Source organism: Myripristis murdjan, chromosome 8 (assembly GCF_902150065.1).
Source record: "Myripristis murdjan chromosome 8, fMyrMur1.1, whole genome shotgun sequence".
NCBI lineage: Eukaryota > Metazoa > Chordata > Actinopteri > Holocentriformes > Holocentridae > Myripristis > Myripristis murdjan.
In genome coordinates, this window is record NC_043987.1 from 33,933,076 (window position 1) to 34,003,881 (window position 70,806).

General features: G+C 42.1%; 5 protein-coding genes across 5 annotated transcripts; 4 read left to right on the forward strand and 1 right to left on the reverse strand.

Moving 5' to 3' along the window:
* The first annotated feature begins 8,054 nt into the window (after nt 1-8,054).
* LOC115363495 (NLR family CARD domain-containing protein 3-like) lies at nt 8,055-20,846 on the forward strand. The gene is made up of 8 exons (XM_030057748.1): nt 8,055-8,175; nt 9,955-10,240; nt 11,673-11,743; nt 13,464-15,337; nt 15,429-15,602; nt 18,138-18,311; nt 19,069-19,115; nt 20,289-20,846. Exons 1-8 carry the CDS (start codon nt 8,071-8,073, stop codon nt 20,834-20,836), a joined length of 3,279 nt encoding a protein of 1,092 aa, XP_029913608.1. The 5' UTR covers nt 8,055-8,070; the 3' UTR covers nt 20,837-20,846.
* Nucleotides 20,847-23,887: 3,041 nt separating this feature from the next.
* Nucleotides 23,888-30,466, forward strand: LOC115363547 (interferon alpha-inducible protein 27-like protein 2B). Its single transcript, XM_030057814.1, has 4 exons — nt 23,888-24,221; nt 26,516-26,566; nt 29,029-29,190; nt 30,094-30,466. Exons 1-4 carry the CDS (start codon nt 23,963-23,965, stop codon nt 30,312-30,314), a joined length of 693 nt encoding a protein of 230 aa, XP_029913674.1. The 5' UTR covers nt 23,888-23,962; the 3' UTR covers nt 30,315-30,466.
* Nucleotides 30,467-32,102: 1,636 nt separating this feature from the next.
* LOC115363554 (interferon alpha-inducible protein 27-like protein 2B) lies at nt 32,103-38,993 on the forward strand. The gene is made up of 4 exons (XM_030057824.1): nt 32,103-32,465; nt 33,778-33,828; nt 36,697-36,858; nt 38,712-38,993. The coding sequence occupies exons 1-4, from the start codon at nt 32,207-32,209 to the stop codon at nt 38,846-38,848; spliced, it is 609 nt and encodes a 202-aa protein (XP_029913684.1). The 5' UTR covers nt 32,103-32,206; the 3' UTR covers nt 38,849-38,993.
* A 5,856-nt stretch (nt 38,994-44,849) lies between these two features.
* On the forward strand, nt 44,850-56,098 carry LOC115363717 (NACHT, LRR and PYD domains-containing protein 12-like). The gene is made up of 10 exons (XM_030057986.1): nt 44,850-44,999; nt 45,128-45,410; nt 46,842-46,937; nt 48,637-50,500; nt 50,617-50,790; nt 51,280-51,447; nt 51,763-51,936; nt 52,130-52,303; nt 54,237-54,283; nt 55,545-56,098. Exons 1-10 carry the CDS (start codon nt 44,850-44,852, stop codon nt 56,096-56,098), a joined length of 3,684 nt encoding a protein of 1,227 aa, XP_029913846.1.
* Nucleotides 56,099-69,113: 13,015 nt separating this feature from the next.
* Nucleotides 69,114-69,452, reverse strand: LOC115363718 (proline-rich protein 15-like protein A). The gene has a single exon (XM_030057987.1). It carries the CDS (start codon nt 69,450-69,452, stop codon nt 69,114-69,116), a length of 339 nt encoding a protein of 112 aa, XP_029913847.1.
* Nucleotides 69,453-70,806: the final 1,354 nt, after the last annotated feature.

The window sequence follows — 70,806 nt, forward strand, 5'->3', positions numbered from 1 at the left end:
AAACACAAACAGTTATTTATTGCCCCATAATTTCACCATACTTTTAGAGATCAGAGGATAACATTAATCAGACAGTTTAATTTAGTGTGTCCAAATGTGCAAAAATTTCAGATAGAAAAAGGTTTTCTGCTTTACCTTTGTTTTAGGGCCCTGGAATTGTCTGAGAAAAGTTCTCCTCCGATCGACTACGGCGGTCTTCAATCGGACACAGTCTCAGAGTCAGTCAATCCGGGTCACGGCACCAAATTTGTTAGCTCCCGATTCTTTTGTTGAAAGCCCAAGAGCAAACCGGAGTCCATCTTCAGCTCTCAGATATAATATTTATGATGGTCACATATAAAGCAAGGCAGCGCTGGTCTCATTCTGACAGAGCTCGCAGGATCTCAGTCAGAATGAGCCCCGATATCAGGAAATGATCCACATTTATGTTCTTGGGCTGGGCCTTCCCCGTACATAGGTTGGAGTATAATTGTCCAGTTACCCGGACATGGACAGGCCAACCACTGTCCATGCCTTGTTTCTGGAATCTGTGATGCTATGTGTGTGTGTGTTGACTGGGCGTGTATCTAATGCAACAGACCTAAATAAATAAAGTACATCTGGCTCCTGCTGTGTCTATCCTCTGTTATGCGGAGCCAGCTCCAAGCGTACAGGCTGTCCTGAACTATATGTTACATTGGATAATACAAGAGACATTGAGATACAAGGCCAATTATAACATTTAAAAGCCTGTAGGGTGCAAGTACCTGTCAAATAATCAATAATCAATAATGTCCCTCAGAAAAGACTGCACACCAAGGAGCGCACAGCATGAAACATCTCGCATCTATACAAATTCATATGAAAAAGATAAACCTGGGTGCCCAGTAAATATATTATGTAGATATATTATAGAAAAGGCCACAACACACTGCAGGTATCACAGTGAAATGACCACAGACAAGAATGGAATCCAAAAGTAAGGCGCTCTTACAGAGATGATGTCAGCGTCTCTCCTCCTTTCTCCTAATCTCCTTTATTTCTGGGAAGCCGAAACTGAAGAGACTGGAGAGACATACTGGAGACTGGAGAGATGCTACAGCGACTCCTGGTTGGTCAGCTCGGACTGTATAAAGCCGCCGGAGCGCACAGAGCCGCGTGCAGACAGGCGGCGTCGGGTAGACGGAGTCGAACCTAGACGACTATCCCAGCAGAACCGAGCCATGGCAGCAGCTCCTTCCGCTCCGGCTTTCTTCCTGGAGAAACCGGGGGATCCTCCGGTCCCCTGGAGCGACTGGATCTCCAAGTTCGAGCAGTACCTGAAAAAGGAGTCGTGCCCGGAGGAGCAGAGGGCGGCCCGGCTGCTCGCCCACCTCGGCGTGGAGGGGCGGCGGATCCTCCGCAGCCTGCCGGGGCCGACCGACAGCTACACGGAGATGGTCGACGCCCTGACCGCTTACTACAACGCCAAACCGCGAAGAAGTGAGTCATGCTGCGGGGTGACACAGAACACACCTTACTCAGGCTAATGGCAACTAGTTTTTTTGTTTGTTTTTTGTTTGTTGCCTGTCTTGATTTGTTGTTGTTTGTATCTTGTTGTAAAGCGATCTTGGATCTCGTGAAAGGCGCTATATAAATTAAAGCTATTATTATTATTACTATTATTATTATTATTATTACTCTGTCATTATGGAGAGCTATGAGGAGGACAACAAAGTTATTGTGGCTGCAAATAAGAATGTTGGCAGAAAGTTGCAAACCGTGTAACTTCATAAATTATCTTCAACTTTATTTATATTAATTAACCATTACCGTCAATAACTGCATTCCGGGTGTTTACCATTCCTGCATCCGCGCTCAGACCGTAGTCGAAACGCACAGGGGAGACTTATACTCTGCTCCAGGGCCGAAGTTAGTAGCAAACTCAGGGGCTAACCCCCTTTTCTTTATCCATCAAGTGGCCAAGTAACACACACAATCTTGAGGAGTTTCATTTATTTTCTGACAAGAGCTCTTAGGGCACACACCTTTTTTTCCCCCTCATTTGCAGCTACCTTTACAACCCGCATGCCCCCCGGTCGCCAGCTCTCTCTCTCTCTGTCTCTCTCTCTCTCTCTCTCTCTCTCTCTCTCCAGTCTCCAGACTGCGCGACTGGGCAGTGTTCTGCATACTCGTTTCACACAGATACAAATTCTCCAGACATGAGCTGTGGCAGGTCTAGTGGAAGAAGTTCGCAGCAGGAGGAGTAGTAAAATCTGAAGAATCAGTAGTGATGAATTTCAAAATTTGTTTCCTCTTTAAAAAAAAAAAAAAAAAAAAAATAGAAAAAAAGAAAAAAATACCAAATTTTGTTTTTCCTGTTTTTGTCCCAGTTGTTTTCACTATGGAGGAGCCATTAAGAGTTGCAATAAAGAACTGACATTGCATAGCACAACAACATCTATTCTCTTAAAGGTAATCACATGTGCGATTTGAAATGTGCTTACATTAACATACCAAAATGAAATGTCCAAATAAATGATATGAATATTTACATGAAAGGAATATGAAGCCAGAAGCCAAGAAAAGCACATTAGTGTGTTATGACCTCGCCAGACTTTAAAAAAAAAAAAAAAACAGGATTTTTTTAAGAAATTGTAGTCAGCAGGTAAAGTTATGATCCAGATCATAACTTTACCCGCGCCCCTAAACCATCTTCTGACATGGATTCATGTTGTGATCGAGCCACTTTGCATTCACTTCATTTCTCTCTTTTCCTTCCAACAGAGGGGATAATAGTTACAGCACTAACAGTGACAGGAGCGCTGATTGGAGGAGGTGAGATAACGGCTCAGCACCTTAAACAGCCACAAACACATCACATCAATTTAAAACACTTTAAAAAAATACACCTGATTTTACCAAATATTGCTGCTTACTGTCTATTTAAAACAAAACAAACAAAAAAAAACCTGTAATCCCTGATTTTAAAGTGAAAACAATGTACAGTAATGTGAGACAATATGTAACCCCCTGACACCCATGGCCCCAGGGTCAGGCTTTTATTTTGACAGGGTTGATGTAACTCTCTATGTATTAATTCTATAGAGTTACATGAACCCCCCCAACGGGTTTGGGTTTTTGGGTTCGTAGGTCCCGAAAAAAAAGGGTTAGTGGTGATGGTTACGGTTAAGAGAAGGTGAGGTGCTCCGTGTGACTGACCAGTCCATCCCCAACGACCTCCTGTGAGTGACTTCTTCGTTGGTCTTTATGCTATGTCACAGTACGTCTCTAATCTCTGTTCTCAGTTGGAGCCGTCGTGGCCGCTCCGTATGTCCTGGCCGGAATCGGATTCACCTCCGCTGGGATTTCTGCTGGCTCATTTGCTGCCAGCATGATGTCATCAGCAGCCATAGCCAATGGTGGAGGGGTGGCGGCGGGGAGCCTGGTGGCGATTCTCCAGTCTGCAGGTAGGAGGAGATGAAACACCTGCATCCAGTTTTTCCTCTCTTACATCATCAGACACCAACAGACTTGTAAGAGCTTAATACAAATCTGCTCAGCAGGCAGGTGTGGTGTTTACGCCTGTTAGCGCCAAAGGGGGAAAAATGGAACTGGGGAAGCCGGGGTAATATTTCAAGATTCAATTTCAATTTCTTAGATTAAAGTTGTAAATTTACAAGAAAAACATTGTGGGTTGACTTTGCGAGGTTGGCTCAGCCACACTCTGCAGCTGCTGGCCGTGTCTCAGGCCTGCAGCTGATCCCCTCAGCAGATCCTACTCTGACATGGGATTCAGGAACAAGGAGATCCTGCTGATCTGAGCCCAGAATCAGCAGATTGTTTTCTTCTGAATCGGCCCAAGTCACAGCAACGTCTCTTCAGAGTCCAGATGCTGAGGAGGAGGTTGGGGTTCTGGACTCAGACCAGCAGGATTTCCTTCAGACTGAATCCCACAGGAGGAGAAAAATAAATTTTCAGTTTTTCCTAGATTGACAACTTTAATCTCAAATTTTGAAACAACAGCCTGATACTGAGCAGAATCTGTTATCTCTGCTTCTGCTTCTTCTTCTCCTCTTCCTCCTTGTTTCCAGCTGTATCGCTGCTACACTTCAACCACTGATCCGTTTTCTGGATTTGTTTTGTCTCGTCTTCCCGCTCAGAGTGAACAAACGTCCTCACTTATCATAGAACAGCTGATTATTTTACGAATTATGCACGGCTGATATTTTTTTATTTATTTTTTAAATGTATCTTATGTACCCCCTGCAGTACTCCAACATACCCCTAGGGGGACGTGTTCTCCCACTTGAGAATCACTGCTTTCCCTGGTGGTTTTTAACGCCTGGCTCTTGGTGTCTCCCCCCTCAGGAGCGGCGGGTCTGACGGCAGGGGCCTCGGCTGCCGTGGCGGGGGCCGGAGCCGCGGCTGGAGCTGCGGTGGCTGGAACTGCTGGAGCGCTCACCGTCAAGGGGGAGGAAGAAGATAAAGACACAAAGGAAAGAAGAAAGAAGAGGAACAGGCCGTGTGTAGTCAGTGCCAGCAAACGATGCCCAAGGAACAGGGGCCAAAGAAAGGCTGATCAGAAAAGACCAGCCACTGTCTGAGGCTGCACATAAAATAAATAAATGAAAATAATTCAAATCAAACATTTTGCTGCAACCTCTGCTTCGACACAACGCTTCAGCAACACGTTAAGTGTGACAAGAGTGAAAACTGAACCTTCTTCAAAAGAATAAAATATCTTACATGTTTATATCTAGATAACAATATGATGACAGTAAATTGTTCAGCCCTAGGTAGCATTTCCATAGGGCATAGCCATTTTCCCTCTTCATTTTAGTCTTAAGGAAAAAAAGAAAAAAAATTATATTTTTCTTATCTTTTCTTAACCCTCTTACTAAGAAAATACTTAATTAAAAAGAAAAACACTGTTGCTATTTGGGAAATTAAAACTTCACAAATTCGCTCTTGATTGTTCTTCTGAACTTTAAAACAACAGCAACTCAAAAAATAATCAATCAATCCAATCCAATCCAATCCACTTTATTTATATAGAGCACGATTTTAACAAACAAGGGTTTTATCAAAGTGCTGCACAACAAGATAAAACACAACTAGATAACACAACAGAAGCAGAATAAAAAGGTGAAGAACACAATAGGATAAAACAATAAAATAAACTAAAATAATTTAAATAAACTAAAATAATGTAAATAAAATGAAATAATTTAAAACGCACTGCCGGCACAAGATAAATAAAAACAAGCACACATAAAATCATAATCGCAATCAATAAAATGTTAGAGATGTTTCAGTCAGCTGATCCCAAGTCTCATTTGTTGTAATTCCTTTTTTTGCCCACTGGGTGGTGGCAGATTAAAGATTTGGATTTTATACTATATTAAATCATTTTATATGATTTTGTAATGTGTTATATTGTTTATAAGGTCTCTGTAATAAAGTTGGGTTTACCAATATGACGTCGCAGTGGCTTCACTTTTTTTTTAAACTAGAGATCAGTAGTGTCTGCACTTCAGCACACACACTGGCCCTGTGTGTGTGGGGGGGGGGGCAACATATTGCTTTGTCATCTGGTCCGCATCTCATCCATGGACCTTATAAAAAAATCGATTTTTTTTTTCTGGCACTTTGCATCAATCAATAGCCTACCTGTCAATCAGCCTCTGGAGGAGAGTGAAGCCTCTACCTCCTCCGTCACATTTTAATGTAATGTAATATTTTGAGGAAAAAAATCTGACATTAAAGTCGTAACATTATGAGAAAGAACCCACAAATATACGAGAAAAAAAATCTTTTTTTTTGGTGGTCAAGGAACCAAGAACCAAATTCAACAAAGTGAAACGATGAAGTTCTTTGATTTTATTTTATTTTTCTCATAACTTTGTGAGTTTTTTCTTGTACATTTACCGCTTTAATCAAAGAGAATATCTGCGCTTTTTCTCTGAATATCACCCCCTCCTCCTCCCCCGCCTCAGGAATATGTTTTCCTGTGATCTGCCGTCGCACAGACTTACAGCCTGCAGGGGTTCCTCACCTCCTCTGCTGCCATTACAGTCCTGCAATAACACACATACACACACACACACACACACACACACACACACACACACACACACAAAAGTGACCTTTGGAGCAGAGCCGCACCTGTCGGACGGAGCTGGACTCCAACAGGACGGAGGACACCGACTCCGCGACACCTTCATCAGGTTTGAGCAAAATTGCTTTTTGCCTCTTTTTTGCTTCTTGAGCAAAAAGGACCTCCTGACCTCCTGACCTGCTGAGCTCAGGAGCTCAGCAGGTCAGGAGGTCAGGCTGCAGGTCCGCGGGCTGCTGCCGAGCGACACGGAAACCAACATGGCTGTCAGCTCCTGCCGCTTGGAGAAAAACAAACAAACAAACAAACAAAAAAACTTCATCAAGTTCCGGCGTGTTCGACAGAAAGTAGTGGAGAGAAAAATAACTGTGGAGCCTGAAGGTGGGCCGTAATATTCAGAAAAAAAACACGGAATTTCTGAGATTAAAGTGATAATTTACAAAAAAATAAATAAATTAATGAAAAAAAATTTTTTTTACGTGATCATATTTGGACATTTGTGCAGCTCCATTGAGTGGACACACAGTGAGACCAAAGCCTGCAGGGACACAAAGCTGAGCATGTGGCGGTCAGTGGGGCTAAAAGCTATAAACTGATCAGTCCATTTGATCCAGATATTGATCAGTAACTGGACTGTTCCTGTCAATATTTCTGCTGCAGACAGGATTATAAACTGAAATTATAATCCATGGCTGTAAAATGCTGTGAGTTTGAGCAGATTGAGGCTCTGTGCTGCTGACTGGCTGCAGAACCACAGGAGAACCAATCATCTGCTTCCTAAATGTTCCACGTTTCCTTCCTCTGAGCTCAGAGAAATGTGGAGCTTCTGAAGCAGCGGCTGCTCGTTTTCATTTTTTGCTATAGGTGGAAAAAAAAAAAAAAAAAAAAAAAAAACATCAATTAGACCAGTGGTTCTCATTTAGGAGTACCCCTAGTGGTACATTTAGGTACTGCATGGGGTACATGAGAGTTTTTAGTGTTCATTTACATAATATCAGTCATGCATAATTCCTAAAATAATCAGTCTATGCTATAGTAAGTGTAAATGTAAGTGTGATTTGGGTTCCCTGAAGGTGTCAGATGTGTGTGTGTGTGTGTGTTAAATCTGCTGCCGTGGTCGTCGAGCAAGGACGTTTGTTCACTCTGCCCGGGAAGATGAGACAAAAACAGAAACACTGCAAAAAGTCCAAATCTTACCAAGAATATTTGTCTCATTTCTAGTCAAAATATCTCATTACACTACAAACATTACAAATAAGACATGATCACCTCAGAAATAACTTGTTTTTAGATGATTTTTTTCAATTAGCTTGAAACAAGCAACAAATTTTGCCAGTGAAACAAGCAAATTTTCACTTGTGTCACAAGTGAAAATTTGCTTGTTTTTTGCAAAATTTGTTGCTTGTTTTCACTTCTTTCAAGTGAATTTTCAAGTGAATTTTCACTTGAAACAAGTGCAAATCATCTAAAAACAAGTTATTTCTGAGGTGATCATGTCTTATTTTAAGTGTAATGAGACATTTTGACTTGAAATAAGACAAATAATCTTGGTAAGATTTTGAGTTTTTGCAGTAAACAAGACAAGGTGCTCAGTATCAGGTTGTTGGTTCAGACACTGATGGAGCTGGACTGACCCTGTGTATATGTTTTGTTTTGTTTTTTCTACCATTTTCCCCCCAACTGGTCAGGGGAAACTTGATGGAAAATAAAATAAAAAATAAAGGAGGAACATTACTGAAAAAAGTCTGAGAAGCACACTGATTTAGAGAGCTGATTTTTTTCTGGAAAAGTCCCATTGGCTGCCGTTCATTTGACTCTGTTTGGCCCAGATGTAGCCTCGACGTCGCCCCCTGCAGGCGGGAACACAGACTCTTGAAAGCACACTTCCCCATGTGTGAATGTCTTGCATGAAACCTGACACGTCTGAGGTCTCCGGTGTTTTTTGGCCACAGGTCTGATGCCAGCCCGCTTGTTCTCCACCGTGAAGTGAACAGATGAACGAAGAGCTCGGCACTGACCGAGGAGGAAAAACAACAACGCCTGCCGGACTGTGCTCCTCTGCAGATGGAGGAGGAAGGTCCCTTTCACCAGTTCACCAGGTAAGGATATGTTTCTTATACATTTCTGTGCGACAAAATTGTGACTTTGGGGCCAAAACGAAAATGTTCCAGAAAATAGTTTCCTGTGTGTTGTTATTGCTGGCTGAGTGAAGCAGCAGCCTGACACAAGACTGATGAAACAGATTTCGTTAGTCAAATGTGAGGAAATCTCGTAAATGGTGTGACAGCAAGGATACATGTGAAGCGAAGTGTAAAACAAATCAACATGTTCCCCATGCAGCTCAGGGGCAGAAGTCGCCTACTTCCTACCCTGCCAGTGGGGTGAGATAATCCCACTTGTTGTTTGGCATAAAAAGGGATAAATGTGTTGAAACAAGGCAGATCAAGGCAGATCAGACACTACAGGATCAAGAAAATGACTCTTGACTCAGGAAAATTCTGGAAACAAGTTGATGAGAGTTGGAGAGTTTTTTTTTTTTGTTTTTTTTTAACTGTGTTTAAGATTTGAGCTCTGAAGATGACTGCATGTCTATAATATTTATGTAATATTTATTTATTTATTTGAAATTGAATGTCATCCGGAAGAAGAAATCCCGCTACGATGCGTTGAATAAATTCCAACAAAATTCCAACACCAAGAGCGTCCGATGAAAAATATCAGCAGTGATGAAACTTAAAAGGAAAAGACTGTTGTGAGTAAAAATGTCTTTTCCTTTTCAGATGAAGCAAAGCTTTAATATTATGTTGAAATTATGTTATGTTGAAAAATGCTGCAATGGTGACTTTTAGTTCCCTATGTCTGACGTCCATTATTGTGAAACAGTGTGTGTGTGTGTGTGTATGTGATGGGCCTGTGCTTCTCAAATGTTTTTTCAATAGTGCTTCCCCTTGAAATAATTTTGTTTCAGTCAAGTACGCCCTGAGCAGTGCCAAAAAAAAGGGCAGAAACCCTCCTGTGGTCAGAGGGTCAGTCCAGCTCCAACATCCTGATGCTGAGCAGATTCTCTTGTTCCTGTTTCTGCTTCTTCTTCTCTTCTCCCTCCTTGTTTCCAGCTTCAACCAATGATCCACTTTCTGGATTTGTTTGGTCTCGTCTTCCTGCTCAGAGCGAACAAACGTCCTCGAAACCACACACACACACACACACACACACACACACACACACCTTCAGGAAACCCAAATATCAAATGTGCTTTATAACACCAACATTTACAGTTTTACTGAATTTATTACAGCATAGGCTCATTATTTTAGCAATTATGCATGACTGATATTTTTTTAAATTTATTTTTAAAAACCCCCTACAGTACTCGGATGTACCCCTAGGGGGACATGTTTTCCTAAGTTCGGCCTAATAAGCCGTCACGGTTTGTCAAATATGGCCCCAGGTTCCTGGCCCGTGGTCTGGAATAATAGATTGAAAGGTGCTTGAGGTTTTGAACTATAATGTTGGTTGGATGTTCATAGGGACTCACCTCAGACCTCAGACCTCAGACCTCTCCGCTTTGGGAGATCCTAGCAGGAGCCCTTTGCTCCGGATAGCATGGCTCCCAGGGTCACAGGGGCCCGCAACGCCCTCCACCGCGATAAGGTTGTGCAGATGAGGCGGTTAGGATGCCTCCTGGGTGCCTCCTTGTTGAGTTGTTCTGGGCACCACCAACTGGGAGGAGACCCCGGGGCAGACCCAGGACACGTCAGGGGGATTATGTCTCCCGGCTGGCCTGGGACACCTTGGGATCCCCCAGGAGGAGCTGATGGATGTGGCCGTGGATGGAAAAGCGTATAATTGCCCTTCGAGTTTAACACATCCTCTTTTAGCAGGGAGCAACAATGACGGTTAAGGAGCTCCTCCTGGAAACCCTGAATGATCTGGGGGACGATGACCTCAAGATCTTCCAGTGGTTCTTGCAGCAGACAGACAGCCTGGAAGGCCTCCCAGCCATCCCAAAGAGCCGCCTGGAGAGGGCAGACAGGCCAGACACCGTGGACCAGATGGTGCAGACCTACAACCAACACTGCCTGGAGGTGACCAAGAAGGTTTTAATGAAGATCAACAGGAACGATCTGGTGCAGAATTTGTCAAGCATCAGGTCAGGAGACACAGGTTAGTCAAAATGAACTGTCTGATTTTATTATTGGATAGGAGATATAACCAAGAAGTGGTCATACTAGAGCTAGGCAATACAGACAAAATCAAATGTCCCAGTATCTTTGACTGAATACCTTAATATCGACAGTATTTTTGACAGTCATTCTACTAAGTTCAGAAAACATCATCCCTTTGCACATAATACAGCCTTTGAAACCAGAAAAGACAACCGTTCTGTCACATGACCATATTACCATATGCACAATTGCAAATGATAATGCAGTTTATGTCACAATATCAGTATAATATCAATTATACTTCATGGAAAGTACAATTCATGGAACTAGTGGATTGCTCTGATATGGCCGTCAGTTATTTGAGTGATGGGTTGTCAATGTGGTTGAAATTTGTGCTGAATTACATCAAAACAGCTGTGAAAGATCCAGAAACGTCCTCAGGATTTTTTTGGTTTATGTTCCTCGCAGATCTTGAGATATTCAGCGTCAGCGTCAGATTTTCCGTATCTTGATTCTTTCGACAGTTTTTTCCCAGTTGTAGCTGACGTATTGTTTAACAGTGGCATGGTTGCTCTGATTGAACAGAATGTGAAGAAAGCTCGGTGTCTATAATCTCATCTAATCACTAACACGTGCATTCTTCGACCTAATCCAGAGTGTATAGTCTGCATTTTAGGCTTTCAGAATGTCACTTTTCTAATCCAGAGTCCAACACCTTGCAAAAGTCATACAAAGCGCACAGCATTATTTCTCCATCAGAGCACCTATCTTGCTAATTTTAATAGTAATTCGCTATGTGAAGCTAGACTAAGTAGCAGCAGGTCAATTCTGTAATCAATGAGCATTAATTAGTTTTTGTTTCCTTCTCACTCAACTTGAGTAATGACAACACACCTGTATGCGACATACATTAAGTGACGACTCAACAAAAGGAGTAGGCTTATGCAAAGTCCAGGGAAACCAGCAGAGGTCCGAAAAACACTAGAAGATATTATACAAGGCTCGGTCAATGACGCTGGAACGCTTGACGCAAAATCTGTCACTGAGGTGGCGAAAAGGTTAATGAGACACAGGTGAATCCAGCCGGGGCATGACTACATAATCACAGCATGCAAGAGATGAAGTATCTGAGTGAGGAGAACAAAATAAAACCATGACTGAATGAATGAATCAGTGAAATAATGAGCAGTAAAACATGACCTGAGAGCGAGATGTCACACGTCACACACGAGACGTGTCGTGGTAACAGTGCAGTGGATAACAGAACACTTTGTTTTGCCAAATCAGTGCTCAAAACTACACCATGAGTCAAAAAATGTTCCAGGTCCTACTGCTCGAGCATGAGGGGGGAGAGCAGCAGGATGCAGAGTGGATGTTAAACTCATTAAATCTAAATTCAAGCTGTGGTGGCGTTTGTCTTTGTCTCTCAGGAGATGTCAGCGGCGCTGGGGAGACTTCAGAGTCCGCCCTTCAGTCACAGGCTGCTCCTCTTCCTCACCTCATCCCAGACAGCAGCCAGGCTGAAGGTAAGTTATGGTCGACTGGCACTGTCCATTCAGTGTGGCTGTTAAAATGATGAACGTTTTGGGGGATCCTTTTCTTTCACTTGATATCACAGCTCATGGAACTCAACTCAACTTTATTTATATAGCAGCTCAAAGTTCCTCACACTGCAAGATTAAAAGAACACAGAAAAAACCCAACAGAAAACAATAAAAAAAATGTTAGACTAAAAATCACAATAAGAAGAAACTATGAAATGTTAAAAACAAATAAATGAGTATAGAATTAAATATGAAAACCAGATGATTAGACTGAAAAACTAAGGCTGTAACATTACTCCACAATAAAAGCCAGATTAAAAAGACAGGTCTTTAGTTTCCTTTTAAAAATACCAAGCAATCTTGTCATTCTGATATCCAGAGGCGGTTTGTTCCGCAGTTTAAAAACAGAGGGCAGCCTCACCAGGTTTTTTTTGGGATACATAAAACATCTAACAGATAAGCTGCGGAGGACCTCAGGGATCTGGCTGGAACATAAAATGAAATAAAATCTCAGATGTTTGGAGGAGCCTGGTCATTTAAATCTTAAAAACAAGTAAAATAAATAAATCAGTTCTAAAAGATACAGGGAGCCAGCGCAGGGTCTTCTGCTGTGGATCCATTTTTATTGATTTAGTCAAAATTCTAGCCGCTGAGTTCTGGAGTATCTGCAGTTTTCTTATAGACTTTTTACGTAATCCTGTAAAGAGTGCATTACATCAGTCTAAACCACCAGTAATAAAAGCATGAATGAGCATTTCAGCATCTTTCTGAGTTAAAAAAAAAAAAAAAAAAAAAAAAGGTCTGACTTCGGTGATATTCCTAAGATGAAAGAAGGTTGTTTTAATGACCCTGTTACAATGAAAATGAAAATTTAAATCTGAGTCTAAAAATCACTCCCAAACTTGTGATGTGTGTTTTAATCTGCTTGCTAAGACCGCCAAGCACTGGGTGCAGATTTTCACTTGCGGTTTTGGGTCCTATGAAAGGAATCTCTGTTTTTTCCTAATTTAGTTATAAAGTTTTTACACAACCATACATTAATGTCAGAGAGACAGGAAATAAGAGTATTCATTGCATTTGTGTCATTTGGTGGAACAGAGATGTACAATTATATGTCATCAGCAAAAAAAAAAAAAAAGGGTAATTGACATGGAGATGGTTAATAATGTTTCCCAGTGGGAGCTTATAGAATGAAAACAATTGGTCCCAAAATTCGTCCTTGAGGAATAACATAATCAATACCATGAGTTTCTGAAATGTAAGCACACAACCTGATAAAAAAAAAAAACAAAAAAACAAAAAAAAAAACTGTCTTCCAGTTAAATAAGACTGAAACCAGCTAATACCCAGAGGCAACCAAGTAAATGCCTGGAAGCATCAATTTCTTTGGGTAAGAGATGCAGAGTTGGGTTTATTCGAGGATCAACAGGTCAAATCTCAGAACTCACCATTACTTGGAAAAGTGAATTAGTACTTCCCTCCAATTTAATCGCAATTGTCAGTATAACCTTGAGCAAGGCACTGAACCCCCAGCTGCTCAAGTGGAGCTGCTTCAGTGGTTGTGCAGGTATTTTTTCCACACTGGCTGTGGTCTCCATTGTTAAAGGTTGGGGGGGGAGGTTGCCTGGTACAAACATCGGCCTGGACCTTTTTTCAATGTATATCATTTTGTTCTACACAGATTTGCTGGTGCCTACACCAAAGGCTCCACAGCCAATCACATCGTTCCAAAGTATGCTTCAGTCTAACCTCCAGGACAGGTTTATGTGCGTACAAGAAGGTATGTCAGAGAGAAAAAATAAGCAGCTTTTGGATGACATCTACACAGACCTCTACGTCACAGATGGGGGAGTTGTACACATCAACCAGCAGCACGAGGTCAGGCAGATTGAGATGGCATCAGGAAAGTCAACGGACACAGAGAAGCCAATCAAACCCAGTGACATCTTCAAACACCCTTCTGGAAAATGCACACCCATAAGAATGGTGCTGACCAACGGTATTGCAGGAATTGGCAAAACCTTCCTTGTGTACAAGTTCATCCTGGACTGGGCTGAAGGAAGAGCCAATCAAGATGTGCATCTTGCATTCCCCTTCACCTTCCGCCAACTAAACTTACTGAGGGGAAAAAGGTTTCGTTTTGCAGAGCTCATTCACAGATGCATCAGGGAAACCATCGACATCCAGGAGGAGGCTCTTAATCACATCTTCACAACAATACAGACATCTGGAAACTCCAACTATGACAAGAGCAAATTCAAGCTCCTGTTTGTGTTGGACGGTCTGGATGAGAGCCGCCTTCAGCTAGACTTCACTGCTGATGAAGAATCTTATGTTGATGTGACAGAGCCAACCAGAGTAGAAGTGCTGGTGACAAACCTCATCAAGGGGAAACTGCTTCCCTCTGCTCGCCTCTGGATAACCACACGACCCGCAGCAGCCAATCAGATCCCTCCAGAGTGTGCTGACATCTTTACAGAGGTGAGAGGCTTCACTGACCCACAGAAGGAGGAATACTTCAGGAAGAGATTCAGAGACGAGGAGCAGGCCAGCAGAATCATCTCCCACATCAAGACGTCACGAAGCCTCCACATCATGTGCCACATCCCAGTCTTCTGCTGGATCACTGCTACAGTTCTGGAGGACGTGTTGAAAACCAGCGTGGGAGGAGACCTGCCCAAGACCCTGACTGAGATGTACGCAGAGTTCCTGGTGTTTCAGATCAATCACACAAAGCAGAAGTATGGCACTGAAAAGAGCATCCAGTACATTCAGTCACTTGCAAAATTGGCTTTTCACCAGCTGGAGGAAGGCAACCTTATATTCTACGAACACAATCTAAAAGAAAGCGGCATTAATTTCAATGAAGCTTCAATGTACTCAGGAGTATTCACACAGATCTTTAAAGAACATCGTGGACGGAATAGGGACATGAAAAATGACAAGATGTTTAGCTTCGTTCATCTGACCATTCAGGAGTTTCTGGCTGCAGTTCATGTGGTCCTGTCACTACATAACAGAAACAAGAGTGTCATGCCCATGCCCCGCCTGACTGTCCAAAATGTGTGGATGCTTTTCAGTAAAACATCTACATCAAAGGTCCACAGGATTGCCATTGACAGGGCCTTAGAGAGTCCAGATGGTCACCTGGACATGTTCCTCCGATTCCTCCTGGGTCTTTCACAGGAGAACAATCAAAACCTCTTAAGAGGCCTGCTCACACAGACAAGAAGTGGCTCACAGACCAATCAGGAAACAGTTGAGTACATCAAGAGGAAGATCAGGGAGAATCCCTCTCCAGAGAGAAGCATCAACCTGTTCCACTGTCTGAATGAGATGAATGACCATTCTCTAGTGGAGGAGATCCAACAGTACCTGAGATCAGGAAGTCTCTCCACAGATGAACTCTCCCCTGCTCAGTGGTCAGCTCTGGTCTTTATGTTGCTGACATCGGAAGAAGATCTAGAAGTGTTTGACCTGAAAAAATACTCTGCTTCAGAAGAGGCTCTTCTGAGTATGATGCCAGTGGTCCAAGTCTCCAATATATCCTTGTAAGTGAAAAAGACAACTGGATATATTAACTATATCAAATGTGTATTTTTATTTTAAAGTTCCTTTTTGTTTTTATTACTAACTCTTCAGACTGAGTGGCTGCAACATCTCAGAGAAAGGCTGTGCAGCTCTGGCCTCAGTTCTCAGCTCCCAGTCCTCCAGTCTGAGAGAGCTGGACCTGAGTCACAACGATCTGCAGGATAAAGGAGTGAAGCTGCTCTCTGCTGGACTGGAGAGTCCACACTGCAGACTGGATACTCTCAGGTCAGGATTCCTGCAGTATTCCTGTTTTTATGCAACAAAGTACAACACAAGGAAACAAAACATTGCAGCGTCAAGGGACAGGGACAAGGACGGGTGACCTGTACCGCCACTCGGTACCGAGCCACGCCATGATTGCTATGCCAAAGTGACAGCTGCTGAAGGGAAGCAAAACAATGAATAGGGCTGAGGGATGAAATTATCTACAACCTGCCAAACCAATTAACTAATTCAAAATAAGGCCTGGGGGGTACATCTGGCCCGTGAAATGAAAAAGAAAAAATTTTAAAAATTAAATTTAATCAGGCCCTCGGATCTAACCCCCTGCCAAATTTATGTTTTCATAGGAAAACATAAATTTCATATTCTTTTGATTGTTTCACAGCGGTGCTGTGCTATGCACCAACAATCCTGTAGGTGGCAGGGTCAGATATGAGTTGGACTGATATTTGTGTGCCATACTGCCATTACTGAGGAGTGCCAGTTCGAAAATACTACTTGACTTGAATAAACTGGGAAGGAGGATGAATCCACTGTTCCCACTGAGACGCAGTATCACACACTGGTGATGAGATCAGAATGAATAAAATAACAATAATTTATCAACTGATTTAAAAAAGGATTTTGAAAAGGAAAGGTAGCATAATATAACTGAATGTGTTTTGAAGCAAAATGCCTTTGTATAGAAACTTACAATAAATTGTAAAATTGGAATGCGGCCCCTCACCTGGTCTTCAACTCCTTTTTCAACAACGTGGCGGCTCAGAAACTTTCTTTGACATTACAAAAACAATTCAGCCAAATGTGTTTCTGAAGCATTTGAGGTGAGAAATAAACATAAAACCTGCAGCTACTGAATCTGTCTTCATTTTAGATTGGTGGTAGTTAAAGGTCGTGTAGGAGTTTCCAGAGGCGGCGAGTCGTGCCAACGTCACGCCCTGTCTCCACAAACGCAACACAGTGCCACCAGAATGCATCGCAGTGCTGTCTACATAGACGATGAGAGGCGTGGAAATGACTGATCCTGTGTGTGATCCGAGTCGTTTACACTTTTCAATTTCAGAATAATCATTTCAAAAAGTTACAAGGATACAAGGATACAAGGAAGTTTATTTGTCATTATAGAACAGGTTGAATAATGGAATTAAAGTGTGGTTCCCTCTTGATTAATTAATTGATTGATTGTATAAAAAATAGAATTATTAAGCATGGAGGAGTGAGGATGGTGCATTCAGGAGTCTCACAGCCTGAGGGAAGAAGCTGCTCTGTAGTCTGGTGGTACGGCAGTGAATACTTCTGTATCTTTTGCCTGATGGCAGCAGGGTGAACAGGCTGTGGCTGGGGTGGGTGTTGTCTTTTAGGATCCTTTTGGCTCTGCGCAGGCACCTCACCTCCCCGATATCACTGATGCTTGGTAGATGGGTGCCAATGATGTTTTGGGCAGTTTTAATCACTCGTTGCAGAGTCTTCCTGTCCTGGGCCGTGCACATCCCATGCCAGTTTGTGATGTTTCCAGTCAGGATGCTTTCAATCACTCCTTTGTAGAAGCTGACAAGAACTTGGCATGGGAATTTTGCTTTCTTAAGTTTCCTTAAGAAATACAGCCATTTCTGGGCTTTTTTAACCAGGGCAGAGATATGTGAAGTCCATGTCAGGTTCTCTGTTATGTTGATTCCCAGGAACTTGAAACTGCTCACTTGCTCCACCTCAGCTCCATTGATGTAGACAGGGTTGTGTGTCTTTGCCTCCTTTTTTCTAAAATCAACTATCAGCTCTTTGGTTTTGCTGACGTTGAGCAGAAGGTTGTTTTCTGTGCACCATTCTGCAAGATGGTTGATTTCCTCCCAATATGAAAACTCATCATTGATGGAAATCCGGCCGATAATGGTGGTGTCATCTGCAAACTTCACAATAGAGTTTTCTCCATGTTGGGGGTTGCAGTCGTGGGTGTACAGCGTTCTTGCCAAGTCAGGCAAGAATAACTCTCAGTAACAAATAATAAACAATACTTTGGTGGAAGAAAACCTAAAGGCAGAACGAGTAGGATTTGTTGTGATTTGTAAACACAACATTCACAAAGCTGGCCCCTCCTCCCTGGCTAAGCTAACCGCCAGCAGCTCGTTTTCCTTTCCTAGGATGGTGACGGAACGAACGCCTTCACCGTCCTAGATTCACTCCCATTGTGGAGCGAACTTTGTCCGCTTGGCGTTTCGCCTCGCTAGATTTCCTTTTTTCTGTAGGCCACATCCATGATTTTCGTAGCTTCCTGTGGGATGTGGTCAATGTGGTGCCATACTGCGCTGTGATTGGCTGGGAGCTGCACACCCACTGCCCAAAGGCCAACACCCAGAAGAATCTCGAGCTCAGCAAAATAAGAAAATTCAGACAGAGGGCAGGGTCACACACACCAACACACACACACTCCTAGGGGCTCACAAGTCAGGATGCAGAGGATTTGTTTTGCATGAGTCTATACATTCTCATTCTGCCTTTAACGTGTGTATGTGTGTGTGTGTGTGTGTGTGTGTGTGTGTGCAGGCTGTCAGGCTGTCTGGTGACACAGGAAGGCTGTGCTGCTCTGGCCTCAGCTCTGAACTCCAACCCCTCCCACCTGAGAGAGCTGGACCTGAGCTACAATCATCCAGGAGCCTCAGGAGAGAAGCTGCTCTCTGCTGGACAGGAGGATCCAACATGGAGACTGGACAAGCTCAGGTATGAAGAGGCAACGTCTCCTACAAGGCCGAGGGCTGACGGCTTTCGTCAGACTGAGAAGCTGAGGGATATTTTTTTACGAAGCACTCCAACATTTTGGGCAAAATCCCCTTTTCCCGACTTCCCCACACTGAGAGCAGATGTTGGACACCATTTTCTCCTCTGTGGTTCAGTTCCTATGGGTAGCATTTCCTGTTAGCTTAGCATAAAGACTTGAAGTCTATGGGAGTCGTTAGCTTGGCTGCATCAAAGCGAAAAAATAAAACTGGCGCTGTCTTATTGTGACAAAGTGGATCATGTGGATCAATAACTGCATACTTGTAGACTGCACACTATTTAAACTGTTGGCTTAACCACTTAACTAAGTAACTGTGCAATAATTTATTCCTGTAAGGACTTGACAACCATTCAACAGTGCGATATAAATAGGTATGCTTTTTTTTGCATATGCTCAGTTTCGTATTCCTGTATTTATTGCTGCAATTTGTAGGATGAACACACATATTTAGATTTAATGCACATTATGCACATACTTATACGTAATGCACATACTCTTTGCAATTTGTAAGTCACATATTTGTATATTTAGTATTTGTTTCCTTTTTCTTGCAATTTCTCATAATTTAATTTTGTGAATCTGAGCAACTGCAATGACCCAATTTCCCCTCGGAGATCGATAAAGTATTTCTGATTCTGATTCTGATTTTGATTCTGTTTCCGATGTGGATCTGAAATGTGAAACTGTTTATTCCTGCAGCGTGGACCACGGTGGAGTGCAGAGGTTAAAGCCAGGTCTGAGGAAGTGTAAGTGTCCATTTCATTTATTCATGAAAGTACGTTCATCTCTTTAAAGGCCTGCTGTGAATAAAGATGACGGCTGGCCTGTCAGATCAGAGGCCGTGTCTCCGCCTGGCATTAAATGTGTCTCTGGCGATTCGATCACAAGCTGACAGCTCTGAGTCCGTCCGTTCACACCTGGCACTAACATACACTATATTGCCAAAAGTCTGCCTTCACACGCATAGGAACGTGAGTGACATCCCATTCTTAAACCATAGGATTTAATCTGATGTGGGCCCACCCTTTGCAGCTATAACAGCAGCTATATCAACTCTTCCAGGAAGGCTTTTCCACAAGGTTTAGGAGTGTGTTTATGGGAATTTCTTACTATTCTTCCAGAAGTGCATTTGTAAGGTCAGACTGATGTTGGACAGAAGGCCTGGCTCTCAGTCTCCGCTCTAATTCATCCCAAAGGTGTTCTCTCGGGTTGAGGTCAGGACTCTGAGCAGGCCAGTCAAGTTCTTCCACACCAAACTCGCTCATCTATGTCTTTATGGACCTTGCTTTGTGCACTGGTGCGCAGTCATGTTAGAACAGGAAGGGGCCATCTCCAAACTGTTCCCACAAGGTTGGGAGCATGAAATTGTCCAAAATGTCTTGGTATGCTGAAGCATTAAGAGTTCCTTTCACTGGAACTAAGGGGCTGAGCCCAACTCCCGAAAAACAAGCCCAGACCATGATCCCCCCTCCACCAAACTTTACACTTGGCACAATGCAGTCAGACAAGTACCGTTCTCCTGGAAACCGCCAAACCCAGACTCGTCCATCAGATTGCCAGATGAAGAAGCGTGACTGGTCACTCCAGAGAACACGTCTCCACTGCTCTAGAGTCCAGTGGTGGTGATGCTTTACACCGCTGCATCCGACGCTTTGCATTGTGCTTGGTGATGTAAGGCTTGGATGCAGCTGCTCGGCCGTGGAAACCCATTCCATGAAGCTCTCTACGCTAATCTGAGCTAATCTGAAGATCACATGAAGTTTGGAGGTCTGCAGTTATTGACTCTGCAGAAAGTTGGCGACCTCTGCGCACTATACTGACCCCACTCTGTGGTTTTACGTGGCCTACCACTTTGTGCTGTCATTCCTTTGTCACTTAGTGCTAACCCTAACCCTTTTTTTTCTTGTTCTCTCTGTCAGATGCCTGTGAACTCACCTTCGACCTGAACACAGCGGACAAAAGCCTCCTTGTGTCAGAGGACAGCAGGAAGGTGACTTGGGTGGCAGAGAAGCAGCCGTATCCCGACCACCCGGACAGGTTCGATGACTGGTACCAGTTGCTCTGCAGAGACGCTCTGACTGGTCGCTGCTACTGGGAGGTGGAGTGGAAGGGATGGGTTTATGTCGGAGCAACTTACAAGGGAATCAGCAGGAGCGGATTTGTCGGCGACTGCTGTCTCGGATTGAACGACACGTCCTGGAGTCTGGCCTGCACCGGTTCCGGTTACGCCGCCCTTCATGACAGACAAACCATATACATCAACTCCTCCGTGTCTGACAGAATTGGAGTGTATCTGGACTGGCCTGCCGGCTCTCTGTCCTTCTACAGGGTCTCCTGCGACACACTGACCCACCTCCACACCTTCAACAACACCTTCACTGAGCCTCTGTACCCCGGCTTCTGGTTTGGGTCAGAGCTTGGCTTCGGATTCGACTCGGGCTCTTCGGTGTTGCTGTGTCACTTATAGGACGTCAGGCTTCCTCTGTAGACACGTCACAAAGTGATGAAACATCTGGGGCGGATCTACCATGGGCTGGGAGCTGCCACACTGAAAACAGGCCATGCCACCCCAGTTTGGGCAATCTAATACAAAAATAACAATAATGATGTCGCTGGTTGGAGATTTACAAAACTGAAACTCTGCTGTCCAACTGCAAGTGAATGTGGCGTAAGATGACGCAGCGGCAGGAAGCGTTCCTCTCATTTTTGCGTCTGGATTTCAGCAGCGATAGAACGAGAACCACTGATCCAACCAGAATAAGCTCATTTTGACTTTTACACTGTGAACAAACTACAATCATCAGAACTGAGTGAAGCTGGAGACTCTGGATTCAAACAGTGTGTGGTGTTTGCTCAGTAACAAAGTGATGATTTCCCTCTTTCTATCTGGCACCGCCTAAAATTTCCATGCCACCCTTTGGCCCCCTCATGAACATTTCTCTTGATATGTCCCTGTGAAATGTATTCCAGAACATGGACATTTATTTTGGGCGAGGAAGAGGAAATGAAGGAAAGATTTATCCAGGCAGCTTCACACATTTTGTATGGTTGTAGCAGGCCGTTTGTAAAAAGAAAAGAAACATCTAAATTCTGTCTCATACACTGTGGTTGTTTTTTTCTTGGTGGCCCACAGGAAGATGTTTGAGTGTTGGCACAGGTGCAGCAAACTTAATTAGATGCATATGTTGTGGTGTAGATCCCTGGGCGTGTTATGAGTCCACATGGAGGTGAAAATACCCTCATCAGGGACAGACTGGGACAAAAAAAGTGCTGTAAACTGTATTTACTGTATTATAGGGCTTTTGTTTACACTTGTAAAAAATAGATCAGCCATTATTTAGGATTTCTTTGATCTGAATCACCGATTGAGTCACTAACGGGTCACTTGAGAAAAGCTCGGCTGAAACAGGACTTTCTGCTGGCCGTGTCACCGCTGGACGTCCTGACTAAGCAGGGTGTGTTTCTGATACGGAGGCTCAGGACCTTCTGGGAAGATGTTGACTCACCTGGAGGCCTTTGCCTCCCTAAAAGCAAACTCACACTCCTCATCTTCCTTTCTTAGGAATTGAAACTTAAACTTACCTATACTTGTTTCTCACAGATTATTCCATCAGATTATTCAAATTTCACTCTTAACTCCACATACACACTAAATTTGAAAGTGTATTTGAATTTAGAGAGGGTCGTTTTGGTTAATTAACCAAAACCTCAGCTTTAAAATGATGCTTTTCACTCACGTTAAACAATGTCTTCCTTCCCCTCATAAATGTGACTTATTCTTCCACCTGTGGCAGTGCCGGCATGACACAGGTGGATGACGATGGATGATGATTTTTTTTTTTTTTTTTTAATACACTGGAGTATTAGTGCCATTGTAGGGAAAATAAATATGGAGCCTGGAAGAGGAGTAATATTACGAGATTTTTTTCGGATTTTTTTCCTCTTAATTTTCTCATAGTTTTTTTTCATGAATATACAACTTCATTCTCAGAATTTGATTTTTTTTTTCTTGCAAATTTGTGACTTTATTATCTCAGAATTTTCTCAGGTTTTTTTCTCATGATTAATCTTGAAAATTCTGAACTTTTTCTTGGAATATTCCCTCTGTCCAACTTTTTTTCCCCTACAGTGGCCCTGACACACTGTTGTAGAAAAATTATTTAATCAAAATGTACATATATAAAAAAATCTAACCACAGCCTGGGAGGCCGTGCTGCCCTCAGCCAGTTAACACTGAGGGGAAAAAAACACCAAAAAACAGAAAGTGATGAGTGGCGAGAGGCTGCAGACAGCAGACTAACCCTAACTCTAACCATCACAATAAACCCTTTTCGTAACACAACCATCATGACAAAACCCTTTTCTTAACCCTAACCACCACAACAAACCCTTTTCTTAACTGTTAACCATCACAACAAACCCTTTTCTTAACTGTTAACCATCACAACAAACCCTTTTCTTTAAATGGACAGTAAGCAGCAATATATAATATATAATTATGGCCATGGGGCCATTAATACATAGAGAGTTACATCAACCCTGTCAAAATAAAAGCCTGGGAGTCAGGGGGTTACGTATTGTCTCACATTGCTTTACACTGTTTTCACTTTAAAATCAGTTTTTTTTGTTTTTTTGTTTTTTTTTGTTTTGTTTTTTTTTTAGACAGTAATAGACAGTAAAAGTAAAGTGTTGGTTAACTGCGGTTGGAAATAAAAAGTGATTTTAAAGCAGCGTGCTTCCATGTGTGCAGGGATGCATGAATATTTTTTTTTCCACTCCTGATAGAGAGTACACGACTGTGAGTATCGGCCGTTAACCAGAATAGTAGAATTTAAGTGTCTTTTAAAAAAAAAAATTACAGTTAGAATTAATAAATGCATCAATTTAAAGATATCTGTAAAGCAAAAGAATTGCATCGGATTAATGCTAGAGAAAGGATTTTGGAGCGCTGCCTGGGCCCTCAATCAAGCAAAGGACAAGCAGCTGCTCTTTGGAGAGATCAATGGGAAATATATTTAAGTCTGTCTCCTTTTTAAATAAACTTCCTGCGTTGGATATGGCCGGCAAACTTAAATAAATAAATAAATAAATAAAAAGCACACTGTTTCTGTTGAAAAAAATATTTAAAAGCCTGTAGGGTGCAAGTACATGCTAAATAATCAATAATGAATAATGTCCCTCAGAAAAGACTGCACACCAAGGAGCGCGCAGCATGAAACATCTCGCGTCTATACAAATTCATATGAAAAAGATAAACCTGGGTGCCCAGTAAAAGGAACCGGATGTGTAGATAAATTATAGAAAAGGCCACAACACACTGCAGGTATCACAGTGAAATGACCACAGACAAGAATGGAAACCGAAAGTACAGCGCTCCTACAGAAAGGAGGTGAAGTCGGCGTCTCTCCTCCTTTCTCCTTTATTACTGGGAAACCGAAACTAAAGAGACTGGAGACACGAGCAGCTACAGCGACTCCTGATTGGTCAGCTCGGACTGGATAAAGCCGCCGAAGCGCAAAGGGACGCGTACAGACGGGTGGTGTCAGGTGGACGGAGAGCAGCGATTGGACGACTATCCCAGCAGAACCGAGCCATGGAAGCAGCTCCTTGCGCTTTGCCTGTCTTCCTGGAGGAACCAGGGGATCCTCCGGTCCCCTGGAGCGACTGGATCTCCGAGTTCGAGCGGCACCTGAACGAAGAGTCGTGCCCGGAGGAGCAGAGGGCGGCCCGGCTGCTCGCCCACCTCGGCGAGGAGGGGCGGCGGATCCTCCGCAGCCTGCCGGGGCCGACCGACAGCTACACGGAGATGGTCGACGCCCTGACCGCTCACTACAACGCCAAACAGCAAAGAAGTGAGTCATGCTGCGGGGTGACACAGACACCAGCAGCTTGTGACTATCCTGTCATTATGGAGAGCTATGGGGAGGACAAAAAAATTATTATTGTGGCTGCAAATGAGTATGTTGCCGGAATATTGCAGACCGTGTAAATTCATAAGTTATCTCCAACTTGTTTTCTATTAATTAACCATTACCGTCAGGGGCGTAGAATAGGGTGTAGGGACGCCAGGGACACATCCCTACCAATATCCAGCCACTATACAGTTCCTACCAATATAAACACTGTCCGTCAGCGCTTATGGTACACAAAGGGTTAACAGTCGGTCTCTGCTAGAAGTCCCGCCTCTAACCTAATATCGCTCTTCGATTGGCTCTGCCGTTTCTTGCTCATGTGTGATTGGCCGTCCCCGCTGTCACTCCATGTGGTTGGAAAAAGCGGCTGAGGACGTGCACAGCGGATCAGCTGCAGTCCGTGTGTGTCTGCAAATGTCAGCTGTTCATGTTTGTTCTGCCTGAGTCACGTCAGCTGGACGGAGTTTAATATCAGTGGTGGCATTTACATTCACATTTGTGTCTGTGTATGTGTGTGTTTGGTAATAAGGGACAGCCAGGTTGGGTCCTAAAAAAAGAAAAGTGGACATAAGAAGTTCCTTTAGAAGTCAAAGTCGAAGTTACTCAAAGAAAATAGGCCCACTTTATTTATTATATTGCTGATATGGAGTTGATAATAATGGTGATAACACTAATAGCCATGCAGCTAAGCTACTGATGTTTTTCTTCACTGTTTATTTCGTCAGGTGGCAGTTAAAACAATAGTTCAGCTTCTTTGACATGAGAGCTTTTATCAGGCACATCAGCCTGTTGTCTCTAGGGAAGCAGGAATTATCCATTTTTACTAACCATGATTTAAAATGTTAATAAATTATATATATTATATATATATAATTATATATATATAAATCTTTTTTCTATACTCTGTTGTTATAATTGGCCTTATAGCTCAATGTCTTTTGTATTATCCAATGTATCATATGTATGTATGTATGTATGTATGTATATATATATGTATGTATATATTCTCTATCTTGTTAGTTCGGTCTGCTGCATTAAATACATGCCCAGTCAACATCCACACACTAGCATAACACATTCTAGAAACAAGGCGTGGATAGTGGTTGGCCTGTCCATGTCCGGGTAACTGGCCAATTATACTCACTTTTGTTTAAGTCCCACCTCTGTACGGGGCAGGCCCAGCCCAAGAAGATAAATGTGCATCATTTTCAAAGATCAGGGCTCATTCTGACAGAGATCCTGTGAGCTCTGTCAGAATGAGACCAGCGCTGCCTTACTTTATATGTGACCATAATAAATATTTCATCTGGAAATTGAAGATTTTCTCTGGTTTGTTCTTGGGCTTTCAATAAAATAAATCTGGTTTATGTATGATATTGTTAGATAGACAGATATACTTTATTGATCCCAACCAGGGAAATTCTCTTGTTGATGTACATGATGATGCACAATTGCACTAGAATGAAGACGAGAACTCTGTTAAATTGCCTGCTTGTCTTTCTTTAGTTGCCTTTAACTTACAACATTACAGCGTTATTAAATTCTTATAGTCAATACAGGTATTCAGATATGCAGTATAAACATTAATGTCAATCCCTGAATAGTTTTTTTTTTCTGATTATGATCATTTGCTTGTTTATTTGATCAGCTCTACATGACGTGAAATGGCAGTCACAAATGCAAAAAAACATCAACTTTCAGGGGCGCCGCCTTGGAGCGCTTTCATGTCCCCACCAATGTCAAAATCAAACCTACGCCCTTGATTTCGTTCCGGGGAAAGCGAGGCAAACGTCCAAGATTAACGTCCTTAAATTTACAAGAAAAAACTTGGATATTCTGAGATAAAAGTGGTAAATTGATGAGGGGAAAAAACTAAAAATTCGGAGGTTACATAGTCAATAATTTGTGATGGAAAAAACAGAAATTCTCTGAGATTGTAAGTCGTACATTTATGATTAAAAAAAAAAAAAAAAAAAAAAAACGTAAATCATTGCATCCTTTTTTTCTGAATCGGCCCGAGTCACAGCAATGTCTCTTCAGTCCAGATGCGGATGAGTAGATTGTGTCTCTGCGCTAAAATCACCTGGAAAAAAGTAAAAGATAAAGTCTGCTTTCTGAGTTTTGTCCCCGATAGCTGTGACTTCATAATCTCAGAATTTTTGAGTGTTTTTCTCATACATTTACAATTCACTTCATTTCTCTCTCTCTCTCTCTCTCTCTTTTCCTCCCAACAGAGAAGATGATAATTGCAGCAGCAACAGTGGGAGGAGCGCTGATTGGAGGAGGTGAGATAACAGCTCAGCACCATAAACGGCCACAAACACATCACTTTAAAACGCTTTAAAAAGTGCAGCTGATTTTTTTTTAAAGATTATTTTTTTGGCATTTCTGCTTTATTTGACAGTCACAGTAGAGATAGACAGGAAAGGCAGGGGAGAGAGAGGAGATGACGTGCAGCAAAGGACGTGAGGTTGTATTTGAACCCCGGTTGCTGCGATCGGGACTGAGCCCTGGTACATGGTGTGCGCACTTTACCGGGGAGCCACCGGGGAGCCCTGAAATGCAGCTGATTTTACCAAATATTGCTGCTTACTGTCTATTTAAAAAAAAAAAAAAACTGTAATCCCTGATTTTAAAATGAAAACAATGTACAGTAATGTGAGACAATATGTAACCCCCTGACACCCATGGCCCCAGGGTCAGGCTTTTATTTTGACAGGGTTGATGTAACTCTCTATGTATTAATTCTATAGAGTTACATGAACCCCCCCAACGGGTTTGGGTTTTTGGGTTCGTAGGTCCCGACTGCACCTTCTTGTGGGTCAGAAGCTGTTAGCATCTCTTCTCATCATCCATCTGTCTTAACCAATGAAACGTCAGCCTCAGCCACTCTGGTTAGCTTTTGTTAGCTACTTGGTTCCAGTTAAGAAAAGGGTTTGTTGTGATGGATAGGGTAAAGAAAAGGGTTTGTCGTGATGGTTACAGTTAAGAAAAGGGTTTGTTGTGATGGTTAGGGTTAAGAAAAGGGATTGTCGTGATGTTAGGGTTAAGAAAAGGGTTTATCGTGATGGTTAGCGTTAAGAAAAGGGATTGTCGTGATGTTAGGGTAAAGAAAAGGGTTTATCGTGATGGTTAGGGTAAAGAAAAGGGTTTGTTGTGATGGTTAGGGTAAAGAAAGGGGTTTGTTGTGATGGTTAGGGTTAAGAAAAGGGTTTGTCGTGATGGTTAGCGTTAAGAAAAGGGATTGTCGTGATGTTAGGGTTAAGAAAAGGGTTTATCGTGATGGTTAGGGTAAAGAAAAGGGTTTGTTGTGATGGTTACAGTTAAGAAAAGGGTTTGTTGTGATGGTTAGGGTAAAGAAAGGGGTTTGTTGTGGTGGTTACAGTTAAGAAAAGGGTTTGTCGTGATGGTTAGGGTAAAGAAAGGGGTTTGTTGTGGTGGTTACAGTTAAGAAAAGGGTTTGTCGTGATGGTAAGGGTGGGGTGATGGGGAGAAGTCATGGAACAGTTTTGGTATTTTGTTCATGAAAAGGTGCGGAGACCCGAAAGAGGCATCTTTGTCAGTTTTCCAGCCATCTCTGTCTGTTCACTCCGTCTCTAATCTCTATTCACGGCGTCTCTAATCTCTGTTCACTCCGTCTCTAATCTCTATTCACGGCGTCTCTAATCTCTGTTCACTCCGTCTTTAATCTCTGTTCACAGCGTCTCTAATCTCTGTTCACTCCGTCTCTAATCTCTGTTCACTCCGTCTCTAATCTGTCCACTCCGTCTTTAATGTCTGTTCACTCCATCTCTAATCTCTGTTCACGACATCTCTAATCTCTGTTCACTCTGTCTCTAATCTCTGTTCACTCCGTCTCTAATCTCTGTTCACGGCGTCTCTAATCTCTGTTCACGGCGTCTCTAATCTCTGTTCACTCCGTCTCTAATCTGTCCACTCCGTCTTTAATGTCTGTTCAGTCCGTCTCTAATCTCTGTTCACGGCGTCTCTAATCTCTGTTCACTCCGTCTTTAATGTCTATTCACTCCGTCTCTAATCTCTGTTCACTCTGTCTTTAATGTCTGTTCACTCCATCTCTAATCTCTGTTCACGACATCTCTAATCTCTGTTCACTCTGTCTCTAATCTCTGTTCACTCCGTCTCTAATCTCTGTTCACGGCGTCTCTAATCTCTGTTCACGACATCTCTAATCTCTGTTCACTCTGTCTCTAATCTCTGTTCACTCCGTCTCTAATCTCTGTTCACGGCGTCTCTAATCTCTGTTCACGGCGTCTCTAATCTCTGTTCACGGCGTCTCTAATCTCTGTTCACTCCGTCTCTAATCTGTCCACTCCGTCTTTAATGTCTGTTCAGTCCGTCTCTAATCTCTGTTCACGGCGTCTCTAATCTCTGTTCACTCCGTCTTTAATGTCTATTCACTCCGTCTCTAATCTCTGTTCACTCTGTCTTTAATGTCTGTTCACTCCATCTCTAATCTCTGTTCACGACATCTCTAATCTCTGTTCACTCTGTCTCTAATCTCTGTTCACTCCGTCTCTAATCTGTTCACTCCGTCTCGAAACTCTGTTCACTCCGTCTCTAATCTGTTCACTCCGTCTCTAATCTCTGTTCACTCCGTCTCTGATCTCTGTTCACTCCGTCTCTAATCTCTGTTCACTCCGTCTCTAATCTCTGTTCACTCCGTCTCTGATCTCTGTTCACTCCGTCTCTAATCTCTGTTCACTCCGTCTCTGATCTCTGTTCTCAGTCGGCGCCGTCGTGGCCGCTCCATTCGTCCTGGCCGGAATCGGATTCACCTCCACTGGGATTGCTGCCGGCTCATTTGCTGCCAGCATGATGTCATCAACAGCCATAGCCAATGGTGGAGGGGTGGCGGCGGGGAGCCTGGTGGCGATTCTCCAGTCTGCAGGTAGGAGGAGATGAAACACCTGGATCCAGTTTTTCCTCACTTACATCATCAGACACCAACAGACTTGTAAGAGTTTAATACAAATCTGCTCAGCAGGCAGGTGTGGTGTTTACGCCTGTTAGCGCCAAAGGGGGAAAAATGGAACTGGGGAAGCCGGGGTAATATTTCAAGAAAAAAAACTCAGATTTCTTAGATTAAAGTTGTAAATTTACAAGAAAAACGTTGTGGGTTGACTTTGCGAGGTTGGCTCAGCCACACTCTGCAGCCGCTGGCCGTGTCCCAGGCCTGCAGCTGATCCCCTCAGCAGATTCTACTCTGACATGGGATTCAGGAACAAGGAGATCCTGCTGATCTGAGCCCAGAATCAGCAGATTGTTTTCTTCTGAATCGGCCCAAGTCACAGCAACGTCTCTTCAGAGTCCAGATGCTGAGGAGGAGGTTGGGGTTCTGGACTCAAACCAGCAGGATTTCCTTCAGACTGAATCCCACAGGAGCAGAAAAATAAATTTTCAGTTTTTCCTAGATTGACAACTTTAATCTCAAATTTTGAAACAACAACCTGATACTGAGCAGAATCTGTTATCTCTGTTTCTGCTTCTTCTTCTCCTCTTCCTCCTTGTTTCCAGCTGTATCGCTGCTACACTTCAACCACGGATCCGTTTTCTGGATTTGATTTGTCTCATCTTCCCGCTCAGAGTGAACAAACGTCCTCACTTATCATAGAACAGCTGATTATTTTACGAATTATGCACGACTGATATTTTTTAATTTATTTTTTAAACGTATCTCATGTACCCCCTGCAGTACTCCAACATACCCCTAGGGGTACGTGTTCTCCCACTTGAGAATCACTGCTTTCTACGGTGGTTTTTAACGCCTGGTTCTTGGTGTCTCCCCCCTCAGGAGCGGTGGGTCTGTCGGCGGGGGCCTCGGCTGCCGTGGCGGGGGCCGGAGCCGCGGCCGGAGCTGCGGTGGCTGGAACTGCTGGAGCGCTGGGGGCCAAAGCCATCGATGGGGAAGACAAAGATGAAGACACAAAAGGAATGAAGAAAGAAGAGGAACAGGCCGTTTGTAGTCAGTGCCAGCAAACGATCCCCAAGGAACAGGGGCCAAAGAAAGGCTGATCAGAACAGACCAGCCACTGTCTGAGGCTGCACATAAAATAAATAAATGAAAATAATTCAAATCAAACATTTTGCTGCAACCTCTGCTTCGACACAACGCTTCAGCAATGCGTTAAGTGTGACAAGCATGAAATCTGAGCCTTCTTCAAAAAGATAAATATCTTACATGTTTATATCTAGATAACAATATGATGACAGTAAATCGTTCAGTCCTAGGTAGCATTCTGAACAGCTACCAAAGATCACAGAAACTAAAGTGCCATTTTCCCTCTTCATTTTAGTCTTCAGAAAAAAAGAAAAAATATATTTTTCTGATCTTTTGTGAACCCTCTTACTAAGAAAATACTTAATAAAAAGAAAAAAATACTAGTCTATGGGTATTTGGGAAATTAAAAGTTCTCAAATTTGCTCTTGATTGTTCTTTTTAATTTTAAAACAACAGCACCCCCAAAATCAATCAATCAGTAAAATGTTCGAGATGTTTCAGTCAGCTGAGCTCGTCTCATTTGTTGTAATTCCTTTTTGTGCCCACTGGGTGGCAGGCTCCCCTTTTTGTGCCACATTTTGAAGGAAACCTGTCCCAGGTGTTTGATGCTGCTGTGCTGGCGCGAGCCGCAAGTGTTTTGTTGTGTGTGTGTGCTGACTCACCTGTCTGCTCATCAGTTGATAATAAACTCATCACTGAGGAAATCATTTCAACGTTAAAACTTCAACCACTGACAGAGCTAGAGATTAAAGATTTGGATTTTATACTATATTATCATTTTATATGAGATTGTAATGTGTTATATTGTTTTAAGGTCTCTGTAATAAAGTTGGTTTTGCCAATATGACGTCACGGTGGCTTCACTTTTTTTTTTTTTTTTTTTACTAGAGATCAGTAGTGTCTGCACTTTTGCACACACACTGGCCCTATGTGTGTGTGTGTGTGTGTGTGTGTGTGTGTGTGTGTGTGTGTAGGCTACATATTGCTTTGTCTTCTGGTCCGCATCTCATCCACGGACCTTTATAAAAAAAAAAAAAAAAACTTTTTTTTTTTTCTGGCACTTTCCATCTGCCATCAGCCAGTCAAGAAATCAATCAATAGCCTACCTGTCAATCAGCCTCTGGAGGAGAGTGAAGCCTCTTCCTCCTCCGTCACATTTTAATGTAGGCCTAATGTAATATTTTGAGAAAAATTTCTGATATTAAAGTCGTAGCCTAAATTTACGAGTGGTCAAGGAACCAAGAACCAAATTCAACAAATTGAAATGATGACGTTCTTTGACCAAACATTTTCAAATTTCTCTCATAACAGTGATTTTTTTTTCCTTGTACATTTACCGCGTTAATCTAAGAGAATATCTGCGTTTTTTTTTTCTCTGAATATTAGCGCCTCCTCCTCCCCCGCCTCAGGAATATGTTTTCCTGTGATCTGCCATCGCACAGACTTGCAGCCTGCAGGGGCTCCTCACCTCCTCTGCAGCCAAAAAAAAAAAAAAAGTGACCTTTGGAGCAGAGCAGCACGATATGAAAAAGATAAACCTGGGTGCCCAGTAAAAGGAACCGGATGTGTAGATACATTATAGAAAAGCCCACAACACACGGCAGGTATCACAGTGAAATGACCACAGACAAGAATGGAAACCGAAAGTAAGGCGCTCCTACAGAAAGGAGGTGAAGTCGGCGTCTCTCCTCCTTTCTCCTTTATTACTGAGAAACCGAAACTCAAGAGACTGGGGACACGTGCTGCTACAGCGACTCCTGATTGGTCAGCTCGGACTGGATAAAGCCGCCGGAGCCACAGGGACGCGTACAGACAGGTGGTGTCAGGTGGACGGAGAGCCCCATTTGGACGACTATCCCAGCAGAACCGAGCAGCACCTGGACGACTATCCCAGCAGAACCGAGCCATGGGAGCAGCTCCTTCCGCTTCGTCTTTCTTCCTGGAGAAACCGGGGAAACCTCCGGTCCCCTGGAGCGACTGGATCTCCGAGTTCGAGAGGCGCCTGGACGAAGAGTCGTGCCCGGAGGAGCAGAGGGCGGCCCGGCTGCTCGCCCACCTCGGCGAGGAGGGGCGGCGGATCCTCCGCAGCCTGCCGGGGCCGACCGACAGCTACACGGAGATGGTCGGCGCCCTGACCGCTTACTATAACCGCAAAGAGCAAAGAAGTGAGTCATGCTGCGGGGTGAGAGGGTTTGTGTGTTGAGAGGCAGCAACTGTTTGAAAAACACCAACAAAGAAAGTCTTTGAGGAAAATACAGTTAAACCTCAGATTACAAATGTCCATGTTATTTTATACATCCATACAGATGTGGAATAAATTACACATAATTGTGAAACTCTACTCTAGAAGTTTTTATATATCTAGACTATAACCAGGTTCTAAATCAGGGGTCACCAATCATGTGCCATGGAGGGCCGAGAGGCTGCAGGTTTTCATTCCAACCAAGACCTCCACCAGGTGACTTCACTGATCACCTCACCTTGTATCAGAAAGGAGGAGCTAATCAGTGAAATCACCTGGTTCATACGTCATGCATCAGTACATTTTTGTCAGGTGACAGGTAGTAGAGATACAGACCAGTGTAGGCATGTGTTTGGCTCTTTCAGATAAGAGCAAGGCAATTGACACTAATCTGTTTGTATTTAGTTATTTAGTGTCAAACATTTATTATATTATATTTTATTTATGTTTATGTATGATATTGTTGATGTACAGGATGACGCACAGTTGCACTAGAATGAAGATGAGAACTCTGTTAAATTGCCTGCTTGTTTTTCTTTAGTTGCCTTTAACTTACAACATTACAGAATTATTAAATACTTGTAGTCAGTAAAAATATTCAGATATGCATTATAAACATTAATGTCGATCCCTGAATAGTTTTTTTTTTTTTTTTTTCCTGATTATGATTGTTTGCTTGATCATTTGATCAGCTCTACATGACGTGAAATGGCAGTCATGAATGCAAAAAACCCCCTTGAAGTGCTTTCATGTCCCCACAAATGTCCAAATCAAACCTACGCCCTTGATTACCGTCAAAAATTGCGTTCCGGGGAAAGCGAGGCAAACGTCCAAGATTAAAGTCGTTAAATTTACAAGAAAAAACTCGAATATTCTCATAAAAGTGGTAAATTGATGAGGGAAAAAAACTAAAAATTCTAAGATTACATAGTCAATAATTTGTGAGGGGAAAAACAGAAATCCTCTGAGATTGTAAAGCGTACATTTATGATAAAAAAATTGCAAATGTTCAAAAGTTTTCTTCTGAATTGGCCCGAGTCCCAGCAATGTCTCTTCAGTCCAGATGTGGGTGAGAGGATTGTGATTCTGCGCTAAAATTACCTGGAAAAAAGTAAAAGAAAAAGTATACTTTGAGTTTTTTTCCCCTGTAGCTGTGACTTCATAATCTCAGAATTTTTGAGTGTTTTTCTCATACATTTACAATTCACTTCATTTCTCTCTTTTCCTTCCAACAGAGAAGATAATAATTGCAGCAGCAACAGTGGGAGGAGCGCTGGTTGGAGGAGGTGAGATAACTGCTCAGCACCCTAAACAGCCACAAACTTCATCACATCACTTTAAAGCACTTTACTGATTTTGCCAAATTTTGCTGCTTACTGTCTATTACAGTTTTTCTCGATTGCTAAGACACATTTCTCGAAAGTTGCTCTCCTTTTCTCCAAACTGTGAACACAAAACCCAATTTTCAAGCTCCATTCACAAAACCTCAGACTCCTCTTGCAAAACCAAACTTTCACCTCAAAACAGTTTAATCTGTGCTCTAAACTGAACTGTGTTGTCAAATTGTGCCCCGAGTCCATCAAAATTAAAAACACTACTGAGCAGTCACTAAACACTACATAGAAAAATAGAAAACACAATGCTCAGGACATGAAGCTGTAGAAATAAATGTTTATTGTTCACTGTAGGCTAAATGCATGTTGCAAAACAAAAAACCTGTGCATTTAGCACTTGTACACACAGTTAAAAAAAAAAAAAAAAAACAAATCTTTACACGTAGCACTTGCAGTACAAAAACAAACAGAAATCTTGTGCATTTAGCACTTGTATACAGTAAGCCTACGTAAAAATAAAGTACAAAAATATACAAATGAGAAGTGCATTACTCAGCCACAGCATCATTTCTCCGTACTGGGTCCACCTCCTCCACCTCCTCTCACTCAAACTCCTCCTCTCAGATTTCTATCCATTGTAGGGCCTCACACAGCAGTGCTCTCTGAACTGGCTTCTATATGTTCCCTCACATCATGAGCCACAAGTGTGATCAGTTTTGAGTTGTTGTGTTCAACCAGTGGCACCAGTGCTTTACTTGTGTTTGACTTTTGCCACCTGTGCTCACCATGATGCAACACAGGTGCATCACAATGAAAATGTGTTGGTAAGTTGTGTCTAAACAGGTGAAACGTGCTTATGGTTTTGCCAAAAGAGTGACTGATTCAGTCAGTGGGTTCAGGCAATGGAGCATTTGGTTCAGACAATAGGGTTTAGTGTTTTAATAATTGAGAAAAACTGTAAAACAAACAAACAAAAAACCACAGCATTAGTTTTCTTTTCCAAATGTGTTCACACCTTTTCCATTGGATTCACACATTTTTCACCTCTCACATGTGTCATTTCCATGGCGCTGACTGAAGGAATCTACTTATTTGGGCATAAGTTGAGTTGTTTGAGGGAAATATTGGCTTTTGCTATTGATTTACAATATGTAAATTGTCCAAAATATGACTGCAATACACAGGAGAAAGTGAGGTCAAACCTGCTCAGACTGAAAAGGGTGTGTTGCATTTTGGTGTTGAGTATCAAGTGAGTGAGTGGCTGGATTAACTCGGTTGACTGCAAGTTGTGACAAAATGTGCTTTTGCTGCACGTTTGAAATGTTTTGCCATATTAAACACAAAGTGTTATTTTGGGAAGAGCACCTCTCATTAGGCCTGTGTATTTACTGTTTTGATACCATCTGAGGTGACAGAGAAGGTAAAGCCATTTGAAAAAAAACTGTAAGAAAAGGGTTTGTGGTGATGGTTAGGGTTAAGAAAAGGGTTTGTGGTGATGGTTAGGGTTAAGAAAAGGGTTTGTGGTGATGGCTACGGTAAAGAAAGGGGTTTGTTGTGATGGTTAGGGTTAAGAAAAGGGTTTGTGGTGATGGTTAATAGTTAAGAAAAGGGTTTGTGGTGATGGTTAACAGTTAAGAAAAGGGTTTGTGGTGATGGTTAGGGTTAAGAAAAGGGTTTATCGTGATGGTTAATAGTTAAGAAAAGGGTTTGTGGTGATGGTTAACAGTTAAGAAAAGGGTTTGTGGTGATGGTTAGGGTTAAGAAAAGGGTTTATCGTGATGGTTAGGGTTAAGAAAAGGGTTTGTGGTGATGGTTAACAGTTAAGAAAAGGGTTTGTGGTGATGGTTAATAGTTAAGAAAAGGGTTTGTGGTGATGGTTAACAGTTAAGAAAAGGGTTTGTGGTGATGGCTACAGTAAAGAAAAGGGTTTGTTGTGATGGTTAACAGTTAAGAAAAGGGTTTGTGGTGATGGTTAACAGTTAAGAAAAGGGTTTGTGGTGATGGTTAATAGTTAAGAAAAGGGTTTGTGGTGATGGTTAACAGTTAAGAAAAGGGTTTGTGGTGATGGTTAATAGTTAAGAAAAGGGTTTGTTGTGATGGTTAACAGTTAAGAAAAGGGTTTGTGGTGATGGCTACGGTAAAGAAAAGGGTTTGTTGTGATGGTTAACAGTTAAGAAAAGAAAAGGGTTTGTGGTGATGGTTAGGGTTAAGAAAAGAAAAGGGTTTGTGGTGACGGTTAGGGTTAAGAAAAGAGTTTGTCGTGACGGTTAGGGTTAAGAAAAGGGTTTGTCGTGATGTTAAGAAAAGGGTTTGTGGTGATGGTTACAGTTAAGAAAAGGGTTTGTCGTCACGGTTAGGGTTAAGAAAAGGGTTTGTCGTGATAAGAAAAGGGTTTGTCGTGATGGTTAGGGTTAAGAAAAGGGTTTGTCGTCACGGTTAGGGTTAAGAAAAGGGTTTGTCGTGATGTTAAGAAAAGGGTTTGTCGTCACGGTTAGGGTTAAGAAAAGGGTTTGTCGTGATGTTAAGAAAAGGGTTTGTCGTGATGGTTAGGGTGGGGTCATGGGGAGAAGTCGTGGAAGAGTTTTGGTATTTCGTTCATGAAAAGGTGCGGGAACCCTAAAGAAGCCACTTCGTCAGGTTACCAGCCGTGTCTAATCTCTGTTCACGCCGTCTCTAATCTCTATTCACGCCGTCTCTAATCTGTTTACTCCGTCTCTAATCTCTGTTCACTCCGTCTCTAATATCTGTTCACTCTGTCTCTAATCTCTGTACACTCCGTCTCTAATCTCTGTTCACTCGGTCTCTGATCTCTGTTCTCAGTCGGCGCCGTCGTGGCCGCTCCGTTCGTCCTGGCCGGAATCGGATTCACCACCGCTGGGATTGCTGCCGGCTCACTTGCTGCCAGCATGATGTCATCAGCAGCCATAGCCAGTGGTGGAGGGGTGGCGGCGGGGAGCCTGGTGGCGATTCTCCAGTCTGCAGGTAGGTAAACGTAAACGCCCAGAATCAGCAGATTGTTTTCTTCTGAATCGGCCCAAGTCACAGCAACGTCTCTTCGACGAGTCCAGATGCTGAGGAGGAGGTTGGGATTCTGGACTCAAACCAGCAGGATTTCCTTCTGACTGGATCCCACAGGAGGAGAAAGACTAGATTTCCCTCAAAATTTTGAGTTTAATCTTGAAAATCTTCCACCAGAATATGTCTACTATGTTCTACTTAAATGCCCTACTTTCATGATATAATATCACTGTAGCGTGAACTTTTACATTTTACATAAATTTCACCCAAAAGCCAAATATCCCTAACTTTTTGTGAGTAGTGTGTATATATATATACACTATATTACCAAAAGTATTCGCTCACCCATTCAAATGATCAGAATCAGGTGTCCTAATCACTTGGCCTGGCCACAGGTGTATAAAATCAAGCACTCAGGCATGCAGACTGTGAAACAAGACATTTGTGAAAGAATGGGCCGCTCTCAGGAGCTCAGTGAATTCCAGCGTGGAACTGTCATAGGATGCCACCTGTGCAACAAATCCAGTCGTGAAATTTCCTCGCTCCTAAATATTCCACAGTCAACTGTCAGCTCTATTATAACAAAATGGAAGCATTTGGGAACAACAGCAACTCAGCCACGAAGTGGTAGGCCACGTAAAGTGACGGAGAGGGGTCAGCGGATGCTGAAGCGCATAGTGCAAAGAGGTCGCCGACTTTCTGCACTGTCAATTGCTACAGAGCTACAAACTTCATGTGACCTTCAGATTAGCCCAAGTACAGTACGCAGAGAGCTTCATGGAATGGGTTTCCATGGCCGAGCAGCTGCAGCCAAGCCACACATCACCAAGTGCAATGCAAAGCGTCGGATGCAATGGTGTAAAGCACGCCGCCACTGGCCTCTAGAGCTGTGGAGACGCGTTCTCTGGAGTGATGAATCACGCTTTTCCATCTGGCAATCTGATGGACGAGTCTGGGTTTGGAGGTTGCCAGGAGAACGGTACATTTCAGACTGCATTGTGCCGACTGTGAAATTTGGTGGAGGAGGAATTATGGTGTGGGGTTGTTTTTCAGGAGCTGGGCTTGGCCCCTTAGTTCCAGTGAAAGGAACTTTGAATGCTTCAGGATACCAAAACATTTTGGACAATTCCATGCTCCCAACCTTGTGGGAACAGTTTGGAGCGGGCCCCTTCCTCTTCCAACATGACTGTGCACCAGTGCACAAAGCAAGGTCCATAAAGACATGGATGACAGAGTCTGGTGTGGATGAACTTGACTGGCCTGCACAGAGTCCTGACCTGAACCCGATAGAACACCTTTGGGATGAATTAGAGCGGAGACTGAGAGCCAGGCCTTCTCGACCAACATCAGTGTGTGACCTCACCAATGCGCTTTTGGAAGAATGGTCAAAAATTCCTATAAACACTCTCCTCAACCTTGTGGACAGTCTTCCCAGAAGAGTTGAAGCTGTAATAGCTGCAAAAGGTGGACCGACATCATATTGAACTCTATGGGTTAGGAATGGGATGGCACTTCAGTTCATAGTATGAGTAAAGGCAGGTGAGCGAATACTTTTGGTAATATAGTGTGTGTGTGTGTGTGTGTGTGTGTGTGTGTATGTATATGTGTATATATAAATATATATAATTTTTGAAATGTATCTCATGATATGTATGTATCATGAATGTATCTGATATTTTTTTATTATTTTTTTTAAATGTCTCATGTACCCCCTGCAGTACTCCAACATACCCCTAGGGGTACGTGTTCTCCCACTTGAGAATCACTGCTTTCTACGGTGGTTTTTAACGCCTGGTTCTTGGTGTCTCTCCCCTCAGGAGCGGTGGGTCTGTCGGCGGCAGCCTCGGCTGCCGTGGCGGGGGCCGGAGCTGCGGCCGGAGCTGCGGCGGCGGGAACTGCTGGAGCGCTGGGGGCCAAAGCCATCGATGGGGAAGACAAAGATAAAGACATATGAGGAAAGAAGAAATAAGAGGAACAGGCCATTTGTAGTCAGTGCCAGCAAACGATCCCCAAGGAACAGGGGCCAAAGAAAGGCTGATCAGAACAGACCAGCCACTGAGGCTGCACATAAAATAAATAAATGAAAATAATTCAAATCAAACATTTTGCTGCAGCCTCTGCTTCGACACAACACCTCAGCAACGCGTTAAGTGTGACAAGAATGAAAACAGCCATCTTCAAAAAAATAAAATATCTTACATGTTTATATCTAGATAACAATATGATGACAGTATATTGTTCAGCCCTAGGTAGCATTTCCATAAGGCATAGCCATTTCCCTCTTCATTTTAGTCTTAAGAAAAAAAGAAAAAAAATATATTTTTCTTATCTTTTCTTTACCCTCTTACTAAGAAAATACTTAATAAAAGAAAAACACTAGTCTACCGCTATTTGGGAAATTAAAAGTTCTCAAATTTGCTCGATTGTTCTTAACTTTAAAACAACAGCAACTCAAAAAACAATCAATCCAATCCAATCCAATCCACTTTATTTATATGGCACGATTTTAAGAAACACAAGGTTTTCCAAAGTGCTGCACAACAAGATAAAACAACTAGATAACACAACAGAAGCAGAATAAAAAAGGTGAAGTACACAATATGATAAAACATAAGATAAAATAAAATATTTTAAATAAACTAAAATCATTTAAATAAAGTAAAGTGATTTAAAATGCACTGTCCGCACAAGATGGAAAAAAAAAACAAGCACACAAAATCATAATCGCAATCAATAAAATGTCCGAGATGGTTCAGTCAGCTGAGCTAGTCTCATTTGTTGTAATTCCTTTTTTTGCCCACTGGGTGGCAGGCTCACCTTTTTGTGCCACGTTTAGAAGGAAACCTATCCCAGGTGTTTATTTTTTTTTGTGTGGTTTTTTTTTTTTTTTTTAATTTCGGTCAATTTAAAAAAAAAAAAAAAAAAAAAAAATACATAGTTTGCAGTCTAGTCCACTAATTATAGTGGTACCGAAAAGGTATAGGCTGAAGCCAAAGCTTATTTTGCCTACCCTTTTTACAAGGAAACTATGGTATTTAAAAACAGAAACAATGTCGCAGTTTTAAAACACTGTATACATATACTGAAAACAAATTGAGGGAAAAAGTTTGTGCATAATAGTAATAATTTTAAATAAATCAACATTGGATTAACAAAACAAAATTAACAAAAAGGAAGGATTAACAAAAGGAAGGGAGTCAGGTTTTGCACAATGCAACATTCACATGCCGCACCCTACTACATGGCCTATCAACCAGAGCATGGCTTCACTCCCAGGGACATCAACCACAGTGCCTCACCACAATCTGTGGCTAGTAGGCCACAGATGGACTGGACGGGTACATACCCAATCATAATCATAAACCACCTGCACACAAGTACACATAAACACACATCACATATGCATATACTCCCACACCCACCCATACATATATATTCGTAAACGTAATCATAATGTTTTATATTTATTTAATAGCTTATTTTTGTACATCTTTTTAAATTTTGTGATAGTTGTACACATTTTTAAGTCTTGGTCTAGTTTATTCCATAAACCAACCCCTTTAACCGATAGACACCTGCGTGTCTTGATGCTGCTGTGCTGGCGCGAGCTGCAGGTGTTTTGTTGTGTGTGTGCTGACTCACCTGTCCGCTCATCAGTTAATAATAAACTCTTCGCTGACAGACTCGATCATAAACAGGAAATCCTTCCAACGTTAAAACTTCAACCACTGACATAGCTAGAGATTAAAGATTTGGATTTTATACTATATTATATCGTTTTATATGAGATTGTAATGTGTTGTATTGTTTTAAGGTCTCTGTAATAAAAAAACGGTGGCTTCATTTTTATTTATTTATTTATTTTTTTTTATACTAGAGATCAGTAGTGTCTGCACTTTTGCACACACACTGTCTGACTTCCATTATTGTGAAACAGTGTGTGTGTGTGTGTGTGTGTGTAGGCTACATATTGCTTTGTCTTCTGGTCCGCATCTCATCCACGGACCTTTATAAAAAAAAAAAAAAAAAAAAAAAAAAAAAAAACTTTTTTTTTTTCTGGCACTTTCCATCTGTCATCAGCCAGTCAAGAAATCAATCAATACCTGTCAATCAGCCTCTGGAGGAGAGTGAAGCCACTTCCTCCTCCGTCACATTTTAATGTAATGTAATATTTTGAGAAAAAATTCTGATATTAAAGTCGTAAATTTACGAGTGGTCAAGGAACCAAGAACCAAATTCAACAAATTGAAACGATGACGTTCTTTGACCAAACATTTTCAAATTTCTCTCATGTGATTTTTTTCTTGTACATTTACCGCGTTAATCTAAGAGAATATCTGCATTTTTTTCTCTGAATATTAGCGCCTCCTCCTCCCCCGCCTCAGGAATATGTTTTCCTGTGATCTGCCATCGCACAGACTTACAGCCTGCAGGGGTTCCACACCTCCTCTGCTGCCATTACAGTCCTGCAATTAAAAAAAAAAAAAAAGAAAAAAAAGTGACCTTTGGAGCAGAGCCGCACCTGTCGGACGGAGCTGGACTCCTACAGGACGGAGGACACCGACTCCGCGACACCTTCATCAGGTTTGAGCAAAATTATTATGGTAAGACCTGACCTCCTGACCTGCTGACCTCAGGAGCTCAGGAGGTCAGGAGCTCCGTCCCTCCGGTCGCCTGCAGGTCCGCCGGCTGCTTTCGAGCGACACGGAAACCAACATGGCTGTCAGCTCCTGCCGCTTGGAGAAAAAAAAAAAACTTCATCAAGTCCCTGCCTGTTCGACAGGAAGTAGTGGAGAGGAAAATAACTCTGGAGCCTGAAGGTGGGCGGTAATATTCGGAAAAAAACACGGAATTTCTGAGATTAAAGTGATAATTTACAAAAAATAAATTAATTAATGAATTTTAAAAAAAAAAACAGCAAAAAAAAAAAAACAAAAACAAAAAAAACCCTCTAATATTCTGAGAATAATGTGGCAAATTCACGAGAAAAAAACTCACAAATTTATGAGAAGAAAAAACAAATAATTCTGCGATTATGAAGTCACGAAATTGCGAGAAAAAAGCTCAAACATTCTGAGATTAAAAAATGTCAAATTTAAAAGAAAAAACTCGGAAAAATAATTAGTTTTCTTTTCTTTTTTTCTTTTTCTTTATCTTTTTTTTTTTTTTTTTTTTTTTTGTCCATAGCAGGGGGGCGCTGTCCGTGCTGGAAACCTCCGACCTGGAATCAGATTTTACAAACTAAACAAAAAACGTCAGCGTGTCAGACATGACACAACTGGCGGAGGCGGATCCCTTTCCATGTTAAATACTGTTTGATTTAATCCAATTATATAATCAATATATATTCTATATATACTCATTAGTTGAATTATTTTTGGAAATTATATTATAAGCGATGCTGTTCCAAATATACATATTCTATAAATATTTTGCAGCTATATTAAATCATACGCAGGCTACAGGAAAGCTGAAAAGTCCATAGATATTCTATAGATATCTATTTTAGTAGATATATATATTTAAGCATAGATTTTTTTGTCTTTTTTCTGATTTTTTTTTTTTTTTTTTTTTTTTTAATCTATCTATCAGGCCTCCACTTTACAGTCTACAACAGTTAGCTCCTTCATTAATGGCCAGTTGAATGAGCACATCATTTACATATCATCTGTTCCAATCCATTCCAAGCTTGGCTCTTTTAGGAGGACTTCCTACTTCCTGCTGTCTTTCGCTTAATCTTGTGGCAGCAGCGTCTCTCAGTCATGAATACATGACAATATTTTTCATCAAACCATCACTTCACACTTCACCGTGCTCTAAAGTGTTTAGAGACACACATTTATTTTATTTTACTGGCGAGTTTTACGTGATCAGATATTTGGGACATTTGGGACATTTGTGCAGCTCCATTGAGTGGACACACAGTGAGACCAAAGCCTGCAGGGCCACAAAGCTGAGCATGTGGCCGTCAGTGGGGCTAAAAGCTATAAACTGATCAGTCCATTTGATTCCAGATATTGATCAGTAACTGGACTGTTCCTGTCAATATTGCAGGAAGACAGAATTGTGCGCTGAGCTGAAATCCATGGCTGTAAAATGATGTCAGTTTCAGGTAGGTAGCCTACTGCAAGGGGGTACATGAGATTTTTTAATGTTCATTTACATAATGGCCTCGACGTCGCCCCCTGCAGGCGGGAACACAGACTCTTGAAAGCACACTTCCCCATGTGTGAATGTCTTGCATGAAACCTGACACGTCTGAGGTCTCCGGTGTTTTCTGGCCACAGGTCTGATGCCAGCCCGCTGTTTCTCCACCGTGAAGTGAACAGATGAACGAAGAGCTCGGCCGGCACTGACCGAGGAGGAAAAACAACAACGCCTGCCGGACTGTGTTCCTCTGCAGATGGAGGAGGAAGGTCCCTTTCACCAGTTCACCAGGTAAGGATATGTTTCTTATACATTTCTGTGCGACAAAATTGTGACTTTGGGGCCAAAACGAAAATGTTCTAGAAAATAGTTTCCTGTGTGTTGTTATTGCTGGCTGAGTGAAGCAGCAGCCTGACACAAGACTGATGAAACAGATTTCGTTAGTCAAATGTGAGGAAATCTCAGAACTGGTGTGACAGCGAGGATACATGTGAAGCGAAGTGTAAAACAAATCAACATGTTCCCCATGCAGCTCAGGGGCAGAAGTCGCCTACTTCCTACCCTGCCAGTGGGGTGAGATAATCCCACTTGTTGTTTGGTATAAAAAGGGATAAATGTGTTGACACAAGGCAGAATCAGGCAGATCAGACACTAAAGGATCAAGAAAATGAGCCTTGACTCAGGAAAATTCTGGAAACAAGCTGATGAGAGTTGGAGAGTTTTTTTTTTTTTTTTAACTGTGTTTTAGATTTGAGCTCTGAAGATGACTGCATGTCTATAATATTTATGTAATATTTATTTATTTATTTGAAATTGAATGTCATCCGGAAGAAGAAATCCCGCTACGATGCGTTGAATAAATTCCAACAAAATTCCAACACCAAGAGCGTCCGATGAAAAATATCAGCAGTGATGAAACTTAAAAGGAAAAGACTGTTGTGAGTAAAAATGTCTTTTCCTTTTCAGATGAAGCAAAGCTTTAATATTATGTTGAAATTATGTTATGTTGAAAAATGCTGCAATGGTGACTTTTAGTTCCCTATGTCTGACGTCCATTATTGTGAAACAGTGTGTGTGTGTGTGTGTGTGTGTGTGTGTGTGTGTGTGTGTGTGATGGGCCTGTGCTTCTCAAATGTTTTTTCAATAGTGCTTCCCCTTGAAATAATTTTGTTTCAGTCAAGTACGCCCTGAGCAGTGCCAAAAAAAAGGGCAGAAACCCTCCTGTGGTCAGAGGGTCAGTGCAGCTCCAACATCCTGATGCTGAGCAGATTCTCTTGTTCCTGTTTCTGCTTCTTCTTCTCTTCTTCCTCCTTGTTTCCAGCTTCAACCAATGATCCACTTTCTGGATTTGTTTGGTCTCGTCTTCCCGCTCAGAGCGAACAAACGTCCTCGAAACCACACACACACACACACACACACACCTTCAGGAAACCCAAATATCAAATGTGCTTTATCACACTAACATTTACAGTTTTACTGAATTTATTACAGCATAGGCTCATTATTTTAGCAATAATGCATGACTGATATTTTTTAAATTTGTTTTTAAAAAATCTCAGGTACCCCCTGCAGTACTCTGATGTACCCCTAGGGGGACATGTTCTCATAAGTTCGGCCTAATAAGCCGTCACGGTTTGTCAAATATGGCCCCAGGTTCCTGGCCCGTGGTCTGGAATAATAGATTGAAAGGTGCTTGAGGTTTTGAACTATAATGTTGGTTGGATGTTCATAGGGACTCACCTCAGACCTCAGACCTCAGACCTCTCCGCTTTGGGAGATCCTAGCAGGAGCCCTTTGCTCCGGACAGCATGGCTCCCAGGGTCACCGGGGCCCGCAACGCCCTCCACCGCGATAAGGTTGTGCAGATGAGGCGGTTAGGATGCCTCCTGGGTGCCTCCTTGTTGAGTTGTTCTGGGCACCACCAACTGGGAGGAGACCCCGGGGCAGACCCAGGACACGTCAGGGGGATTATGTCTCCCGGCTGGCCTGGGACACCTTGGGATCCCCCAGGAGGAGCTGATGGATGTGGCCGTGGATGGAAAAGCGTATAATTGCCCTTCGAGTTTAACACATCCTCTTTTAGCAGGGAGCAACAATGACGGTTAAGGAGCTCCTCCTGGAAACCCTGAATGATCTGGGGGACGATGACCTCAAGATCTTCCAGTGGTTCTTGCAGCAGACAGACAGCCTGGAAGGCCTCCCAGCCATCCCAAAGAGCCGCCTGGAGAGGGCAGACAGGCCGGACACCGTGGACCAGATGGTGCAGACCTACAACCAACACTGCCTGGAGGTGACCAAGAAGGTTTTAATGAAGATCAACAGGAACGATCTGGTGCAGAATTTGTCAAGCATCAGGTCAGGAGACACAGGTTAGTCAAAATGAACTGTCTGATTTTATTATTGGATAGGAGATATAACCAAGAAGTGGTCATACTAGAGCTAGGCAATACAGACAAAATCAAATGTCCCAGTATCTTTGACTGAATACCTTAATATCGACAGTATTTTTGACAGTCATTCTACTAAGTTCAGAAAACATCATCCCTTTACACATAATACAGCCTTTGAAACCAGAAAAGACAACCGTTCTGTCACATGACCATATTACCATATGCACAATTGCAAATGATAATGCAGTTTATGTCACAATATCAGTATAATATCAATTATACTTCATGGAAAGTACAATTCATGGAACTAGTGGATTGCTCTGATATGGCCGTCAGTTATTTGAGTGATGGGTTGTCAATGTGGTTGAAATTTGTGCTGAATTACATCAAAACAGCTGTGAAAGATCCAGAAACGTCCTCAGGATTTTTTTGGTTTATGTTCCTCGCAGATCTTGAGATATTCAGCGTCAGCGTCAGATTTTCCGTATCTTGATTCTTTCGACAGTTTTTCCCAGTTGTAGCTGACGTATTGTTTAACAGTGGCATGGTTGCTCTGATTGAACAGAATGTGAAGAAAGCTCGGTGTCTATAATCTCATCTAATCACTAACACGTGCATTCTTCGACCTAATCCAGAGTGTATAGTCTGCATTTTAGGCTTTCAGAATGTCACTTTTCTAATCCAGAGTCCAACACCTTGCAAAAGTCATACAAAGCGCACACCATTATTTCTCCATCAGAGCACCTATCTTGCTAATTTTAATAGTAATTCGCTATGTGAAGCTAGACTAAGTAGCAGCAGGTCAATTCTGTAATCAATGAGCATTAATTCGTTTTTTTTCCTTCTCACTCAACTTGAGTAATGACACCACACCTGTATGCGACATACATTAAGTGACGACTCAACAAAAGGAGTAGGCTTATGCAAAGTCCAGGGAAACCAGCAGAGGTCCGAAAAACACTAGAAGATATTATACAAGGCTTGGTCAATGACGCTGGAACGCTTGACGCAAAATCTGTCACTGAGGTGGCGAAAAGGTTAATGAGACACAGGTGAATCCAGCCGGGGCATGACTACATAATCACAGCGTGCAAGAGGTGAAGTATCTGAGTGAGGAGAACAAAATAAAACCATGACTGAATGAATGAATCAGTGAAATAATGAGCAGTAAAACATGACCTGAGAGCGAGATGTCACACGTCACACACGAGACGTGTCGTGGTAACAGTGCAGTGGATAACAGAACGCTTTGTTTTGCCAAATCAGTGCTCAAAACTGCACCATGAGTCAAAAAATGTTCCAGGTCCTACTGCTCGAGCATGAGGGGGGGGGAGCAGCGGGATGCAGAGTGGGTGTTAAACTCATTAAATCTAAATTCAAGCTGTGGTGGCGTTTGTCTTTGTCCCTCAGGAGATGTCAGCGGCTTTGGGGAGACTTCAGAGTCCGCCCTTCAGTCACAGGCTGCTCCTCTTCCTCACCTCATCCCAGACAGCAGCCAGGCTGAAGGTAAGTTATGGTCGACTGGCACTGTCCATTCAATGTGGCTGTTAAAATGATGAACGTTTTGGGGGATCCTTTTCTTTCACTTGATATCACAGCTCATGGAACTCAACTCAACTTTATTTATATAGCAGCTCAAAGTTCCTCACACTGCAAGATTAAAAGAACACAGAAAAAACCCAACAGAAAACAATAAAAAAAAATGTTAGACTAAAAATCACAATAAGAAGAAACTATGAAATGTTAAAAACAAATAAATGAGTATAGAATTAAATATGAAAACCAGATGATTAGACTGAAAAACTAAGGCTGTAACATTACTCCACAATAAAAGCCAGATTAAAAAGACAGGTCTTTAGTTTCCTTTTAAAAATACCAAGCAATCTTGTCATTCTGATATCCAGAGGCGGTTTGTTCCGCAGTTTAAAAACAGAGGGCAGCCTCACCAGGTTTTTTTTGGGATACATAAAACATCTAACAGATAAGCTGCGGAGGACCTCAGGGATCTGGCTGGAACATAAAATGAAATAAAATCTCAGATGTTTGGAGGAGCCTGGTCATTTAAATCTTAAAAACAAGTAAAATAAATAAAATCAGTTCTAAAAGATACAGGGAGCCAGCGCAGGGTCTTCTGCTGTGGATCCATTTTTATTGATTTAGTCAAAATTCTAGCCGCTGAGTTCTGGAGTATCTGCAGTTTTCTTATAGACTTTTTACGTAATCCTGTAAAGAGTGCATTACATCAGTCTAAACCACCAGTAATAAAAGCATGAATGAGCATTTCAGCATCTTTCTGAGTTAAAAAAAAAAAAAAAAAAAAAGGTCTGACTTCGGTGATATTCCTAAGATGAAAGAAGGTTGTTTTAATGACCCTGTTACAATGAAAATGAAAATTTAAATCTGAGTCTAAAAATCACTCCCAAACTTGTGATGTGTGTTTTAATCTGCTTGCTAAGACCGCCAAGCACTGGGTGCAGATTTTCACTTGCGGTTTTGGGTCCTATGAAAGGAATCTCTGTTTTTTCCTAATTTAGTTATAAAGTTTTTACACAACCATACATTAATGTCAGAGAGACAGGAAATAAGAGTATTCATTGCATTTGTGTCATTTGGTGGAACAGAGATGTACAATTATATGTCATCAGCAAAAAAAAAAAAAAAGGGTAATTGACATGGAGATGGTTAATAATGTTTCCCAGTGGGAGCTTATAGAATGAAAACAATTGGTCCCAAAATTCGTCCTTGAGGAATAACATAATCAATACCATGAGTTTCTGAAATGTAAGCACACAACCTGATAAAAAAAAAAACAAAAAAACAAAAAAAAAAAACTGTCTTCCAGTTAAATAAGACTGAAACCAGCTAATACCCAGAGGCAACCAAGTAAATGCCTGGAAGCATCAATTTCTTTGGGTAAGAGATGCAGAGTTGGGTTTATTCGAGGATCAACAGGTCAAATCTCAGAACTCACCATTACTTGGAAAAGTGAATTAGTACTTCCCTCCAATTTAATCGCAATTGTCAGTATAACCTTGAGCAAGGCACTGAACCCCCAGCTGCTCAAGTGGAGCTGCTTCAGTGGTTGTGCAGGTATTTTTTCCACACTGGCTGTGGTCTCCATTGTTAAAGGTTGGGGGGGGGAGGTTGCCTGGTACAAACATCGGCCTGGACCTTTTTTCAATGTATATCATTTTGTTCTACACAGATTTGCTGGTGCCTACACCAAAGGCTCCACAGCCAATCACATCGTTCCAAAGTATGCTTCAGTCTAACCTCCAGGACAGGTTTATGTGCATACAAGAAGGTATGTCAGAGAGAAAAAATAAGCAGCTTTTGGATGACATCTACACAGACCTCTACGTCACAGATGGGGGAGTTGTACACATCAACCAGCAGCACGAGGTCAGGCAGATTGAGATGGCATCAGGAAAGTCAACGGACACAGAGAAGCCAATCAAACCCAGTGACATCTTCAAACACCCTTCTGGAAAATGCACACCCATAAGAATGGTGCTGACCAATGGCATTGCAGGAATTGGCAAAACCTTCCTTGTGTACAAGTTCATCCTGGACTGGGCTGAAGGAAGAGCCAATCAAGATGTGCATCTTGCATTCCCCTTCACCTTCCGCCAGCTAAACTTACTGAGGGGAAAAAGGTTTCGTTTTGCAGAGCTCATTCACAGATGCATCAGGGAAACCATCGACATCCAGGAGGAGGCTCTTAATTACATCTTCACAACAATACAGACATCTGGAAACTCCAACTATGACAAGAGCAAATTCAAGCTCCTGTTTGTGTTGGACGGTCTGGATGAGAGCCGCCTTCAGCTAGACTTCACTGCTGATGAAGAATCTTATGTTGATGTGACAGAGCCAACCAGAGTAGAAGTGCTGGTGACAAACCTCATCAAGGGGAAACTGCTTCCCTCTGCTCGCCTCTGGATAACCACACGACCCGCAGCAGCCAATCAGATCCCTCCGGAGTGTGCTGACATCTTTACAGAGGTGAGAGGCTTCACTGACCCACAGAAGGATGAATACTTCAGAAAGAGATTCAGAGATGAGGAGCAGGCCAGCAGAATCATCTCCCACATCAAGACGTCACGAAGCCTCCACATCATGTGCCACATCCCAGTCTTCTGCTGGATCACTGCTACAGTTCTGGAGGACATGTTGAAAACCAGTGAGGGAGGAGACCTGCCCAAGACCCTGACTGAGATGTACGCAGAGTTCCTGGTGTTTCAGATCAATCACACAAAGGAGAAGTATGGCACTGAAAAGAGCATTCAGAGCATCAAGTCACTTGCAAAACTGGCTTTTCACCAGCTGGAGGAAGGCAACCTTATATTCTATGGTGAAGACCTAAAAAAAAGTGGCATTAATTTTAATGAAGCCTCAATGCACTCAGGAGTATTCACGCAGATCTTTAAAGAGGAATATGGGTGGAAGAAGGACAAAGATAAGGATAAGGTGTTTAGCTTCATCCATCTGTCCATTCAGGAGTTTCTGGCTGCTGTTTATGTGGTCCTGTCACTACATAACAGAAACAAGAGTGTCATGGCTGAACAGCAACTAAGTTTCAAAAGTGTGCAAATGCTTTTCAGCAAAATATCTACAACAGAAGTCCACAGGGTTGCCATTGACAGGGCCTTGGAGAGTCCAGATGGACGCCTGGACTTGTTCCTCCGATTCCTCCTGGGCCTTTCACTGGAGAACAATCAGACTCGTCTACAACAGTTACTGAAACGGACAAGACCACAGACCAACTGGCCAACAATCAAGTACATCAAGGAGAAGATCAGTGAGAATCCCTCTCCAGACAGAAGCATCAACCTGTTCCACTGTCTGAATGAGCTGAATGACCATTCTCTAGTGGACGAGATCCAAAAGTATCTGAGATCAGGAAGTCTCTCCACAGCCAGACTCTCTGCTTCTCAGTGGTCAGCTCTGGTCTTCATCTTACTGACATCGGAGGAAGAGCTGAAAGTCTTCGACCTCACAAAATACTCTGCTTCAGAGGAGGCTCTTCAGAGGATGCTGCCAGTGGTCGAAGCCTCTAGTATGTCTCTGTAGGTAGATAATTGTGCATATCAACTGTATTAAATATGTTTTCACAGAGGACAAATTTGGAAAAAAAAAATCAAGAACTTGTTTTATTTAGCTTGTCTAAATAATTCCTCTTCAGGCTGAGTGGCTGTAACATCTCAGAGAAAGGCTGTGCAGCTCTGGCCTCAGTTCTCAGCTCCCAGTCCTCTAGTCTGAGAGAGCTGGACCTGAGTAACAACCAGCTGCAGGATTCAGGAGTGAAGCTGCTCTCTCATGGACTGGGGAGTCCAATCTGTCAACTGAAGACGCTAAGGTGAACTAAATTCATTTAATGATGGTATTTGTCATAACAGTCCATTTTCATATTGTTCCTTATGTCTGTGTTCTGCTTTTGTCTTTGTTGTGGCAATTTAAATTCACTCTTCATTAGTTTACTTGCAAGGTGACACACTAATACTGTTACTCATGACTGAGCACTTTATCATTTTACACCCTCTTACAGTTTTTCTGTCATAGAGACATTTGCATGAACATGTTCAGCTCACTAAAGAGCAGTTTGCTCACACTTCGTTTTATTATGCTTTTTTTTTTTTTTTGCAAACTCATGCTTATGACCGAATATCTACAACGGCCAGCAAGTGGCATGATGTCCTAGACAGTTTTCTCACTCTCTCCTCTTGCCGCCCACATTATCAGCATCAGGGGACATAAAAAATGAGAATGCAAAACTGCTCAAACAGCCCAAGATCAAGCAAACATCAAACATCAAGCAAAGTTGTCTTCATCTCTATCTCTTCTTTAGGTTGAGTTGGTGTAAACTCTCAGAGAGAAGCTGTGAAGCTCTGGCCTCAGTTCTCAGCTCCTCCAGTCTGAGAGAGCTGGACCTGAGTAACAATGATCTGCAGGATTCAGGAGTGAAGATGCTCTCTGCCGGACTGGAGAGTCCACACTGCAGACTGGAGGCTCTCAGGTCAGGATTCAGTTTAGTTGTTTTTTTTTTATTAACCAAAATACTAAAAACAAAAATACAAATCAAGACCGCCTAGTGCTAATAATAAACTGCCAGTTAACCTGGCGTGGCTATTATAATGGGCCAGCTATGTGATGACTGGGCACACATGGAAGCATTAGTTTGTCATGAAATGACCAAAAAAGTACAAATACATTATAATGCTGGTATATAATGTTTCACTGCAACTTTTAACTTTGTATCACTGTTGACAGCTTATGTTTATAAAGTGGTCTTAAAAGTTATTATTTCTCTCCATCACCAATTCCTCTTCAGGCTGAGTGTGTGTAATCTGTCAGAAAGAAGCTGTGCAGCTCTGGCCTCAGTTCTCAGCTCCCAGTCCTCTAGTCTGAGAGAGCTGGACCTGAGCAACAATGACCTGCAGGATTCAGGAGTGAAGCTGCTCTCTGATGGACTGGAGAGTCCACACTGCAGACTGGAGGCTCTCAGGTCAGGATTTCTTAATCTGTTTAACACATGACCATTTAATACTGCTTTACATCAATGAATGTATTCCTACGCATTGCAGGAAGTTTTTAAACTTACAATTTTCCTGTGTCCAGACAACCATTACCAGGTGAAAGCGATCTGAGCAATAAATAAATAATAGCAACTACACATCATGCAATTTGTGTGTTTCCAGGCTGTCAGGCTGTCTGGTCACAGAGGAGGGCTGTGCTGCTCTGGCCTCAGCTCTGAGCTCCAACCCCTCCCATCTGAGAGAGCTGGACCTGAGCTACAATCATCCAGGAGACTCAGGAGTGAAGCTGCTCTCTGCTGGACTGGAGGATCCAACCTGGAGACTGGACAAGCTCAGGTATGGAGAGGCTCGCTGCCATGCAGAGCCAGTGTGTTAATGAGAGCTGACAGCATCTGTCTGGCAGCGTACCCTTGAGAATCTTGCAGGTTTTCACATTATGAGATACGTCTGTCTACCAACTGCACTGGCAGAATTTAGAGGAGTTGTTTGCAAGGTTACAGGAGTGATGCAGTTCAGTTAGCCGGGGAATAATTTCGGAAGAGTCCTATCTACCACCCAGCTCCTTTGGTGATGTAGGAAAAAAAGAAGAAACCAACCAAGCATCCAATACTCCAACAGTCCTCTGACAACATTCATGGAAGACCAAACCAATGCAGGCAGGAATGTGTGGATCTCTCTTGTCCAGATAAGAGCAGGCAGTAACAAAGACATCATTGGTGGACATTTTGCAGTTGTATTCAGGAACATGGAGTCATGGCAGCCTCAAGCCTCACAAACCAGCTGAATCTCACAGGCTTTCAGATTGCAAGATCGTCTTTTAAAACATGCATTTTCAGGCTTCACCTGGTAGAGTGCATACCACATACCATCAAGGCCAGTCATTGTTGCAGCAGCTTTTGATTCCGGCCTGGGTCCTTTGCTGCATGTCACCCTCTCTCTGCCCCGTCCCACCTGGCTCTCTCTACTGTCACTGTCCAATAAAGCAGAGAGGCCAAAAAAATAAAAAATAAAAAACAAGCGATGCTGGCTGTTGCTTCAACAACAAACTTTAGGGTGAGGCTGATTGGTCCATCTGAATTAGGGGTGCACCGATCTGACTTTTTCAGTTCCGATGCCGATACCGATGCTGGGGCCTTGCGTATTGGTTGATACCAGATACTGATCCGATGTCATTGTTGATTTAAGAAGCCACCAACCTCAACAGCAGTGGCGGCTCCCTTTGATCTGTTCAGCTGCTGGAACTCCTCGTGCTCCTTCGCGTGGTGTTTCTGGAGGTGCTTGATTAAATGTGTGGTATTATATCTGGCAATGCGACCACCACCCCTGGCAACAATCATTTTATATACATTGCAAACTGGTGTTGAACTAGTTGGTGTGCTAAGGGTGAAATACCTCCATATCGCAGACCCTTTCGTTTGCTCCGTGTTGCTTATGTTTGCAACTCATCTCAATCAACTCTCGTGGCATGCGGCATACTGGGATCGGTCTTACAGATCGGCTGCTTTTACAAATACCCGATCCAGGTAAAATGTTGATATAGGTGCCGATATCCAATGCTAATATCAGATCGGTGCATCCCTAATCTGCATCTTGGGTCAACCCGATATCTTGCCAAAGCGCGTAATAGACTCGTCGGCCCACCAGAGAGAACCGTGTCACGTTTTGCCTCGCCTAGGTATTACAACGACACACGGGAATGTCTGCGCATGCACGAACGTTAGATCCCAAAGTTATGCCATTAGCTCGTACCTCAGTTCATTACCTAATGGTTTCAATTTAAAATCTTGCTGATTGCAATCAAGGTCCTTGATGGTCTGACCCGACGTTACTAGGTGTTCTAGGTGTCTGAGATCTGACAACTAGTCTTTCTTGTTCGTCCCACGGTCACGACTCAAGCTAACAGCTGACAGAGCCTCTGCGCTCACTGTGGAACCAGTTGCCATTAGACATCAGATGTGCTCCCTCCATCTCTGTCTTTAAAACCAGGCCAATGACACATTTTTATTCAATGGCATTCTTGGGCCACTAACTTTTCATTGGTTCATATCTATAACTCTGTGTCCTTTGTTTGTTGTCTGAATGTACTCTATACATAACCTTTACTTAAGTACTTTCTACCTTCTGGGGCTTCCAGTCTAACAGTTTGGGCGCGGCCAGATGGTTTCGAGAGTCAAAAGAAAAAGATGAGTGGTTTGTTGCAGGTTAGGCAGACAGACGTGTCCCCAGTTCTGCTGCAGTCCTGTTCAGTGTTGCTCTGATGTCGTTTCAGTGTGGACCACGGTGGGCTGCGCTGGCTGAAATCAGGTCTGAGGAAGTGTAAGTGTGCATTCCACATCTACTCAGAATTATCAGCTGTTGCATTTTTTAAAAATTACGATACATAGACATATATTGATACATATATCCACCCACATGTACAAACCTATAAACATACCTACACCTACATACTCAGTCATACCCACATACAGCGCATATACACACTTACAAATACATAGTTGTACAAATTGTCCTTGGGTTCTTCTTTTTTTTTCATTTCCCCCATAAGCTTATACATTCATTTATTTATTTAGACAGAATGCACATACTTTTTTTACAACTACAATTTATGCCCAAGTACTATTAATATACTACAAATTTCTACAGCACATACTTTAATATTTATTTCTTTTTCTGTTTCTTATAATTTAATTCTTCTCTTGAGAATCTGAGCAGCTGCAGCTGACCCAGATTCCCCTCGCAGATCAATAAAGTGTTTTTGATTGGATTCTTTTTTTATTCTGATTCTGACTGATAAGCAATCAGTTCAACACCCCCCGCCCCCCCATACTTCTTAAAATTATTCCATATTTCCTTACATTCTCCTGGTTTTCTACATCCTCGAGTTAACATTGTTTCATAGATACAGTTCTCACTGATGAAAGAAGATTTTTTTTTTCCTACGTCAGTGACCGGGAACCCATAGCTTACATCCATTTCTATTTCTGTTATCAAACTTTGTTAATTAATACTACAACATATTAGTGCCATTGTTGGGGGGGGGGGATAGTTAGCCAGAGAAGTCTGTGACTTATGAGAAACTTGGGAAAATAGTTTCTTATTTTTTGTCCGTGGCTCCACATGTGCTGCCCCCTGCTGGTCGTGTCTCAGGCCTGCAGCTGATCCCCTCAGCAGATTCTACTTTGACATGGGATTCAGGAACAAGGAGATCCTGCTGATCTGAGCCCAGAATCAGCAGATTGTTTTCTTCTGAATCGGCCGAAGTCACAGCAACGTCTCTTCAGAGTCCAGATGCTGAGGAGGAGATTGGGGTTCTGGACTCAGACCAGCAGGATTTCCTTCAGACTGGATCCCACAGGAGGAGAGCAACTAGATTTCACTCAAAATTTTGACTTTAATCTTGAAAATGATTTTTTTTTTTCCCCACCAGAACAGTCCCCCCCTCGCTGTGTCTGTAATTTTTTCTCTCTCCCTGCATTGGCCCTAAGGTGCCGTCCAAGATAATCGACCGTACTGAATCAAACAAATAGTGAACTGGGCCGCGTCTGTCAGATTAGAAACTGTCTGTGCTCTCCATCAGATGCCTGTGAGGTCACGCTGGACCCGAACACCGCCTACAGGAAGCTGATCCTGTCTGAGGACAACAGGAAGGCGACGCTGGTGACGGAGAAGCAGCCGTATCCCGATCACCCCGAGAGGTTTGACAACTGGAAGCAGATTCTGTGTAGAAACGGCATGACCGGCCGCTGCTACTGGGAGGTGGAGAGGGTGGGATGGGTTCATGTGGCGGCGGCCTACAGGGGGAGGACAAGAGAGAGCGACGACTGCTTCCTGGGACTGAACGACAGGTCGTGGAGTCTGGTCTGCTCCAGTGACACTTACTCTGCCTTTCACAACGACAGGACGCGGGACATACACACCCTGCGCTACTTTGACGCCGACCGAGTGGCGGTGTATCTGGACTGGCCCGCCGGATCTCTGTCCTTCTACAGAGTCTCGTCCGGCACGCTGATCCACATCCACACCTTCAGCTCCACGTTCACCGAGCCTCTGTACCCCGCGTTCGGCTTTGAGTTCATGTTCAAGTGTGACTCCTCAGTGTCTCTGTGTCGGCTGGAGGGGGGAGACTCATGAGCTCTGACTCCTGAGCTGGACCAGATCTACCATACGGGCGATCTGGGCACGTGCCAAGGGGCCCCTGAGCGGAAAGTGGCCCTCCATGAATGGATAAATAAATGAACAATAGCTGTGTCCCAATTCAGGGTTCGCATCCTTCGAAGTCTTCGGACGACGTGTCCTCCCCGTCAACCAAACGGGACGGTCTAGCCTTCTGAGTATTTCCTGGTCGCGTAACCGCCGTTACCATGACAACAAACTCCGGACACAGAAAGATAACGTTTCTTTCCGTCAGACAAGACAAAACAGTAAAGAAAAGGGTTTTGGTTTAACATGTATGGCGTTGGATGTTCAAATGAGTAAAAACCAAATATTTTATAATAGTGAAATCTGAATTTAGATGCCGCCGTCGCCATTTCAGTTGACTTTTTTCAACTGAGCAGCAGCACGCAAAGCATTTTGGGATACAGGAGCCCGAGAAGGATAGTCGCGGTGCATCCTCCGAATCGGCTACCAACGGCTGAAGAGGAGTACGCATTTGAAGTGCGAATTTGAAGGATCCTTCGACTTTGGATGGATTGGGACAGGCCTTTGAGCAGTGCTGGGACATAACTGGCCTACAAATGCAGACCTTGAAGGATGCAGACCCTGAATTGGGACACAGCTAATGTGTGCCCTTTTCTTTGGGTTTGATTTGATCTGATTTATTTATGGATAGAGTTAAAACAAATCCAAAGGATGACATGTAAAAGTGCATGCACTTATTTCTAATATGGTCCTTTATAGATGTAAACACATAAGACAACATTTAGCAGGACACAACCTCTGCACACGTAAACACACACACACACCATCTCATCATCTGAAGACATAACATTCATTAAATCAAATCAAAAAAGGACGTACTGTAAAAATAAAGAGAGATGACAAAATGTTCTCTAAAAGTCTGTAAGTCTATCCCATATAAAATCCTTCTCCTGATTTCTAAAAACTGTTTTAGTTTTAGTAATTTGTGGGGCAGTGGCAAGCTGTTCCATAACAGAATTCCTGTATAGAAAAAACGACTTGAAGCTGCATTTCCTATTCTGGGAAGTTTACAGGAGCGGATGCTGGGCCTGGTGTTGTGATTATGTAGGGTATTAACCATTTCTAGATGTGAGCACAAATATTTAGGAGCACAGCCACTGATAACATTATACATGTGGTTTACTCTACAGAAACACGACACAAGGCTCGACCCGCTCTCTTGATGCTGATAATCATCCAATCAGAGTAAAATGAAAGTTGTTTCCAAGAAAATTAAGTCTCATTACCGACTGTTTTATTGGTCAGTTTGACAGCTGGGCAAGTGATGATTGGTTTGCAGGCTGCATGTTGCGGTATGGACTGGCTGGTGGTGAAGGTGCTATCAGCAGGTGGGAAAAATCATCAGCTGGTGGAAAATGCACGGCGCTGGCGGTAACCAAAAGCCCAGCAGGCTGCAATAAAAAATAAAATGAAAAATAACACGCTGCTACAATAAAAACTGTCTGGCAGATGAGTAACTTTTTCAAAAAGCTAATATCACCCCCCTCCCCGGCTCCGTATTTTTTTTTCTTCCTACAACGACACTAATACGGCATCGTGTGTTTCTGCAAGATATTCCAGAGAGTCAGTGTGACTGATGAACCTGTCCTCTCAGTATAATGCAGTCCAGCACAGGGCCAAACTACAGCCTCAGTAATAAACAGAATTATAAAGTGACACACTCGCCACAATGTCAAGAATAAACTGAACATTAGAAACTTTGTTAAAAGGTAGAATTCATGGCAGAGCTGCTGAGCTGAGCTGCATTAGACTGGACAGCTGGAGCTGATGTTATGGCTGGTGTGTGTGTGTGTGTGTGTGTGTGTGTGTGTGTGTGTGTGTGTTTACTCTACCTGTGACATTTGACTCACTGGAAAAATGAAAAAACTATATTGAAAGAAATATTTAAAATGTAGTAAATGTAATAAATGTTCTATTAGTCAGGACCGAAAATTGAAAAAGCCCCTTAGAAAAAAACATGGTAGGCATTTTTGAGGAAAAGCACTTTATCTGTTGTTTCTATATGATTTTTTAGTGCTGAATCCATTTCTGCCGTATGCCAAGCTGTAAAAGTTACCGTTTAGTCATAATTATTGATTAATTAGCATGATTATTGATTAGTCGCCCAAAGTTAGAAATGGCTATCAGTTTCCTATTTGTCAATATTCTATATATGATTGTTTGGTATCATTGTAAAGGGGACCTTCTCAGCTTTCATTTAAGCCCATGGGTGTCTCTTTCTGACAAACACAGAGGTCACATGACCTCCTTAAACCATAAATTAAACACATTTTCCCACATTTTTCGCCTAAACTATATAGTTTCTTTTATCCCCGTGGGATCAAGGGATATCAAGGACCCAAAAGACAACAACCACAATACCTAATGGACTTTGAGAATTCAGGAAATGTATGATATACCCATACTATTTCTTTGTGAGAGGTTATTGTGAGCCTTAAAATAGCAGTAACTGACTCAGGCCCATTCACCTCCATTCATTCTCCAGCATTACAGAAAAACAACCTCACCAATTGTTTACTGTAGATATAATGATATTATTACTAATACAAATGTAATAATAATCAAAGGCCAGGTAGACATTTTTCATCAATTTAATGAATTAGTAAAATTAACTGAACGTGGCCACTAATTACTGTATTTCACCAATTAATCTCCCGGTCGCAAATATAGTCCAGTCATTTTATGAAAAAACCTAGGACAAATTGCAAGAGAAAAAAACTCAACTGATTTTGTATCCTCAGTTTGTCCTGAGTGAGGAGAAAAAAAGTCCAAAGAAATCCCATTGGTGGAAAGTTTAGAAAATCACCTCTATATGACCACATATTACCAAAAAACACAGTTTTTAACACACAGGGGAAAGGGGTTCAAAATTTTACTTTCAGATATCACTATAAAAATTCACAAGATGATTACACACACAAAGACAAGAAAAAAAGTCAATTACAAGTTCTTTGAATTATTCTGTTTACACATGCATATCACACATTATCTGATTTGATATGCGCTAATAAGGAATATAAGGAATAAATGCCAGAACAGATATTTAAACAGTGAATTAAATGGTCACTATATATATAGTAACCTTTTAATTCACTGTTATATAGTAACCTTTTAATTCAAGGTTACTATATATATATTAACCATTTAATTCACTGTTTAAATGTCTCCTCTGGCATTTATTCCTTATATTCCTTATTAGCGCATATCAAATCAGATAATGTGTGATATGCATGTGTAAACAGAATAATTCAAAGAACTTGTAATTGACTTTTTTTCTTGTCTTTGTGTGTGTAATCAACTTGTGAATTTTTATAGTGATATCTGAAAGTAAAATTTGGAACCCCTTTCCCCTGTGTGTTAAAAACAGTGTTTTTTGGTAATATGTGGTCATATAGAGGTGATTTTCTAAACTTTCCACTAATGGGATTTCTTGGGACTTTTTTTCTCCTCACTCAGGACAAACTGAGGATACAAAATCAGTTGAGTTTTTTACTATTGCAATTTGTCCTAGGTGTTTTCATAAAATGACTGGACTACCAGGCGTTTAAAAGAACCAGGCGGCTATTTGCGGCCGGGAGATTAATTGGTGAAATACAGTAATTAGTGGCCACGTTCAGTTAATTTTACTAATTCATTAAATTGATGAAAAATGTCTACCTGGCCTTTGATTATTATTACATTTGTATTAGTAATAATATCATTATATCTACAGTAAACAATTGGTGAGGTTGTTTTTCCGTAATGCTGGAGAATGAATGGAGGTGAATGGGCCTGAGTCAGTTACTGCTATTTTAAGGCTCACAATAACCTCTCACAAAGAAATAGTATGGGTATATCATACATTTCCTGAATCCTCAAAGTCCATTAGGTATTGTGGTTGTTGTCTTTTGGGTCCTTGATATCCCTTGATCCCACGGGGATAAAAGAAACTATATAGTTTAGGCGAAAAATGTGGGAAAATGTGCTTAATTTATGGTTTAAGGAGGTCATGTGACCTCTGTGTTTGTCAGAAAGAGACACCCATGGGCTTAAATGAAAGCTGAGAAGGTCCCCTTTACAATGATACCAAACAATCATATATAGAATATTGACAAATAGGAAACTGATAGCCATTTCTAACTTTGGGCGACTAATCAATAATCATGCTAATTAATCAATAATTATGACTAAACGGTAACTTTTACAGCTTGGCATACGGCAGAAATGGATTCAGCACAAAAAAATCATACAGAAATAACAGATAAAGTGCTTTTCCTCAAAAATGCCTACAGGGTTACATGATTCTGAAGTTACAGACCAGTCTATATAGCTATACACATATACACACACACACACACACACACACACACATATACATGGATATATATATGTATATATATGTGTGTGTGTGTGTGTGTGTGTGTGTGTGTGTGTGTGTGTGTGTGTGTGTGTGTGTGTGTATACATTATTGACAGGAAATGCTGAAACTGTGTTAGGATTTGTATCACATTAACAGAAATATGACAGCCGCTGCATTAGGATGAGAAATGTATTGCATCAACAGGGTCATTATTGTATGGACGGTCAATTCTGACAGGAAAAGCTGCAACATGCAGTGGCTGAGTGGAGCCACTAGGTGGCAGTCTGAGCTCTGCAGACTGTCCAGTTTAACTCACAGCTCAGACAAATCAAGCTCATTTTAAACTCAGGTTCATGTTGTTTGTTCAGCCAATGAACTTGTGTCCCATTTCTTCTTCTTCCCTTTGCACCAACATCCTGTTTTCTTCAAATTAAAATCCCTCAATTTCCTCCTCACTGATGTAGTAAATTAATTAGTAGTTAGAAAACACTACAGTTAATCTGGAGCAGAATCAGAAGATACCAGACTCCAGCAGGAGGCAGAAAAAGGGATTTATTTTTACAATATTCAATGACCACACAAGACAAAGAGCTATGAAGTGGTGGCTTGTATTTTTATTTGACATGAACAAAAAAAAAAAAAAAAAAATCACAGGTTCAATGTACAGTTCAATTCCATCCAGATTCCTCAGTTTCAGTTCAGAAAACAAATGATTTGTGTTGTCACTCTGAGTTCTTTCCAGCCACTTTGTCTGTCTGACCCTCAAACAGCTGATTCACAATCTCAATTCTCAATATTTGGGTCCAATATTAACTAGTAAATGCTGTTAAAACAACCCCCGCTTCAGCATCATCACTTTACAACTGGTAAACATCCTCAATCAACCCCAAGAGGATGATCTTGACATGTTGATCACAGATGCAGACCTGACTGACTCTGAAAGTGAGGACTGATCTTGAGTAGGGTTTGAACCCTCAGGGGCCACTCGGCAAAATTCAGCAGTGTCCAAGGGCCGCAAGCTAAAAATCTCTGTCCTATTTGGGATGTTTAAACAATAATTTTTCACAGGCTACATGGCAAGTCTAAAAATGAATGAAACCTACAGAAAGCAGCTACATTTCCATCCAAGGCCAAACCTCACTGAATAAAAGATTGTTGATTGCTCTCTCCAGCTTCCCTTCGGCTTTCTTTTTCCCTGGAAATAATGTTGAGTTGGCTTCATGGCTGCTGAAAGAGGGACAAGGCATCAGTTTAGCTGCTTCTGTTCTGCGGCGGACTGCCCACACTTCTGACGGCCCATTATTCCCAAAGCCCAACAGTCCGAAAAATGTCCCGTTGGGCCGAAAGCCCATCGCTCCCCGTTGTCCCGGAAAAAGAAGCCCACTGTTCCCATTAGTATGACAGGGCCATTATGGTTATGGTTGGGGTTGGGGTGGCTTCAGGTCAGATAACGAGCTGTCGGACTACTGGGCCAGAGAAGATCAAGACATGTGAGAAAGAGAACCAACCCAAAGGCCCGGAACCATCAGGTCAAGTGGTTCTGACTGGAGAAGGAGGAAGAATGCGGTGCGGGAGGCATGTCCCCCAGCGCCGCCGAGCCACCAGAGAAGATCAAGACATGGGAGGAAGAGAAAAAAGATCTCCACAAAGAGCTGGAGCAGCTAAAAGAGGAGCTCAGGGCCAGCGAGGCTGAAAAGCAGGATCTCTGTCAAAAACTGAAGGCCAGCGAGGCCGAAAAGCAGGTTCTCTGAAAAAAATTGGGAGAACTCAAAATTCTCAACGAGGAAAAGGACAAGAAAATCAAATTGCTTAACCTCAAGCCCCGGCCTGACGGGCCTGAGCTCGAGCAACTCCGAAAAGACAATGCAGAGTTGAATGAAATCCTTTGTATACGGCAGGGGACGTTTGATATGGTATTAAAAGACAAGGATCAGCACCTGGCAGAGTTGAATTGCGATTATCTGGATGCAGTCCATACAGCCAAAAAGGAGAGAATTATGCAAGAAGAGTTGGAGGCCCGTCTTGAAGAAAGAGAGAAGCAGGCCTAGTCCAAGAAGAAGCCTTCAAGGATGAGGAGATTCTTCAACTGGATTTTCTGTAGACCACAAAGAACATGAAAGACCCACCCACAAGTCGCCAAACCCACCCCGACCCCCCACCAACATGCAACATGCCCCCAACAGAGGCTCCAAAGAAACAGAGCTCACCAAAATCTACCACCCTAACCTATCACAAAATAAAATAGCAATAATAAAAAAACGAAAATACAGTAAAATACATCTATTGAGTATATATAGCCTATATAGACCTTTCATCTTTAAACCTTTGCAGACTATGAATGATGATGAATATCAACGTGTGTGTGTGTGTGTGTGTGTGTGATAGCTGATAGCTGATGGAGTAATATTCAAAGTAGATACATATTCATCATCACACATTTTGAAAAGCAAAAATCTCACGCCTCCTGTCAATATGATAAATCTCAAATATAATAAATAGTGCACTAACAGAGTCATACAATGTTGTATCAGTGTCAGGTGTAGTCTAGTCAGTGCTTATGGTACACAAAGGGTTAACAGTCGATCTCTGCTAGAAGTCCCGCCTTTAACCTAATATCGCTCATCGATTGGCTCTTCCGTTTCTTGCTAAGGTGTGATTGGCCGTCCCCGCTGTCACTCCATGTGGCTGTAAAAAAGCGCCGGAGGACGCGCACAGCGGAGTTTGTTTGGCAGCAGTTGCGCACATGGACTGTTTTCTTCACTGTTTATTTCATCAGGTGGCAGTTAGAACAATAGTTCAGATTATTTGACATGAGAGCTTTTATCAGGCCTGTTGTCTCTAGGGAAGCAGGAATTATCTATTTTTACTAACCATGATTTAAAATGTCGAGTTTATAGAACTGTAGAGCCTCAACAACAGAGATTTTTTTTTTTCAGATAAAAGCCAGGCAATGGACACTAATCTGTTTGTATTTAGTGTCAAACATTTATTATATTATATTTTATTTATGTTTCTGTACGATGTTGTTGATGTACAGTATGATGCACAGTTGCACTAAAGACGAGGACTCAGTTAAATTGCCTGCTTGTCTTTCTTTAGCTGTCTTTGACATACAACGTTACAGAATTATTAAATACCTGTAGTCAGTATAGATATTCAAATATGCAGTATAAACATTAATGTCAATCCCTTATTAGTTTTTTTTCCTCATTATGACTGTTTGCTTGTTTATTTGATCAGCTCTACATGACGTGAAATTGCAAAATATATCATAAATGCAAAAAACATCAACTTTCAGTGGCGCCGCCTTGGAGCGCTTTCACGTCCCCACCAATGTCAGTGTTGGATGAGGCTGTTCTCTCATGCCGCTAATCAACTAGCTGAGAGTACAAATGTGGTTTTAAGTATTATGCTTATCGGTGCTGCGAGTGTCAGGGGGTCCTCGGAGAATTTTGACCTCTCCAGGGGGTCAACGACCAAAAAAGTTTGAGAAACGCTGATCTAACACACAAACACACACACACACACACACGCACACGCACACACACACACACACACGCACGCACACGCACACGCACACACCCCAGGTACCGTCGTCTCCGTATCAAGGCGCAGGCGGTATTGCTGTAACGGCGAAGACCCGGAGTCCTCATGTCGGTATTGAGCCTGACCAGAAGCCACGGAGGGGCTCTTGGCACATCATGGCGGCGCAGTCTGGACCACAGCACGGTCCTTGCGGCCAGATGTTCAGCAGGCCAATGGACCGTCTCCATGACAACCGTGATGCAGGCATGGGCTCCTCCAAGCAGAAGAGAGCGCCTGCATCCGTCAGCATCACCAGTCTGTGGTCTCTGGTCTCTGCGCAGGCTGCACCGACCACCGGAGGGCGGCCCGGAGGCACACCTGCTGTGCAGCTAGCGGAGCGAGCCGGAGCACCAGCCTGGGAGAGCACATGTGTGGACACTCCCGCTGAACTGGGAGAATGGACATACACTCGCCCAACCTGGTCTCAGACCAGCGAAAACCAACTCCAGCAGGTGTGCTGGACACACACCTGCTGACCAGCAACAGGTGTGCGCCACACTCCTGCTGTCGAGCTGGCCTTTATTTGCTCCGCTGCTCCGGCCAGTGACGTCACCAGTCAAACCGATGATGCAGCATAGACAACACCTGGGACAGCGCTCACTATTTTACAGCCACGTGCACAAATAGTTGTTTGTGACGGAGGCATGACGTCATAATGGCCACAGCTCTACAGTCTGCATTGTTGATTGTTTTTGCTTGTGTCCGCAGACACTGGGTGTGCAGGTAACACAGCCGCTCAATTATGCTTTCAAATATCAAAACAGGCTTTGGTGCAAGAGTTTGAAATTTGGTCTGAGCTTCAGTTGATGCTGAAATGAAGATGAAATAGTCTTTGTCTGAGATTGAGATTAACATTGTTATGAGGTGATCCAGATTAAAATTGGAGTCAAACACCTCTGAAGTAAAACCCAGGGGCAACTATTAACATTTGCACCACACACACACACACACACACACACACACACACACACACACACACACACACACACACACAACCCACTCTTAAGTGAAAAAGCAATTCAGACCAAAAATTTAAAATTGAGTTGTTGTCTTTTTTTTTTTTTTTTTTTTTTTTTTTTTATGTGCAAAGTACTCTGAAATAATGACAGTATGTTTTTTTTTACATCCATGATGGAGCTTAGCATAGAATCATCTGACCATCACAGGAGGAAAAAAAAATCTTGATTCACATCTCACCTATTAAAACCACATTGATAAACATGCTTTTCAGACTTCGCCATTAAATTTTACTTTTAGATCAAACAGTAACTGCCCTCCAAAACTTCCAAGACCCGTTACAAGACAGGGACGCATCACTAGATAAATTTTACGAGCCCTCATTCCAGTAGCGGCTTACAAAAGCAACTAAAGTCAGAGATCATTTTTTCCACATCCACTAAAATCTGGAATGAGATCCCATATTGCATCAGAGCAATAACCACCATTCCTCCCTTCAATCAGGCATATAAACACTATGTATCTATACTGTTTATATTTATATAGGCTGTTTATATATATTTTTTTCAATATTTTTTAATATATATACTGTTTATATTTATATAGGCTGTTTAATGTAACACATTTTAACATGTTACTTTTCATCTTTTCCTGGACATGAATAAAATGAAATGAAAATGAAATATGACCCACTGATAAAAGGTGAAAAGGTCTTGTTATACTGATGAAGAGCGGTGTGTGAAGAAGGCATTTAACTCACTGAAAAGGGAAAAAAAAAGACTCAAAGATGCTCCTGGGCTTTTATTATAGAGCTTATTATGGCATTTCAGCTTTCTGAGCCTTATGTCCAAACCAAAGACACCATTTTTAATGTTAACTACAACAACATGCAATATAATTTTAGGCATCTGATGTGCATTTTACATGTGATGGACATATTTTATTGAATTTTAATTACATAGCCATAAATATTCTTTTGTATGAAAAACAGAGTAAAAAAATAAAGTTAAAAATGAGAGAACAGCATTTTTATAGCACTAGAAATTATGTTGAGAAACATTTCTGCTTTCTAATACCAATGTATCAGCAGAATATTGACCCCCCTTTTTTTTATTTTTTTATTTTTTTTTTTTTACTATTGCTGATCTTTTTTGGAGATTGACGTGGTGAATGATTTGAAAAGAGGTAAAAGACGCTGTTGTTCATTATCTGATACTGACTCTGATTGCAAATATGTCAGTAAGCCTATATTAAGTGTTCATTTCTGTCGCAGATCACTGGCTGTTTGTACAGTTTTCACGTCAGCATTTCTTACACAGGTTTTGCTTTGCTTGTTTCACTTATTTGATTTATTTCCGTCCTTCAGGTATTTACAGCGCCCTGTTTGTACAGAAGATGGAACCCTGCAAAGCATATGATCTTGCAAAATCATATGACTTGCACAGCTACAAGTGATGCTTTGACTGACATGTTAAGTGACATAGTTCATTAGCAGTTAGCATATTGTCCTTAGACAGATGATTTGTCCGATAAATTGTTTGTGGATAATTATAAAATTCCACTAAACTCTCAAGATTCATGGCGTTGCCCCAAACCTGTCATGTGCTGGATTTTGGCAAAGTCATTTAAATATCCAGTTTTCACAGCAGCCATGTGGACGTGAAACAGCAGGTGAACACAGGTGTGACTAATGATATTAATTCAAGTTCAAGTCCATTGAGGTCCAACAGAGCCAGAGTCCTGCTGCTGTTCATGGGAAACACTCTGGTCCGCTTAAACCAAACTGGACCTTAACTAATGATATCAGTATCACCTGTGTTTACCTGCTATTTCATGTCAACATGGCTGCTGTGAAAACAGACAAATAAAACACTCTGGAAACATCAGTCAGATTTTGTATTGAAAGTTAAAGAGGTTATGAATCGGACACCTGGCCTGACTCACGACATCCTCAGTATCAGCGTATGTATCAAGTAGCTTCTGAAGCTAAAAACTGTCTTTCTCAGCTCAATGCTTGTGTTAGGATTTGTATCACATTAACAGAAATATGACAGCCGCTGCATTAGGATGAGAAATGTATTGCATCAACAGAGTCATTATTGTATGGACGGTCAATTCTGACAGGAAAAGCTGCAACATGCAGTGGCTGAGTTGAGCCACTAGGTGGCAGTCTGAGCTCTGCAGACTGTCCAGTTTAACTCACAGCTCAGACAGATCAAGCTCATTTTAAACTCAGGTTCATGTTGTTTGTTCAGCCAATGAACTTGTGTCCCATTTCTTCTTCTTCCCTTTGCACCAACATCCTGTTTTCTTCAAATTAAAATCCCTCAATTTCCTCCTCACTGATGTAGTAAATTAATTAGTAGTTAGAAAACACTACAGTTATTCTGGAGCAGAATCAGAAGATACCAGACTCCAGCAGGAGGCAGAAAGGGGATTTATTTTTACAATATTCAATGACCACACAAGACAAAGAGCTATGAAGTGGTAGCTTGTATTTTTATTTGACATGAACAAAAAAAAAAAAAAAAAAAAAAAAAATCACAGGTTCAATGTGCAGTTCAATTCCATCCAGGTTCATCAGTTTCAGTTCAGAAAACAAATGATTTGTGTTGTCACTCTTTCTCTGGTTTTGAACCTCTGAGTTCTTTCCAGCCACTTTGTCTGTCTGACCCTCAAACAGCTGATTCACAATCTCAATTCTCAATATTTGGGTCCAATATTAGCTAGTAAATGCTGTTAAAACAAACCCCGCTTCAGCATCATCCCATTTCTCCATATAAGGAAACCGCTTGCCGAGAGTTGATTCATGAATGAAGGAAGCGGTTACATGAGGATAGAAGTAGTGACGGGTGATTTAGACGCTCCAGAGAATCGCCGGCGCCCCTCCAGCAGATGGCGCCCTAGGAAACTGCCTATACCATCCACGCCAAAAGCCGGCCCTGTGGGTGATCATTATCGGCCAAAACAATTAAATGAAAGCCAAAACTGTTAAGCCAACGTTTCGAAATGTAGCCTACATTCTCATATATTCCTTTGTAAACAAGGACTGTTGTTATCGCTGAATATTTTAATTGTCACAATGATGAGGGTGAATGTGTGTCAATTTCATGGTTATTTAATACATTTGGCCAATATAATAAAATATTAATGATTTTAAAAAATGCCTTTTTTATCTCTTTTTTTTTTTTTTAAGGGACTTTGATCATTTCTCTAATAGTGCACATGTAAACACAGCATCCATACAGGCAATATGTTCCATCATGCATCATTCACACCTTCTGCTGTACACTGTGTGTCTGTCTGCCTTGTCAAAGTCCTGAGCTGAAGCTCCTGAAAACCAAACACAAAGCAGCTGAGGAGCAACATCAGGCCAAAATAAAAAAAAAAAAAAATCTCTAAAAATGTTTAAAAAAGCAGAAAAAAAAAAAACCCAAATTGATTCTCAGCATTTTTGTGTTGCTTTTCTTTTCTGTGTGAGCCTGTATAAAGATTTTTTTTATATTTTAATTTTATTTTAGGTTTGATGCATTTTATACGTACACATATTTTTTCATTGTCTTAGCTGTGTATTTTAATTTATTTTAAATTTATTTTAGGTTCAATTCAATTGCTATACTGCACGTTGGCCCCTGTGACACTTTAGTTGTTGGATTGGACTGGATTAGATAAAGAAGGTGTACAAATGAGTGTGAATTAATGTACAGTGTGTGTGTGTGTGTGTGTGTCACCTACAAAGTGTGTGTATAAATCTATATTCAAGTGTGCATTATGTGTCTGTTAAAGGTGCACCAAGTGAAAATGCATCAAAGTGAGACAAAAAAAAAAAAAAAAAAACATGAAATAAACTGAAAAATTAAGAAATAAAAATGATGTGGCTCTTCCACGCGTTTGTCTTTTTTTGTCACTCTAACCAACCTTCAATTTTGCGCAGTGCACCTTTAATGTCTGTATTTTATGTACTGTGTGTGTGTGTGTGTGTGTGTGTGTGTGTGTGTGTGTGTGTGTGTGTGTGTGTGTGTGTGTGTGTGTGTGTGTGTGTGTGTGTGTGTGTGTGTGTGTGTGTCATTTCCCCGCTCTCTGGCCCTGGTCTCGTGTCGCGTCGCCAGCCGGAAGCGTCTCCGGGTTTTCCGCCAGAGTCGCTCGCACTCTCTTCTTCTCTTTGAAGCGGCCGGAGTGCGACACCTTGACGTGGCGCCCCCTGCTGGCCGTCGTCTTATCCACGATCCGCTCCAGCCGGGCGTCCAGCTGCGGGTCGTGGGCGGGGTCCTCCGGCGGGACGGGCACAGCAGCGGCGGCGGCGTTGGAAACAAACTCCGCTGGGATTTCATAGAGAACCTTGGGCTGGGCTTTTTTCCTCCGCAGGAAAGTCAGCTTCCACCAGCCGGCAGACGGCTCGGCCATGATGGAGGGAGGGATGGACGGAGGGATGGAGGGAAGAATAAAATAACCTGGAAGAGAGCGGGAGAAAAAATAAAGGATGGATAAAACTGCACTGTATAACAAACCTCCACGCTCCACTGACTCCGTCTCATTTTCTGCGCTCAGAGCTTCTTCTCCCTCAAACCAGCACCATAATCTGCCGGCGGGATTAGATAATCCCACTTATTTCCCACACGAATCTACTTGTACCATAATATTCTTGAATCAAGCGGTATTTTTTCTTGATCCTCGAGGCTGATCGGCCTTATTCTGCCTTGTTTCTGCACATTTATGCTTCCAGAATAAAATAAAACCCAGGATTAGGTGAAACTGCATCGGGACCAAGAGGAGGATTATCTCATCCCACTGGCAGATTTTTAAAAACTTGTTGAAGTAGAAAGAGGATGTTAGTGCCACTGTAGGAAGAAAAGGAGGGGAGGCTAATATTCTGAGAAAAATCGGAATTTCCGGGATTAAAACTGTAAATTTACGAGAAAAAAACCCCCTCAAAATTTATAAGAAAAAATCTAGAAAATTCTGAGATTATATGCTGCAGGTGCACATCTAACAACTCTGCACCCCGGCCGCAACACCTCCTGTGTTTTTCTTCTCTGTCTGTACACCAGCAGCCACACAGCGCCACCTACAGGCCTGGGATAGGACTCGCTTTCAGAACACAGTGACTGCAAAGTAGGATTTGATTTATTTGATTAAAGTGAAGATCAGAGTTTTTTCTCGTGAATTCGTGATTTTATAATTCAGATTTTTTTGAGTTTTTTTCCTTCAAATTTTTTTCTCATACCACTTTAATCTCAGAAAATTCTCAGAAAGTTTTTTTTTTTTTTTTCTTGGAATATAACTCCCCTCCCCCAGCTCTGTATTTGTGTGTCTGTGTGTGTGTGTGTGTATATATTGTGTGTTTTGTGTGTATCTTAATGTGTGTGTTTGTGCATGTGTGTATCTGAACCCTATCCGTCCATCCAGGCCCTTGTTAATATTTCAGTGTAATTCAATATTCTCCATACGCTGCGCTGATGGCATGCACAAAGGCTCAGGCGTCTGTGTGTGTGTGTGTGTGTGTGTGTGTGTGTGTGTGTGTGTGAGTGAGGGATAATGTTTCCATTCATCTGGTCAAGCTTAAGGTTCCTGGCTGCTAATTCACGTCTCACATTTCTGTTTCACAAAATCAGAAAGAACACACTCGGCACATTTCAATCAAATTGATGGATGGATGGATAGATAGATAGATAGATAGATAGATAGATAGAAAGATAGATAAAGCAAATTATTTCATCTCATGTTAAGTCTTAAAATCCTCTTGAAACAAATTCATAAA

What these genes read in the sequence shown, in the direction of transcription:
- LOC115363554 (XM_030057824.1), top strand. Translation starts at nt 32,207, where the DNA reads ATGGGAGCAGCTCCTTCCGCTTCGTCTTTCTTCCTGGAGAAACCGGGG. An exon ending in TAACCGCAAAGAGCAAAGAA is followed by an intron (nt 32,466 to 33,777) that starts GTGAGTCATGCT and finishes TCCTTCCAACAG; the next exon opens with AGAAGATAATAATTGCAGCA. An exon ending in GGCGATTCTCCAGTCTGCAG is followed by an intron (nt 36,859 to 38,711) that starts GTAGGTAAACGT and finishes CTCTCCCCTCAG; the next exon opens with GAGCGGTGGGTCTGTCGGCG.
- LOC115363547 (XM_030057814.1), top strand. Translation starts at nt 23,963, where the DNA reads ATGGAAGCAGCTCCTTGCGCTTTGCCTGTCTTCCTGGAGGAACCAGGG. An exon ending in CAACGCCAAACAGCAAAGAA is followed by an intron (nt 24,222 to 26,515) that starts GTGAGTCATGCT and finishes TCCTCCCAACAG; the next exon opens with AGAAGATGATAATTGCAGCA. An exon ending in AGGAGCGCTGATTGGAGGAG is followed by an intron (nt 26,567 to 29,028) that starts GTGAGATAACAG and finishes CTCTGTTCTCAG; the next exon opens with TCGGCGCCGTCGTGGCCGCT.
- LOC115363717 (XM_030057986.1), top strand. Translation starts at nt 44,850, where the DNA reads ATGGCTCCCAGGGTCACCGGGGCCCGCAACGCCCTCCACCGCGATAAG. An exon ending in AGACAGCAGCCAGGCTGAAG is followed by an intron (nt 46,938 to 48,636) that starts GTAAGTTATGGT and finishes TGTTCTACACAG; the next exon opens with ATTTGCTGGTGCCTACACCA. An exon ending in GAAATCAGGTCTGAGGAAGT is followed by an intron (nt 54,284 to 55,544) that starts GTAAGTGTGCAT and finishes GCTCTCCATCAG; the next exon opens with ATGCCTGTGAGGTCACGCTG.
- LOC115363718 (XM_030057987.1), bottom strand. Translation starts at nt 69,452, where the DNA reads ATGGCCGAGCCGTCTGCCGGCTGGTGGAAGCTGACTTTCCTGCGGAGG.
- LOC115363495 (XM_030057748.1), top strand. Translation starts at nt 8,071, where the DNA reads ATGAACGAAGAGCTCGGCACTGACCGAGGAGGAAAAACAACAACGCCT. An exon ending in CCCTTTCACCAGTTCACCAG is followed by an intron (nt 8,176 to 9,954) that starts GTAAGGATATGT and finishes ATCCTCTTTTAG; the next exon opens with CAGGGAGCAACAATGACGGT. An exon ending in CTGCTCCTCTTCCTCACCTC is followed by an intron (nt 11,744 to 13,463) that starts ATCCCAGACAGC and finishes ATTTTGTTCTAC; the next exon opens with ACAGATTTGCTGGTGCCTAC.